Raw genomic sequence first — 72,089 nt, 5'->3', positions numbered from 1 at the left:
TAAATAAAGTGTGGTATTCTTGTACAATGAAATACGTTCAGCCTTAAAAATCAGTATTTCCCATTGTGGTGCAGCAGAAATTATTCTGACTAGTATGTATGCGAATGTGGGTTTGATCCCTAGCCCTACTCAGTGGGTTGGGGATCTGACATTGCTGTGAGCGATGGTGTAGGTCTCAGACATGGCTCTGATCCCACATTGCTATGGCTGTGGTGTAGTCTGGCAGCTGTAGCTATGATTTGACCCTATCCTGAGAAATTCATATGCTACGGCTGCAGCCCTAAAAAGGTAAAAAAAAAAATCTGCAATGTGCATCAACATGGATGATCTGGAGACATTAGACTAATTGAAATAAGCCAATCAGAGAACAAATATAGTATGAGTCCACTTATATGAAGTATCTACAACTACAATACTCAAACTCATAGAAGCAAAGATGAGAATGGTTGTTGCCAGAAGGTACTGAGGGGGAGAAGTTAAAAGATGTTAATTAATGTGTACAGCATTTTAATACTCAAAATGATTTAGCTCTAGAGAGCTGATGTTCAGCATTTGAATCCATAGATTAGAGACTGTATTAGATAATAATCTAGGAATAGAGTAGGTGATATAAAAGAATATTAATGAATTATTTTAAATGATTATTAACTTTGACATTATGTTTCTTATTTGAAATTCTTTGTATGTGAGAACACGTATGTTTTATATGAAAATATCATTGACATAATTTGCAAATCTACATTAAAAACAGTATAAACTGGGAAATAAAAGATGCATTCTTGTTTTAAAGGATAAAGCACAGATTATAAAGAATGCTTAATGACTTAAATACTGTTCCATACTGATTACTCTAAATTTATGTCTGTATACCACATCACTTCCTGAAGCATATGTCTTTATGCTCACTAGTTAATTTCAACCTTTGGTTTCCATATATATATAAATTTTGGCTTAATTCAATCTTGATATTTTATTGATGCAATTCAAATTTTGTAACTTTTTTCAGCATTTTACTTATATTAATCTGTAGATTAAATAGGATTTCTAATTTACATATACTAAATTACAATGGCTATACTTAGTTGACTTTTTTAATAAATCATTTAAAGTTAATTTTTGAAAAATATGGGGTTTAGAAGTACTGTCATTGACTATCTACATATAACTTTCTTTTCCTTTTTACAGTGGCATCTGAGACATATGAAAGTTCCTAGGCCATGGATTGAATCAGAACTGCAGTTGAGGCCTATGCCTCAGCCACAGCGATACTGGATTCAAGCCACATGTGTGACCTATGCCACACCCTGTGGCAACACTGGATCCTTCACCCACTGAGTCAATCCTGGGATCAAACCCACATCCTCACTGAGACAGCATTGGGACCTTAGCCCACTGGGCCACAATAGGAACTCCCACATAACTTTTGACACCCCAAAACCTAACTACTAGAAGCCTTAGCAGAAACAGTAAATTAATATATATGTTATATGTTATATGTATTATATACTGTATTCTTACAATAATAAAAATAATAAAATAATCTAGAGAAAATATTATTAATAAAATTATAGAGAAAGTACATTATTGTACAGTATTATATTTATAAAACTATAAATTTATGTTGTCTAAGACATTACAAGATGAATCTTCTCTCAGTACCTACATCAATATTGTCTTATATAATACAAAACACTATGTAGATTGTACACATAATACTAATTCTAGACTTCAAAAATGAAAAGATAATGTAAAAAGTAAGTTCATGTTTATTTACAAGAATAATGATTCAAAAATCGATAATGAGGAACAACAATATTATTGCTTCATAGTAGCTTAGTGTAATCAATATGATTGCTTCACAGTAGCTTATCCTATATATAATAAATTTTATGGCCTACTTATAAAAGTCATGTACATAATACAGTATTAGAAAATATTTGATAGATGGATAGCAAAGCATTAATACACCACAATAATTAAAAGTGTTACTTTGATGGAAGTACAGATTATTAGAGCAGAATAGGGTATGTAGAAAAATAACCACACCTATATTCATAATTAATTTATGACAAAGGTGCTTCTATAGAGTGGTGAGGAAAGGATACTTTTTTATTGAAAATTACTAGAAAGATTAGTTATCAATATAATGAAAAGTGGCAGCTACATTTTCACAGCATTTGTAAGCTTAAAAGAGGAAGATCAAATATCTAAATGTTTATGACACAAAATAAATCTTCGTAAAAATAATTTAAGTAAACATCTTCATGATCCGGCGGTTGATAAAGTATTCTGAAATGTGAGAAAATCAGACAAAAGATAAAGAAAATTTTTGATAAATTGGATTATAGTAAAATATGGCTTATATTTATCAAAGAGTTTCTTAAGTATTCAAAGAAATCAAAATGAAAGAAGCAAAAACCAAATTGGAAAAAAAAAAAAACTTCATGTATACATGAAATACCCCTACAGCAAAAATACCTGCCCCCAAACTCAATATAAATGGGTCATAAGCCTCAAACATTTTTCTCAAACACGCCTAGTAATTTTTGGCTAAATTTAACCTCTTCATTCATCAATGAAATCCATCATATTCATCATTAGTTACCACTTCAAACTCAGAAGATCCAAAATTAAAAATAAATAATAAATGTTGCTTCAATATAAAGAACTAAACTCACCTCTAATATGCATATACATTTTAGAATATTTCTTTGATACTATTTTGAAAAGTGACTATCACATACCCTATAGACATAGAAATTTCATCCCTAGGTGTAGATTCTCAAAATTCATATAAATATTCACCAAAATGACATATATATCAGTAGCATTATTTATATCATTTTGTACTGGAAAGTATCCACTAACATTAGGTTGGATAAATAAATCATTCTACATTTATTCAGTGGAATTTTTATGTCAAATAAAAATATTAAAACTAGTAGCTACTCAAAAAATATGAATGAATTTCCCAAATATAATTTTTGGAAAAATAAAGCAATGATTCAATTTACATGTATTTTTGAACTGTGTTGGTGAAAACTAAATTACAGTGTTCAAAGTCAGCAGAGGGACTACCTCCAAAGCAGAAAATAAGGGAGCTTTTGGTGATATTCAATACTCAGTTCTCAGAAAACAACCACCAGGAATTCTTCTAGTTGAAAAGTTGGGCTTATTTCTTGTTACAATGAGGAGGAACACACATTATAAGGGAAATATAAGGTATATTATATAAGAGGGTGTTAGAGAATTTATGCAACTTGGGGTTGTGTTAGGTGATCTTGGAAGGGTTTAAGGAGTAGTGTTTGCTCCAGATTGTTATCAGGAAGCAGAAGTAATTTTATGATTGTCTAATAATTTTATCTATAGTGGGGACACACTGCACCAAGGCAAACACAGTAACAGGTGACAAAGACACAGCCATTTATCCTATATAGGAAAAGGGCATGGTTAATATATTTTATGGGTTGGATAATATATAAACTTTGTATATGTATTTATATAGGATTGTGGAGTAATTTTGTTTTTGACCTGGTCTCTTGTGGTAACAGAGTTGCTGTTTTTGGAGGTATTGGTTTGCTCTTGCAATGCAAATTTTAAGTGTGTTACAATTAATTAATTGAAGAAGTGAAAGACTACAATGATTTCAGTGAAATTTAGGGTACTATTGGCTTATGTAACAGAAGGTTGTTCCTTAGTTCTAAGTATTTAAGTCAGGCAACTAAGTTCTTAGGCACAATGCAGATCACTCAGTAATTCCTCAATAAAATTTGCTTTTATTACTTTTTATTGATATGATAACTATGCATTAAAATTGCTATTATTTTTTTCTCATTTAAATATCTACAATTAGCAGAATTTGATATTTTTTTCCTTTTTAGCTTTCCTGTATCACTTTGTTGACTGTAGATATATACCTGTTTGAGTATAAAACTCATATAGACCTTTTTATAATTATTTGTAGAATCATAGGAAAATTGATTATTATAATTAATTACTTCCCAATCACTTCATATTCAGAGTGGTTGCATCAATTACTGAATCCTTATGTTCTTGTTATTAATACATCATTATAATAATTTTCAGATTTAAGAAAACATTTGACAGTTAAGACAATTTTTTTCAAACAACTTCTCTCAGTATTACCTATTAGATCAGAAATTAAGGTTATTTGCTAGAGAAGAGAGAAAGGAAAGAAGTTAGCTTACATTTATTTGATATATCTGCTGGTTCATATTCATTTTAGAAGTTAAACTCTGCTGGTAACTCTATGGGAGAAACATTATTATCCTTCTTCTGTAGATGATTATATTAAATCTAAGAAAGTTTAGGTAATTTACTCCAAATCATATAGCTAGAAGAATTCAAGAATGGAAGAGTTCAATTCTTTGGAGGAATGACTTTTGGGGAAAGATATTTCTTTAACACTCTGTCCTCTATGTGTCCTAGCTTTTCTTGACACATGGTTATTACTATCAGGATTAGAGCATTCCTGTGTATGAGATAAAAACTGTACCCATGGTATCTTATTTAACATTATTTTTAAGCAAATCTCACTTTTAAAATACTCATATCCTGACTTTAGCATTGTATGAGTCAAACAAGCATTTTCTTTAGAGATCAAATTAATTGAAAATAATTGCATGGAAAAGTATTGGGTCACCCATATTATCCGGAATTCCCATTGGCATCATCAGAGCCTAGAACTCAGGACTCCCTAAGGTTTTACCCAGATGACTTGCATTTTATATCAGAACAGAAGCATTTGCTAAGTTCTAAACTGATTCAAAGCCAAAGAGTATTATGCATCTCTCATAAAGTGGCTGCTCCTGAGGCAGGTGAGTTCTGGGACTCCAGACTGAACATATAAAACTTGAGGTTGTGTTCTCTAGTGTTCTTTTCTATTTTATTTCAATAATTCTAAGGTCTATATCATAATCCATAGCATTTGGAAAAGGGAAAATATTAAAGTAGCTGGATTCCATGTAATAACATCATAACTATTCCCTTTTACTCTGACACACACACACACACACACACACACACACACACACACACATACATATACACACATAAATATACTTTATAAAATTTGAAAAACATGTTTTTGCCTCTCTCAACATGATATCAAAGACCATTCTGGCTGTTATATTGTGTTGCATAGTGGCAATATAATACTTTTATGATAGATCTTCTCAAAATCAAAGACAAACATTCTATTGAATTAAGATCAAGAAGACAAAAGCTGCAATCAGTTCTTTAATTTTCAATGTGCATTATTAGCGAGCCACATAACTTTCTGGATTTTAAATTTTCTACTGGTTAAATATGAAATATATAGGCATTTTACATGACTATTTATTTGGAAATATAAGACTGAATGAATGAAATATCTGACGTCACCACAATGATTTTTTTTAATATTATTAGTTTGAAATAATTTCTTCTTCAATTGTAAATCCTCATAAGACTTTCAAAATCATAGAGTAACTCATAATATGAAAATTATGTTGAAACTGGTCTTTAGGATGACCATTAGTTGATGGTTTTGATTCTAATTGAGAGCACAAGTGAGCCCTAACTGAGCAACTGAAGCCAGTGTTGGAAGACAGTTCAGTAAAATATAAACTTCCTGAATCAAATAAGGAAACTGACTCAACAAAGGTGGTAGTAATCTGCTTAAATCTCACAAATATTTTCATTTTTTTTAAAGTTTTTTATTGTTATTTCCCCAATACAATTTTTTTTCTACTGTCAGCATGGTGACCCAGTTACACATACGTGTATACAGTCTTTTTTCTCCCATTATCATCCTGCGTCATAAGGGACTAGACATAGTTCTCAGTGCTACACAACAGGATCTCATTGCTAATCCATTCCAAAACCAATAGTTTGCATCTATTAACCCCAAGCTCCCAATCCATCCACTCCCTCCCCCAAATATTTTCTAAGTAAATTTTGACAAGACTTCGGAGTTTTGTCTCATGTTATTTAGGTATTCTGTAATTCATGTCTCCCATATTTGCCCTGAATCTGGGCTGAATTAATTGGCGGAATTTTATATCGCACTGCATGTATTTGGGCAAATCCATAAAGGCAGAGCCCCACCTATCCATACCATGTAATAGAAAAATGAACTTCAGGAGGTCCCGTCATGGCTCAGTGGTTAATGAATCTGACTAGGAACCATGAGGTTGTGGGTTCAATCCCTGGCTTAAGTCAGTGGGTTAAGGATCTAGCATTGCCGTGAGCTGTGGTGTAGGTCGCAGACATGGCTTGGATCCCACATTGCTGTGGCTCTGGCGTAGGCTGGTGGCTATAGCTCTGATTAGAGCCCTAGCCTGGGAACCTCCATATACCATGGGTGCAGCCCTAGAAAAGACAAAAAAAGAGAAAAATGAACTTCAAACAATTTACCTTATATGGTTAATATACTTGATAAGCATTGCTGCAGAAGATAGTTAAATGAACTTCAAACAATTTACCTTATATGGTTAATATACTTGATAAGCATTGCTGCAAAAGATAGTTCTGAAATTATACCCAACTAACCATGATCATAGATTCAAACATACGATATACATATCAGTAATAAACAGTTTTATGTCAATAATATTCAGATAATTTAGAATGAGCAAACTAGCCCATTAACATTAAATTAGTCATAACATATAAGTATCTCAAATACATGTAATATTCAATGAAAATTTTGGTTCAAAATGATCTAACAATTCAGAAATTGGTAATAATTTCAATAGATGAGGATTAATATTTATCATGCATATAAACAATGTCATAATGGTATACATAAATAAAAAATAAGAAAGTATTTAAACCTATAATGAAAATTCAAACAGCTCAGTAGAACTTATGGGCAAAAGTTTTTCTCAATGAATTTGAAGAAGTAATCTAAGAGACTAACAAATATTTTTATCTCAGTATCAAGAATCAATAACCTATAAATTAAAATTATCACTCTTTTATGATTAGCTATAATTGACTATAGTTAACAATATCTGACTGTACTACACATGAAGGAGCTGAAAAAAATTCATTTAAGTTTTGAAAAACTAGAGATTCATTTTCCCAAAGGCCAAAAGCTGCTGCTTTTACATTACTAATAGAAAAAAAAATTTACAATTTAATAAAATGGAATAAATAATTAACAAATTCCTAAGATAATAGATATAATATACATATTATTGAAATAAAAAATGACATTTTATACACATTATTATATCATTTACAGCTATTTTGATTAACAAAGCATGTATATATTTTAATGGCATAATGGACATGGGTGATATACCTTAAGCACTAAAAGCAATATATACATTTCTTAAACATATGGTACCAAGTCATATAATTTGCACCGCTTATCAAATAATTCACAGAGAAACTAAGAAAAGATGGGCTACACCCTAAACTATGAATAAAGCTCATACAAATCCTCCTGGTAATCAGTACTCTTTTCCTCTCTTTTAAAGTTTGCTTTGCATAGCAAAGACGATGTCACGCAATAAAGAGAGTAATTTGCATCTACACCCACATTTACTACCATAGATAACAGATGACAGCATTGGAAGCTAGAAGATTTAATGAAAAGAGAAGTAATCTAGAAATAACTGAAATTCTCCATATTGGATGCATAGTTGGTATTATATTTCAGTTTAATTTTCTGTAATAAATTAATTTGGGTAACCTCATATGACTGATTATATAACTAAATCATCAAGGAATTAAGTATGATAATTAATCTGCTAATTAAAAATCAATTTGTTAGTAAATTAATATTTGTACTACATTTAGAGTGTGATAACTGGTCACAAAATATGAAAGTAATACCTGTGAGTAATACTAATTTCTTTACGTTCCTTTAGGTTATATTCATGTAAAATTTATTAGCTTTTTGTAGTGCATATATTTAACTAAATTCAGGCTTATCTTGTGAGCACATATTGGATAAATGTTAAATGTTGTGAGGTCTTTAAACTGAGAAAATGTCCATGTAATTAGGAAGACAGGTCATGGTAACATGAAGCATGTGGTGATGGCTCATCCTGAGCAGTAAGTGTGGTAGCTAGAAAACAGGTGCACTGAGATTATGAACTGCTTGCAGATGTGGAAAAGAGAAATTTAGCCATTTTTGTTTACCTCTCCAGCAGCAAACTGAGTTTTAGTAGTTCTACATTTGATTTTGTGTGTGTGTGTGTGTGTGTGTGTGTGTGTGTATTTTATACCCATATCTATGGCAGTTACTGGGCTAAGGGCTGAAGAAGAGCTGCAACAGCCATGGCAGCACGGTATCTAGGATGCATCTGTGTGCTGTGCCACAGCTTGGGGCAATACCAGATCCTTAACTCATTGGGCAGGGCTAGAGTTTGAATCTGCATCCCAAGAAAGACAATGACAAGTTCTTAATGCACTGAGCCATAATGTGAACTCCTGCTTTTGTGTATATTTTTAATTTTAAAATATTAATTCATCAATACATTGAAAGAATACTTGTGTAAATAATTTACACAAATATAAGAGAAACATGAAATAGTCATGATATGTGATACATCACAATATTGACTAAGATGTATAAATCCAAATTTCCTTTAATTTTTAAATCTGAAGCCCCAAATTAGAGAAAATTTTGATTATATAATACTGCCTAATGCCATGAGTAAAATATATGTGATATACATGCAATATAGAGACAATTTAAAGTAATTTGTACTATTATTAATACATGCTATGTAACATATTTGGATCAAAAATAATGCATAATTACAAAGTCATGAGTGATAGGATGCTAGGGCAAAAATCATGTTGTGAATTGAAAGATTAAAGTCGTAATTATTCCTCCAAGTCCCATTTTTTCCAACAGCATTTGGACAAGTTTTCTTAAGGAAATGCCCAAGCTTCCTTTTCAGCAGATCTCATGTCCTAACCTTCTGCTTTCTTCCAGGAATAATAAGAGCCATGGAAAATGCAAATGACACCACAGGAATAAACTTCATTCTTCTAGGGCTCTTTAACCACACACAGACCCATCTATTCCTCTTTTCCATAGTGCTCATGACCTTTCTCACCTCCCTGATGGGCAACATCTTCATGATCTTGCTCATTCACACGGATCCCCGCCTGCACACACCCATGTACTTCCTGCTTAGCCAGCTCTCCCTCATGGACATAATGCTGGTGCTCACTATTGTCCCAAAATGGCAGTCAACTACCTGATGAACACCAGGTCCATCTCTCCTGCTGGCTGTGGCACCCAGATCTTCCTCTTTCTCACTCTGGGAGGGGGCGAGTGCTTCCTCTTAGCAGCCATGGCCTATGATCGCTATGTGGCTATCTGTCACCCTTTGCGATACCCAATCCTCATGAATCAGAAGCTCTGCTTGCACATGACAGCAGGCTCCTGGGTTTTGGGAGGAGTAGATGGGTTGATGCAGGCTGCTGCCACCCTGAGCTTCCCTTACTGTCATTCTCGGGAAATCAACCATTTCTTCTGTGAGGCACCATCAGTCGTGCGCCTAGCCTGTGCAGACACTACGATTTTTGAGTTTTTCATGTATGTCTGTTGCATTTTGATGCTCTTGATCCCACTGTCTCTCATTTTGGCCTCCTACGGTCTCATCCTGACTGCTGTGCTTCGCATGCAGTCCACTGCTGCCAGGAAAAAAGCTTTTTCCACCTGTTCCTCCCACCTGGCTGTGGTGGGGCTCTTCTTTGGCACCATCATGTTTATCTACATGTGGCCCAAATCCTACCATTCAGTGGCCCACGACAAGGTTGTCTCTACTTTTTATACCATTTTCACACCTGTGTTGAACCCCCTTATATACAGTGTGAGAAATAAAGAGGTCAAGGGGGCTTTGAGAAAGTTTCTGGAGAAACATTTTTGGTGGTCTCCATAGTGAGCGTTAAATGCCAAAATGGCATCACTCAAATTAGATTTAAGCTATGATATGTTTTCTGTATTGTGTGTGTTTTGTATATTTTCCTCACATTTTCCCAGCTTGCACTGAATTTTAAAAGAATTTATTTGTATTTTGTATATTAGTTAAATATTGCATTTGTCATGCTTTCCTATCTTGTCATAATATTTTTTTTTCTGAACATCGGATTTCAGTAATATGAGTGTTTGAGGCACTGTATTACCCCATATGCTAGATTCAACCATTTAACTTGTATTTTTAAAATTTTTTGTTATTTATAATTAAAATCATGAATTATGATAGAGATGAATTATTTAAAAAGTGCATAATTATTTTGAAGAAAACAGTGTAGACCTTCACATAATTTTGGTGAAATAAATTTCAAATTAATAATCAACCTGAGTATAAAAATATAAGGAAGTTGCAGGAAATATTTGTCAGAACATTTTCAGGGGAATTATTTTCTGTGGTTATGTAATTAAAAAACTTTTAGGTAAAAGATAATCAAATCAGACTATATACATTTACATAGTGTCAAACTATGCATTATCATGAAGAAGCAAATATATTTATCTGAAAAACAAAAAGCACTATTAAAAAGAATTGATGAAATTCATAGAAGATATATGTATATTATTAATAGCAGTGTTTGGAGCAAAAACAAAGAAATCCAAGTATTTGCTCACATGTTAAAATGAATAAATATCTATTTTTTTAAACTGTTCTACAGATAATAAAAATTTTCTTTGATCACAAGGAAAACCTTAGGGTTAAAGGTTTCATCACTTTTGGTTAACTGAGGAAAGTGAATCTAAATGTCTTCAAGAAGTCTTACACTTGTGGTCTCTGCAGATTTTTTTAGGGTAATTTATTTTTCAAAAAAGAAAACAAAAAAAGAAAGAAAGGACAAAAGACAGAAAGAGCAAGACCTATACTGTACACATTTTTATTTAAGGGATTGTCACTTTACATACAGAGTCAAATTAAAATAGTCTCTTGCCAAAAATTCTTAAAATTTGAATTTCAGTAAGTTCTTTTTATATCGAAGTATAGTTTATTTGCAATTTTATATTTGCTTCAGGGGTACAGCATAGTGACAATATTTTTACAGATTATACTCTCTTAAAAGTTATTACAAGATAATGGATGTAATTTTTTATGCTATACAACATGTCTTATTTCTTACTTATTTTATAAATAGTAGTTTGTATCCCTTAATTTCACACAAATAACTTGCTCCTCTCACCTTCTTTCTTCCCACTGGTAACTGTTAATTTATTTTCTAATCTCTGAGTGTGTTTCTGTTTTCCTGCAATACACTCTTTTGTATTATTTTTGGAGTCCAGTTATAACTGATATCATAAAGCATTTTTCTTCTTCTGTCTGACTTATTTTACTGAGCATACTATTCTCTAGGATTATCCATATTGCTGTAAATGCCAAAGTTTCATTTTCTTTTATGCCTGAGTTATGTTACATTGCATATACATATCAATTTTTAAATCCATTTGTAAAAAGCAAGACTCTAGACTGGGGGAAATTATTAGTTTAAGTAAGTGTATCTAAAATTAAGAGTCAAGATGGCAAAGGAGTAGGATTGGATCTCATCTTCTCCCACAAATATACATATATAAATCTACATTAGAATAATTCTCACAGAAGATCTACTGAATGTTGGCAAAAGACCTATACTTCCAAAAAAGGGCAATAAACCCTCCAGATTACTGAGTAGAAAAATAAAAATAAAAAAGACAGAGAGATAGAGAAGAGAAAAAAGAGGAATCAGAATTAGCACTCCTGAAAGGGAACTATGAACCAAGGAAAGAATCTCCACAATGAGAGACCATCTAACTTGTGGGGAGATTGTACACAATGGAGAGGGAGCCTCAAAGCCTAGGAGAAAATTTCAGCAGCCAATCTGAAGAGGGAAAAGCAGAGAGAGAGCCTCACAGGTGACTGCTACCACAGTCTGGCACAGCACAGCTCAAGATTCTTGGGCAGGAGCTATATATTCCTAGGCTTGGGGCAAAGAGAGTCAGAAAAATATAAGCAAAATGAATAAGCAGAGGACTCCTTCCCAGTTAAAATAATAGGAGAATTGGGAACTCCTGTCATGGCTCAGGAGTAATGAATCTGACTAGTATCCATGAGGATGCAGTTTCAATCCCTGTCAATCAGGGGTTAAGGATCTGACATTGCCATGAGCTGTGGTATAGGTCACAGATGGGGCTCAAAACAGGCACTACTGTTGCTGTGCTGTAGGATGGCATCTGCAGTTCTAATTTGACCCCTAGCCTAGGAAATTCCATATGCCATGGGAACAGTCCTTAACAAAAAAAAAAAAAAAAAAAAAGGAGAGAGAGAGAATTCCCTTGATGGAGTAAACAATAAAATAGGCCTCTGAAATCTAACAGATACCAAGTTCAAAAAGGAGGTAATAAAAATACTGAAGGAATTAGGATGGCTATAAACAGCAAGGCAGATTACTTTAAAAAGAAACCAGAAACAACAAGGGGAGCCAAGAAAAATTAGACAACTTATTTGCAGAGTTTAAAGCTGAGCTAAAGGGAATGAACAGCAGAATAGGTAAGGCAGAAGAAAAAAAAATCGGTGACTTGGAAGATAAAATAATGGAAATCACCCAATCAGAACAGCAGACAGAAAGCCAAATGAAAAAAACAAAACTGGAGTTCCCATCGTGGCGCAGTGGTTAACGAATCCGACTAGGAACCATGAGGTTGCGGGTTCGATCCCTGCCCTTGCTCAGTGGGTTAACGATCCTGCGTTGCCGTGAGCTGTGGTGTAGGTTGCAGACGCGGCTCAGATCCTGAGTTGCTGTGGCTCTGGCATAGGCTGGCAGCTACAGCTCCGATTAGACCCCTAGCCTGGGAACCTCCATATGCCACGGGAGCGGCCCAAGAAATGGCAAGAAGACCAAAAAAAAAAAAAGAAAAAAAAAAGAAAAAAACAAAACTGAACAAAACTGAAAGCAATATAAGAGATCTATGTGATAACATAAAGCATGCCAATCTAAGTTTAATAGGGATCCAAGAAAGAGAAGAAATTAAAAAGATACTGAAGAAAATTAAGGCTGAAAAAATGTCCACATCTAAAAAGAAAACAGATAACCAGGTATTGGAAACACAGAGGGCCCCAAACAAGTCAAACACAAACATAACTATACCAAGACCCATTATAATACAAATGGCAAAAATTAAAGATAAAGGAAAGAATTATAAAAGCAGAAAAAGAAAAACAAGGAGTTCATTATAAGGGAAGCCTCATAAGGCTATCAGCTGATTTCTCTATAGAAACAGTACAGGCCAGAGGGAAGAAGGGAGTAGCAAGATATATTCAAAGTTTTAAAAGGGAAAAAAATGTAGTCTATAGTACTCTACCCAGCAACGAGATTATAATTTAAAATAGAAGGAGAAATAAAGAATTTATAAAACAAGCAAAAAACGAACAAACAAACAAAAAAACAAAACAAAAACCAAAAACATAAAAGGAAAGATGTAAGAAAATATAGGATTATAGGATGTAGTTTGGTTGGGGAAATCACAATTGGAAAGTCATCACTTAAGGCAGTATACACATCAAAAGAAAAAACCTTTCGTGAAGGTGATGATAAAAACAAAGAACAACAATAGTATAAAAATGAAGATGTGACAGATCAAAATCATAAAATGTGAGGGAGGAGATTAAGAAAATCTAGGCTCTTTTTTAGTGCTTGAGCCTATATGAATATCAGTCAAAAGCAAGCATATATAGGAATGATTAACATACTTGAAAAAAAGGGCATCCACAAATCAAAAAGAAATAATTGATTCACAAAAACCAAAAGAAGAGGACACAGGCATACAATTAAAAAAAAAATCATCAAACCACAAAAAGAAAAAGAAAGGAAAAAGGAAAAACATACAGCCAACTGGAAAACAAGGTTTAAAATGGCAATAAACACATACCTATTAATAAATTAAATATCAATGGACTGATTGTTCCACTCAAAAGACACAGAGTTGCAGTCTGGATAAAAAACTAAGAGTCTACATTGCACTGCCTACATGAGACTCACTTTAGGGCAAAAGACATATAAATTGAAAGTGAGGGTACGTAAAAAGATACTTCATGCCAATGAAAATGACAGGAAAGCAGGAGTCATAATACTCCTATCAGAAAAAATCTTTTAAAATAGGCCATAATGAAGGACCAAGAAGGACACTATAAAATGCTAAAAAGAATAAATCCAAGAGGAGAATATCACACTTGTCAATATATATGCCCCTAATATAGGAGCATCCAAATACATAGACACAGATACCAAAAGATATAAAAGAAGAAATTGATGGGAATGAATAATAGCAGGAGATTTTAACACCCTACTCACATCAATGGACACATACTCTAGATAGAAAATCAATAGGACCACAGAGATCCTAAATGATACAATAGAACAGTTAGACTTGATATTTTCAAGACATTACATCAACCAACCAACCAAACAAACAAAAAACAGAATATACATTCTTTTCAAGTGCACATGGAAAATTCTCTTGCATTGACTACATACTGGGACACAAAACTAACCTCAAAAGCTTTAAGAGTATAGAAATTATTTCAAGATCTTCTCTGATCACAATGCACATGCATGAAACTGAAAACAACCACAGGTAAAAAATGAGAAAAAACAAAACAAAAAACCTACTACATGGAGACAAAACACATACTACAAAAAAAAAGTCAATGAGGAAATAAAAAATGACATAAAAAATACCTTGAGACAAAGGACAATAAAAATGCAACCACGCAAAAATCTATGGGATGCTGCAAAAGCAGTTCTAAGAGGGAATTTCATAGTGATACTGGCCTTCTTCAAAAAAAAAACAAGAAAAATCTCAAATCGAGAAAGTAAGATATTACCTAAAAGAATTAACAATAACAAGAAAAAACAAAACCTAAAGTCAGCATATGGAAGGAAACCATAAACATCAGAGAGGAAATCAATAACAGAGATTAAAAAAAAAAAACCAGAAAAAATCAATAAAACTGGTCTTTTGAAAGGGTAAACAAAATCTACAGGCCTACGGTGAGACTCACCAAGAAGAAAGAGAATCCAAATAAATAAAATCAGAAATGCGAAGGAGAAATCAATTTCAACAGATGCTGCAGAAATATTAAAAACAGAATACTATGAATAATTGTATGCCAAACAATTTCACAACCTAGAAGTAATGGATGACTTTCTAGAAACACACAGCCCACAAAAACTGAATCAAGAAGAAACAGATCATTTGAACAGATCAATCACTAGAAATGAAATTTGGATAAATAATAATAATAATTTAAAAAATCCCTACAAACAAAAGCCCAGGACCAGATGGCTTCATAGGTGACATACAAAAAAGTGCATAATGAATCCTTCTTAAATTCTTCCAAAAGATTGAAGAGAAAAGAAACACTCTCAAAGACATTCTATGATATATAATACCAAAACCAGACAAAAATACTACCAAAAAAGAAAATTAGAGGTCAATATATTTGATCAATATACATACAAAATTTCTCAACAAAATATTAGCAAACTGACTCCAATGATACATTAAAATGATTACACACCACTACCAAATGGGATTCATTTCAAGTTCACAAGGATGTTTCAACATATGCAAATAAATCAATGTATTACACCACATTAAGAAAATAAAATTCCAAAACTATATGATCATCTTGATATATACACAAAAAACATTTGACAAAATTTAACACCCATTCATGAGAAAAACTCTAACCAAAGTGGTATAGATGGAATATATTACATCATAACAAGGACCTACTACATATCACAGGGGAATCTACTCAATATTTGGTAACAACTTATAAAGGAAGATAATTTGAAATATACATACATATATATACACATATATTAGATAAAAAATATCACTGTACTGTAAACTGAATCTAACACAACACTGTAAATCAACTATACTTTTATTAAAAAAAATACTAATAATTAAAAAAAACCCTTGGGGATTCTTCAAACAATTAAACTTGAACTACCACATGATTCAGAAATCCTACTTTTGTCTAAGTCTCTAAAAAAATGAAAACAAGCTCTAAAAGAGGTATTTATACCCCTATCCTTATTGAAGCATTATTCCTAATTGTTACAACCTGAGTGGTGTCGGTCAATTGATCAGTAGATAAGGAAGATATGCCCTATATAATTTCATCCGTGATAAGAAATAAATCTTGTAATTTGCGACCAGACAGATGAAACTTTAGGATACTATCCAGAATGAATTATAAGAGAAAAAAAAGTACAAATACTATATATCACTTATATATGGATTCCAAGAAAAAACAAATGCATGGAAATGGAAAGTAGAGTGGTAGTTACCAGGTAATGGGAGGGAAAACATGGGGGGATATTAGCCAAGTGATAAAAATTTTCACTTAGAAGATGAATAATTTGTAGGTATCTAATATGTAGTATGGTGATTATAGTTAATAACAATGTATTATAGATTTGAAAATGTAAAACATGTAGAAGAAAATAAATAATAAATAAAGGAGACTCAACAGTATTGGAAATATGAAAGCAATTGAATCTATAAAATCAAAACTTGTTTTTTAAAAACAAGTTTTTAAAAAAAAGTTATAACTTTTATAACTTTTAAAGTTATAACTTTTAAAGTTATAAAACTTTATCCTGCTAACCAAGAAATAAAAATAGAAAATTCACAAAGTAACAATTTGAAAAATTAAAAGGGATCACTACTTCACCCATGAAAATTAAAAAGATAATTAGGCATACAGTGAAGCAATTAGATATTAACTTGATAACTTAGATGAAATGGGCAAAAATCCTTGAAAATCTACCTAAAACTGACACAAGAAAAATAGATTATCTCTAAAGACATAAATAAATGTAATATCAATATCATGAGGTAAAAGAAGCTAGTCTGAGAAGGGTATAACTTGTATCATTCTAATTTCATGACTTTCTGGAAAAGGTCACTCTATAGCAACCTTAGAAAGATGAAGAATTCCCATGGGGGGAAGGTGGAAGGAAGGATAGGTTAATTACATGAATAGAGTCATTTTTAAGGAGATGAATCTCCTCTTCTTACAATATTGACCACATGCCATTATGTGCTTTTAAAAAATTCACAGATTTTTAATGATCAAAGAGTGAACCTCAATGTATGTAAAAATTTTAAAAGATATCAACACATCCAAGAAGGATGTGAAGATCATGACAAGATAATCTAACTGAATGGCAAATTTATAAAATAACTTCACTGAGGGGAATGTAGGGTAAGGTTCTGACCTAAGACATGAGTGAAATCTCTAAAACCAAAAAAAAAAAGGCACATATATATTGTATTCTACTGATAAAGTTCATACAGTGCTACAGACTAATAATTCTAATACTGCTACATGTGAGTATTAAATGGAAAAATAAAGTGAATAGATAGTGGGTGGTGGTAGCCAGTTTTCACAATATTAGAGTAGAAGTAGAGTGGAATAGTAGAGTGGAAGTTTATGAATAAGCAAGGGGAACAGATACTAGATTTATCCATCTGTTAAAAAGACAGAGCTCGATATCTATTCATTACAACTCCATGTTAGCATAATATATATATACATGCTGTTATGTATACAAACCTAACTTTTTATTCATTTGGTAGCACACAGATTTATGCCCTGTCTGTGTCCCTTGAGAAGCTTTAGAAACCATGACATCTACTGTAGCAATAATCATACCTAGTATCTTGACTTTTGTTTCTAATATCATTCTCCAGTAAAATGAAATTTTAAAGCCATTTTAAAGCATTGTGGAGAGATGGCTAATTATAGATTGTGGTTGGAACTATGCAGATGGACCTATAGCATCTTGTAATTTCACAAATTAAGGATGTGTTTTTAAAAAAACCTCTTGGTTTACAGCATGTCAAAGGACACAGGAGTCCACTAAAGAGCTTTCAATGACCAAGGCTAGAGCTTTTGAGTAGAAAAATATATATTTACATATGTAGAATAATATTGTAACAATTCTAAGAATAAAATAAATATCCGGAGTTCCCATTGTAGCTTAGCAGGTTAAGAACCCAACATAGTGTCCATGAAGATGCAGGCTCAATCCCTAGCCTCAGTGGATTGACTATCCCAAGTTGCCACAAGCTGTGGAGTAGGTTGTATATGTGGCTTGGATCCTGTGTTTCTGTGGCTGTGACACAGCTGTATCTCCAATTTGATCCCTTGACCGGGAAATTCCATATTCTACAGATGTGGCCATAAAAAGAAAAAAATTAAAATCCATGCATTCATATTGAATACACATATGTTTAGTAAGCATACAAATATGAGTGAGGAAGGAACATAAGTTCCAGGCTGAAGAATTTCAAATAATATCTATATATAATTCACAATCAATGAAAAGGAGTATAACCAAACCCTACTTAAAACTGGCCTGTGATTTCATTGCAAAGAATAAAATGCTTAAAAAAAGTGGGGGGGGAGAGAATAATTTTGTATTAAACTAAGGGAATACTGTTTCATCCTATTATCTAGGTCAACATCAACAGTGATAAATCATATTGATTACCTTGATGTTTGAAATGAGAATGGCATTTTCCATATGGTCTCCCATATAAAAATCCAAAGCACAGTTTAATGATGAAAAAAAATCAAACATATTCTAATAAGAGGACATACTACAAAATATCTTATGAATACTTTTCAACAATGTCAAGATCATTAAAAACAAAAAGTCTTAAAAATAACCATAACCAAGTACAGCCTAAGGAGATACTATAATCAAAATGATGATGTGAAATGGATGTTCTCTGGAGTAGAAGACAACTATTAAAAGACTAAGTAAACATGAATAAAAGATAAACCTTAGTTAACAATGATATATCAACATAACTTTAGCAACTGTAACAAACTTACCAACTAATATAAGAAAATTGTAGAGGAAAGTGGTGCAAAATATATTAAAAGACTGTACTCTTTTCTCAAATTTTATATCAACTTAACATGGTTCTAGGAAATAAAACTTTTCTGAACATAATATTTATATTGTTGTTAAATTTAAAATTTTACATTTTACTAAAATAATTTAATGTAAAATATTTAATATCTTGAAGTGACACAAAGATTAACATTCTAATATAATCAATTCACTGTCTGGTTTTGATCTATATTTCTATACATACTGACCAATAATAATGACCAATTAGATAACAATGCTTGGTCCACCATGGCTGACTGTTGAATAAGAGATGAAAAAACAGACAGCAGAGAATATATTGGTAACAGTGTATTATGCATAGCCAGTTGACCATGACACTCACAAGAGCCCAGAGTGTTAGGGAATGCACTCTGGAGAAGGGCAAAAGCATCATAGAGAAGTTCATCAGTGGCTGCCAATTTTGGCCAAGTTCATTGATCATAGAAACTGCTGTGTAATCAGAGATGCATTTATAAGTGAGAATAAAAGGATACAGAGATAACAGACATCATGCCACAAACACTTCAGAGGAAATGTGAATAATTTGCAGAAAGTCCATGAACCCTGGCTCTCTTAAATTTATATATATGTGTAGCCATCAAAAATATTGCATAATTTATAGAACCAAGAAAAATAAATACTTAGAAAATGAAGTTCCCATGTGGCTCAGCTGGTTAAGGATCTGGTGTTGTCACTGTATCAATGGGTCACTGTTATGGGACAGGTTTAATCCCTGGCCTTGGAACTTCCACATGCCACAAGTATAGCCAAAAACAAAAATACAGCAAGCAAATATACAAAAAAGACATAGGAAGTGAAAAACTAACTCTAGACACGATTAGAAAAAACATATGATCAATCAATCTGTCACTTCTTTTGAGTTAATTCAGTCTCAGAATTCATCCAATGAAAAAGACACTAGGTCACCTGAAGAAAGGGCTCAATATTCAACAATAAATTCATATGCTCACTGTATATCAATCCTTCTCAAAGAAAATGTGGCCATAAACCAGAGCGGATTTATTAGCTTTTTAGCTTGGGGTTACTTAACAAAAATATCATAGGGTAGATTAAAAAAACAAACAAACAAACAGATATTTATCTTCTCAGGGTTCTGGATGTTTTCAAGCCTAAGATCAATGTGCTAGGTAACTTGGTTCTCAGTAAGGCCTCTTCCTAGTTTATAGAAGTCTGCCTTATCTCCATGTCCTCCTCATGTGGCCTTTCCTTAATGCTCATGAAGAGAGAGAAAGGGTGAGCTCTGGTTTCCTTCTTCTTAGATCAAAGACCTACATTTATTTAGCTTTATTCAGACCTGTAAAAGCCTTGTTTCCAAATACCTTCATATTTGGGTTTAGGATATCCAACATAGTAATGAAATCCAAGCCATAGCACAGAGAATGGGCACTCTAGGGTAAGCAAAACCCTTACATCTTTTGACAGCTGTTGTTTACAGTCTGATTGGCCCTAAAGAGTGCTGTTATAATGGAATGCAGTTCCTTTCTAAACAGACTCAAACTACATAGGGAATTGGTGCTTTCTATTAAGTTTAATCTCTTTAAGATAGAGTTCCAGCTTCCCAGTTTAGGACTGATGTATTTATCAGAGGCAAATAAGCAGTCTCTCCAAATCAAAAGCTGGGCCTGCCAGACGATGATTTGAGCTCCTCATTCCAGCATGCTCCTTGTGGGCAGGTTGCAAATGACTGTGAAATTTTATACTGGGTGGAAACTATATTTTTATTGAGCTCATCAACTTGTTAGGTATATTCTGTGAGCCCCATCACATGATTCATCTGGTCTATGCTACAGGAAGCCAACCTCTAGGAATGACAATCAGCGGACCCTTTTCACTTAGACTTCTTATTCAGTGTGGCTTATGGAATATTCCAGAAATTATTCTGTATTCACATTTCCCCCCTCCTCTTTCAGTACTGAAGTATTCCTTCTCCAGGTCCTAGGAGTGTTAGCATCAGACACTATCAGCTAATACCTCTCATGCCATTGTTCTTAGTTGAGAAAAACTACCTAGCCCAAGGCTATGTTCCCTTCCTGGGGTAGGTCACATTCAAACAATGCTCCTGTGGGTGCACACAGGGAACCACATGTACTCTACTGCAGGAGACTTGATAAGGGCATGCCTGAATTCCTCTGGATTAGCTGAGAACTTGTGACTCTATCATGGTTCAACAGGATGCTGTGCCCAATTCTGTTCCCTTTATCTCAAAGTGAGTTGATCCTAAAGGCCCTCTATGATAAACTTCCTCCATGCCTATCTCTGTCTCAGAGTCTATGTCCCACAACTTACCAAGTTTGTCCCCCTAACCCTGGGAGTTGAGAGAACAACAGCAGAGTGATATTCATTTCCTGCCTGCTTATGTGTGACTTCTTGACTGTGCATTCTAGTCAAGTTTGAGTACATGTTAGATGCCCTTTTCAAAATAGCCTGTTTTTGTGAAGTTTGAAAAGTCTTCCATTTCCACATATCTCCTAGAGAAGAGGTGGGGAAGACATTCTGTTCTTACTAAATGAGAATCTGGTATAAATTTTCTTTGGTTTCCCTAGTTTATGTCCACCTATTTATAAATTGTCCTATATTATTCTCAATTATGACACCGAGGTTCAATGTAATTTCAGTTTCATGGTGGAATTCTGAGAGGTATGTCCATTTTTGCCTTTTATATAGAACGTGTGTTGATTATCACTGGCATGTCCCCTGGCAATCCACAGAACATTTGATCTACATTGCTCAAAGTCTGTTTATCCCACCTGACAGCGGCAACCCTGTGTTACCAGACCATCATTTTGGCAAATCTGAGACTAAGTCAAAGCAATATTCAGAAAAGGATATATGAAAATGTATTGAAAGTGATTGTTAAGCTGTTGCTGAAAGTCTTATTTGAAACCTGATATTCCACCTCTCTGTGATGCACTGCTTATACTTAGCTAGGTGTCTAAGGTTTTGCACAGGAAATAATAGCTTGCTTTTAAATGTAGATATCACTCAGGTGGTCAATTATGTTCTAAATCAGAATATTATTTGACACTCTGATAAGAATCAACATCCTAGGATGTGCTCCCTTTCTAAAATAAAAACCAACAAGACAATCAAAATAATAATTATTATAGCTTACTTGGATTAAGCAATTACAATATTTCATGTTTTTATAGAAGCACATTTTCCCACTAACTATGCCGTGATAAAGGTATGTATATAGTTTTACAGTTGATCCTATGTTTACTCTTAGACAAGGTCAGAAGAGTACTAAAATGGAGCCAAAGAAACATGCTTTTTCTGGACTGTGAAAATGTAAAGTAAAATAATAATAAAATCATGAAAAATATCCCAGATACAATAAAATTTAAAAGTTGTTGGTATAAGAAAATATGATCTGGTATAACAGTCCTTGCTATTATCATCATGCATTTTATCATATAAACACAAATATTTACATATAAAATTTTAAAATATAGATGCAAACTAATTGAAACTTACAACATATAGTAATTATCTCAAAAAGTTCAAAAAGGAAAAATAATAGCTGAATTCTACCTGGGTTTAACAAAATCTTGTCTTTCAACACTCTTTAATCATTATCAAAGTTTAAGCAACTAAAACCAGAATCAGATTAGACCCCTCCTTAGTGTATTTTTAAATCATCATCTCTTTCCAAAGATTTATATACATGGGTTTTTTTGATAAATAATTCTCTCTTATTTTAATGAATCATTGCATTCTGAAATGCTGTATTTTGAAGTGCTAAGAATCTGAAAATCCTTGAAAATTAAACATCTCTGACATCCAAAGATTCATGCTAATGCAGGTCTGACGTCTTAGTAGCATAGTAATTTTAGAACAAGATGGCAAAAGGCCACACCCCATAATACGTCACTTCAGACATTGATGTGACAAGCTTGAGGCTGCAAGACCAGAACAGCCTTCTTCCACTCAAAGAGGCACATTAGGAAGATGTCCTACAGAGTGGATGCACATGCAAGTTACTGGGATCCATCATCTTATGTAAGTTGTACTAATTTTTAATATTTATTAGTTTTGCTTATGGTGTTTGATCTCTGTCCATATTTATACCATTTTCTCTGTATTTTCCTCCAAGTATAATCCATTTGACTATCTACTCTGAAATATGAAGGATTCAAATAAAAGCTGGCTGACCAAGTCATCAGGTTAAAACACTTGTAATAACTTGTCAATTCTGTCAAGTAAGTGATTTGTCTCTTCTTATTTTATTTTTTATAGAATAGATTGATTAATCATCTTAGTATTTTGGGGGAAATTTATAGTTTTCATTTTGAGGGCAAAAAGGATCAGAAAAATACAGGAAGAAAAATTATAGATAGTTATAAATAGTCTATGACTACTCTATAAAGAAACAGAGGGGTTATATTTACACCTTCTGGTAGCATTGCATAAGAAATGAGTTTATAATTTAAAGTAAAAATATCACAATTTTTGCATCATCCTATGTGACCAACTATGGAGACAGAAGAAAAGATAGAAGATCTCTAGTGTTCTGAAACCATAGCAAAGAAAGAAGAAAATATTCATTTTTACCGTTTTCCTACTCCTATTCTAATAAGTTAGAAGTGAGCTTTTACACTTCCACCTAATGTTATTTTCATTACTTTACTTGCAAGATGTGTTAATTCCTCTTTTAAAACTTTCACATTTCGTATACATAATTAATTTTGTTAGAAATTTTCCCTCAGAAACCCCTTTGCATAGGTTTCCAAACATTCTAAATAGTGACAAATTGTCTCACTGAAGTAATGTGAAAAGATAGATAGGAATTGTAATCAAACCAATAATAAAATGCTATCATATTTTCGGAAAATAAAATTTCCCACTCATTTTATTTAATTTACATATTTAGCTAATATTTCCATTAAATAATCTAAACATTATTGGAATGCTGACTAGTCATTTATATTCATGATAAATGGCTTGTTATTTATTTATTTATTATCACCTAAAAATAAAGTACATATTTATATCATTTATGTCAGTTGAAAAGTTAAGAGCTAATGATTTTATATATAAAATACTTAAACACAAGTAAAAATTTCATGTTAAGAATATTTGGTAAGCTGAAAATGTATGTAAGTTATAATTATGATCTAAAAACATAAACCTCACTTACATGGTATAAGCAAAAATTCAGCTCAAATATTAATATTTGGGGGCTATGTATATTTTATATTTTTTAACAACATTTAAAATAATCACTACATGTTAATAACAACAACAAAAAACCCATAATATTGATAAATGTACAAATGGGGTAGAAGCAACACAAAAGCCCATAAATGGAATTAATAAGTAAAATGTAGTCCATGCATACAAGAGTACATTGGTCATCCTTAAAATGGAAAGAAACGCTGACATATGTTACAATATGGATAACTTAGATGATATTATAAGTGAAATAAACTAATGAAAAAGCAAAAAAAAATGCTATATGTTTTCACTTATCTAATGTCCCTAGAGTATTCAATTTTATGGAGACAAAAAGTAGAACAGTGATTGCCAGGGACTGAGAAAAAGGGGTAGTGAGGAATTATTGTTTAATAGGTTATTGTTTCAGTCAGAGAAGATGAAGTCTAGGGATTAATATTGGTGATGGATGCACAACAAAATGAAAATATTTAATGGTAATGCATTGACAGCACATTTAAATTAAGAAATTATACAACACCAGATAGTTACTAAGTTACTTATTGATTTCTGAACAAGTTTAAAGTTCTATCAAACTTCAGTAATAAAAAGAGAGTAATGGAATATAAGGCCTAAAGTCAAAGAATAAGAAGGTTTGAGATCCTTCAGAAGAGTGATGCTGGAGTTCCCGTCGTGGCGCAGTGGTTAACGAATCCGACTAGGAACCATGAGGTTGCGGGTTCGGTCCCTGCCCTTGCTCAGTGGGTTAACGATCCTGCGTTGCCGTGAGCTGTGGTGTAGGTTGCAGATGCGGCTCGGATCCCGCGTTGCTGTGGCTCTGGCGTAGGCCGGTGGCTATGGCTCCGATTGGACCCTTAGCCTGGGAACCTCCATATGCCATGGGAGTGGCCCAAGAAATAGCAAAAAGACCAAAAAAAAAAAAAAAAAAGAATGATGCTGAGGACTCTGATTAGGAATTACATATAGTTACTAGCGGTTCAGAATGCATATTATAGGTATGAGGATGTGCAGAACACCACAATTTGGCAAATCTGAAATATATCTGACAAGAAGGAAGTGTATTTCGATGACATCTAACTTTAAAACATTCAGCTAAAACTTGCAAGTAGAATGTTGTCAGTACAATGATGAAGCCCAAGCAGTGGAATTAAGGATAGAGTGAGCCTTTTTCAAAGACTTTTTCCTTCTTAATTGGCAGTCTAGTGGGAGAAGTATGTAATAAGTGGTGGTAAAGGGAGTGACCATGGAAGAGGTGGACTCCTTCTGCCATGTAACTTCATTGAATCATACCATACCTTTGAGACAGAATGAATAACCTTATCTTTGCATCTATGGTTGTGTTTATTCAACAGCTAGAGAAGAGTTGACTCCAGGATATCAGAGGTGAAAATGTCTCTAAGGACTTAGAACCACCTGAAACTAAAGAAAATATTTTTTAACTCTATGGTTGGGTGAAGAAGCAAAGAGTTTTATTTTTTTCTTCTTTATTCAGCAAAGGTTGTATTTTTGTTACTTTGCAGGAAAACCTTCCCTCTACACAAAATGCCTTTTATGGTTAATGAAAGTTTGCATCATAATGTTATATTGGGGGAGGATATTCTAAGAAGGTCATTTTTATTTTCAATGTATAGCTTGGCAGGTTTAAATGAAAGTCATTAGCAATTTCAAAGTAAGTTATGTTTATACCAGCAGCCTCAATACTTCTGCTCCTAGGCTTAAGAAAATAAGTCCTCTTGAAATTCCCTTATAGTGCAGCAGGTTAAGGATCCAGCATTGTCACTGATGGCTTGGGTTGCTGCTATGGTGCTATTTTGGTCAATGGCCTGGGAATTTCCACATGTCTCATGTGATGGGGGAAAAGAATGTTAAGTCCTCTTGTTGTTTGGAAAGTAAAAATCCCTCCCTGGATTAATGCATGTCAACAAATTTGTCCAATTTTAAGAGGTTTTAATAAATTTTGGTATGTTACATATGTGTAATCCTCATCAATTTCTCCATTTGCAGTGTCACTCTTGTTTGAAGTTATGGAAAACTGGAATCTCACTTCAGATTTCATTCTCCTAGGACTGTTTAACCACACAGGACCACATCTATTTCTCTTTGTGATGGTTCTGACAACTGCCTTCACCTCCTTAGTGGGCAATGCCCTCATGCTTCTCCTGATTCTCCTGGACCCCCAGCTTCACAGGCCCATGTACTTCCTACTGAGCCAACTCTCCCTCATGGACATGATGCTGGTTTCCACAGTTGTGCCCAAAATGGCTGCTGACTACTTGACTGGCAGAAATTCCATCTCCCCTGCTGGCTGTGGGTTGCAGATCTTTTTCTTCCTCACTTTGGGAGGGGGTGAGTGCTTCCTCTTAGCAGCCATGTCCTATGACCGCTATGTCGCTATTTGCCACCCACTAAGATACCCAGTCCTCATGAGCTGGCAAATATGCCTGAGAATGATTTTGGGTTCTTGGTTCCTGGGTGCAGCTGATGGACTCATGCAGGCTGCTGCTACCCTGACCTTTTCATACTGCAGTTCACATGAGATCGATCATTTCTTTTGTGAGGCTCCCTCTCTGGTGCATTTGGCTTGTGCTGACACGTCTCTCTTTGAGTCTGTCATGTACATATGCTGTGTGTTAATGCTCCTGGTCCCCATCTCCCTCATCCTGATTTCCTATAGTCTCATTCTTACTACAGTTCTCCAGATGCGCTCTAATGAAGCCCGCAAGAAGGCTTTTGCTACCTGCTCCTCTCATCTATCTGTGGTAGGACTCTTTTTTGGAGCTGGCATTTTTACCTACATGAAACCAAAATCCTACAGATCAGCAAACCATGATAAAATTGTGTCAGCATTCTATACGATCTTCACCCCAGTGCTGAACCCCCTCATCTACAGTCTGAGGAACAGTGAGGTCAAGGGAGCTCTGAAAAAATGTATTGATCAGTGTGTTGCTTTAAATCATGATTAAGATTACATTGGTTTTCCTGAAAGTTCAAAGCTATACAGAGTTACAAAGTATTTATGCAAGATTTCCTTGAAGGAAGTTATGTACACATTATATCTCTATCTCTTATTTCTATTTTATGTTGGAATACATATGGATCTCCATACTTTGGGATTATTTATTAAGCAGCCAACAATAAATCAAACTGTGGATCGGTAAAAATTTGTTATGCACAAATTCTTGTTAAAAATGTTTCTGTACCATACCTCACAATAAATAGTTGTTCAAAGAATGAACAAAGTAGTGAAATAATGTTGAAGTTTGTTGATGTTCAAGTTTGAGTTAAAATTTATAAACCCTAGAATACTCAAATGTGAAGGCTGCCTTTCAACCAATTGCAGTGTACATGAACTTGTAACTTACACACACTAACAAGAGACAAAACTTTTGCCAGACTAGAAATGCCCTTCATACATGTTTCCAGTAAAATACCTCAACCTAGATGCAACCACTCTTCTGATCTACATCTCTCTTCAATAGTTTAACTTATTCCAGGGTTTCAAATCATTGAAAATATACAGTAGGTGATTTTTTATATATCTTCTTTCAACATAATATATATTTTTAAAAATTTTACATTTTTCAGTAGTTTGTTTTTCTCACTGCTAAGTAGAACTTCCTTGTCAGTATGCATCACCATTTATTTATGCACTGATTTGTTGATAGACATCTGGGGATATTTTCAATCTGTAACTGTTATAACTAAAGCTGATATTTTTGTGTCTGTGATCATGTTTTTACTTCTTTTAACAGATACATGAATATCTTTTTAGTAATCTGTGGTAACTGATTTTCAATTCCCACCGGCAGAATGTATGAGTAGCAGTTGCTCCAAATTGGCCACAAACAAACCTTTTTTTTTTTCTTTTCATTTTACCTGTTCTATTTACTGTAGTAACTCATTTGGATTTAATTTGCATTTTCCTGGTACATACTGATGATACAAATTTTGCATTAGTTTAATGCCTATTTATGTAGTCTTCCTTTGTAAATTATTCATGCAGACTTTAATAAAAGCAAAAAGAAAAAGTTAAGATGCTTTTAAAGCAAACACAATTTGACTCTTTACTGTTAGACATGATGCTTATTGATAGACATATGATGTTCACAGAAATATTTGGAATTTTTAAATAAAATTGTATCATGTTATTTGTTAATATTTTATGTTTTCTAACATCTACATTTCCATTCATTTCTTAAAGATTAACTATTTTCATTGATCTGGGTATGTACATAGTGAATCTCTTCAACCTCCTCCATTGGGCTTGAAATTGTAAGCCTGTTTGTTTTAATTATGAATTGTAACTAAATATTTCAATTACACTGGTGAAATGTTGTCATTGTTCATCTGAATTTTTATTCTAGTATGTACTCATCACCTAAAGAAGGAAGATAAAAAAATAGATAAGAAGGAGGGATGCAAGATGGTGGAAGAATAGGGGGACACGCTTGCCCTCTCCCACAAACACAACAAAAAACACATCTACAGGTTAAATGACTCACACAGAAGAGCAATCAATTGCTGGAGGAAGATCCTAAACTCCAATAACAGCAAGAATCTCATGACATAACTGGGTAAAACAGAGAAAAGAGGAGAGTGACAGAAGGTGAATCTGAACTGGACGGGTGATCCTGAAAGGGAACTGTGGAGGAGAAAGGGATCCCACACCCTGGAAAGTCACCTACTCAATGGAAAGAGCAACCAAATTGGAGGAATCTCCAGATGCAGAGAAGAGTGCATCAGTAAGTCAGAGTTCTGAAAAGGAGAGTGAGAACTGAACAGATCATCTGAACTACTGGCACAGTCACCAAGAGACTGAGATGCTTGGGTGGGAGCTGGGCACCGAGACCTCAGCTCCAGAGGTTAGTCCCCTGAAAGGGGCTGGAGTGGGCAGTGTGGAGACTGCTTGGGAGGTCTAGGAACTGGTCTGTCAGGTTTGACGGGGCAAAGACTGCCTGGGAGACTAGAAAGCAGAATGTCGTGGGGGGAGGGAACAATATGCTAAGGGCTGGGAAGTGGAAAGCCACATCAGAGGGAACCTGGGAGAAGAGCTGGATCTGCAGGAGAGACAAGGCGCCAGTATTGGGGAGGGGAGAGAAGAAGGGGTGGGCCCCCATAGAATACTCCCCATGCCACAGCAAGCTCACTGGCCCACCAGCTATTTGAAAGCTGTGCTTCCCAGTGCATTCCCCCTCTGCCTACCCCTCATGCACACGCCAGATTGGGGCTGCCTGACATCCCAGAGGGCTGGCCTCAACAATGGCCAGAAGCCTACCACTGCAGGGGCTTTCCCTGCTCTGGCCTGCTTGCCCTCTGGAGGGGCTACACCCCCGCGGAGCAGCACCAAACACCACCACCCCCCGGGAAAAGGCCTACAACCTAGAAAAGCTAGAATAAGTTTGGCCAGGCTGTGAAAAACCTGCCTGTATTCTCAAGCAGTCCTTCCAAGTCTGGCTACCCTGGGGAAGAGCCTCATGGGTTCTCAGTGGCCCAGCTAGCTACTCCAGCCCTCAGGGGGGTGCTGCACTCCCATGGAACAGCTGCCAAGCACCGCCAGTCCCCTGCAAGAGCCCCCACAGCCCAGAAAAGTTAGAACAAGCTTGGCCCAGCCGAGTGAAATCTGCTTCCACTGAGGTGCGGACTCCCAGTCCTGTCTGCCCTCAGGAAGTCATCCTTTGCTTCAGAGACACCCTGTCAGCCCTGCCCACCCTCCAGAAAAGCCACACTGCCTCAAAGAAGACTGACCAAAAACACAGCCCTCAGGAAACATTCCACAGCAGTGCCAAGGCAAACATTGCCTGGCCACTGAGAGTACATCTCCACCAGGAAAAAGAAAACAACAAGCAAGATGAAGAAGCTGAGAAACCACTCCCAGTAAAACTAACAGAAGACTCACCTAAAGCAGTCAACAATGAAACAGAACTCTGCAGCCTGACAGACCTGGAGTTCAAAAGAAAAAATAGTGAAAATACAGAAGGAATTAAGAGAAGATATGAACAGTAATACAGACACCCTCAGAAAGGAACTAGAAAATATAAGGAGGAGCCAAGAAAAACTAGAACATTCATTTACAGAGATACAAACTGAACTTAGGGCAGTAAAAACCAGAATGAATAATGCAGAAGAACGAATTAGTGATATGGAAGATAGAATAATGGAAATCACCTAATCAGGTCAGCAGACAGAAAACCAAATAAAAAAACAGGAAAGCAATATGAGAGATCTATGGGATAATATAAAGCAGGCCAATCTATGCATAATAGGAATTCCAGAAGGAGTGGAAAAAGATAGGGGGATGGAAAATATATTTGAAGAAATTGTCACTGGAAACTTCCCAAATCGAAAGGATACTGAGTTCATGATACAGGAAGCACAGAGGGCCCCAAACAAGTTGAACCCAAATAGACCCATACAAAGACACATTATAATAAAAATGGCAAAAGTTAGTGATAAAGAGAGGATCCTAAAGGCAGCAAGAGAAAAGCAGAATGTTAGCTACAAGGGAACCTCCATAAGATTATCAGCTGATTTCTCTATAGAAACTCTACAGGCCAGGAGGGAATGGCAAGATATATTTGAGTGCTAAAAGGAAAAAAAAAAGCAACCTAGAATACTCTATCCAGCAAGAATATCATTTAAAATAGAAGGGGAAATAAAAATTTTTCCAACAAAAAAAAGCTAAAAGAATACATCAATACAGAACCCAGGCTAAAAGATATATTAAAAGGGCTTCTCTAAACCCCCCAATAAAAAGAAGGAAAGAAAGGGAGGAAAAAGAAAAAAAAAAGTAAGAACTATGCTGGAGGAAACCACAATCAGAGCGAAGTCACTCAAATAAGCCAGCATACAGATTTAATCATGAACATGTTTCAAACAAAATAAAAAGGAAAAAAAAAGAGTCCTCAAAATCATAAAATGTGGGCAAGGGAAATAAGGAAATAAATAGACCCTTTTTTGTTTGTTTGTTTGTTTCTCTTCTTAATTTTAGTATAGTAATGCAGTGCTTGAACCTAAAGGACCATCAGGCTAAAACACACAATTATAGGAAGGGGTTACATACTTAAAAAACAAGGCAACCACAAGCCAAAACCAAACACTGAATTCGCAAAAATGGGAAAAAAAAAAAAAAAAACAACACTCAAACAGATAATAACTGGAGACCATCCAACCAAAAACAAAGAAAGGAAGAATGGAGAACCATAGCATCAACTGGAACACGAGGTTTAAAATGGCAATAAATAATAATCTATCAATTATCATCTTAAATGTCAATGGACTGAATGCCCCAATCAAAAGACACAGAGTGGCTGAGTGGATAAAAAGGCAAAAACCTTCAATATGCTGCCTACAAGAAATTCACCTTAGGACAAAGGATACATATAGATTGAAAGTGAAAGGGTGGGGAAAAATATTTCATGCCAATAGACATGACAGGAAAGCAGGAGTCGCAATACTCATATCAGACAAAATAGACTTTAAAACAAAAGACATAATGAAAGACAAAGAAGGACACTACTTAATGATTAAGGGATCCATCCAAGGAGAGGATGTTACTATCGTCAACATATATGCCCCAAATACAGGAGCACCCAGATACATACAACAAATATTAACAGACATAAACAAACATACAACAAATATTAACAGACATAAAGGGAGAAATTGATGGGAATACAATCATAGTAGGAGACTTTAATACCCCACTCACACCAACAGACAGATCCTCTAGGCAGAAAACCAATAAAGCAACAGAGATCCTAAAGGAAACAAGAGAAAAGTTAGACTTCATTGACATCTTCAGGACACTACATCCAAAAAAAAAAAAATCAGAATACACATTCTTCTCAAGTGCGTGTGGAACAATCTCAAGAATCGACCACATATTGGGACACAATGCTAACCTCAACAAATTTAGGAGCATAAAAATTATTTTAAGTATCTTCTCTGACCACAATGCCATGAAACTAGAAATCAACCATGGGAAAAGAAATGAGAAAAAACCTACTACATGGAGACTAAACAACATGCTACTACAAAACCAATGGGTCAATGAGGAAATCAAGTAAGAAATTAAAAAATACCTTGAGACAAACAATAATGAAGACACAACCTCTCAAAATCTATGGGATGCTACAAAAGCAGTGCGCAGAGGGAAATTTATAGCAATACAGGCCTTTCTCAAAAAAGAGGAAATCAGACCTAAAGTCAGCAGAAAGAAGGAAATTATAAAGATCAAAGGAGAAATCAATAAAATAGAGATTCAAAAAACAATAGAGAAAATTAATAAAACTAAGAGCTGGTTCTTTGAAAAGATAAACAAAATTGACAAACCCCTGGCTAGATTCACTAAGAAGAGGAGAGAAAGAACTCAAATAACCAAAAGTATAAATGCAAAAGGATAAATCCCAATGGATACTGCAGAAATACAAAAAAACATAAGAGAATACTATGAACAACTCTATGCCAACAAATTTGACAATCTTGAAGAAATGGACAGTTTTCTCAAATCTTATAGCCCCCCAAAACTGTATCAAGAAGAAACAGACCAACTCAACAGACCAATCACTAGAAAGGAAATTGAAGAAGTCATAAAAACACTCCCTACAAATAAGTCCAGGACAAGATGGCTTCACAGACGAATTCTATCAAACATATAAAGAGGATCTGGTGCCCATCCTCCTTAAACTCTTTCAAAAGGTTGAAGAAGAAGGAATACTCCCAAAGACATTCTATGATGTCAACATCTCCCTCATTCCAAAACCAGACAAAGATAACACCAAAAAAGAAAACTATCGGCCAATATGTTTGATGAATATAGATGCAAAAATTCTCAACAAAATCTCAGCCAACCGAATCCAACAACATACCAAAAAAATTATACACCATGACGAGGTAGGGTTCATCCCAGGTTCACAAGGATGGTTCAACATACACAAATCAATCAACGTCATACACCACATTAACAAAAGAAAAGCCAAAAATCATATGATCATCTCAATAGACACAGAAAAAGCATCTGACAAAGTCCAACATCCATTCATGATCAAGACCCTTGCCAAAGTGGGCATAGAGGGAACATTCCTGAACATAATAAAAGCCACTTATGACAAACCCACAGCAAATATAATCCTCAATGGGGAAAAACTGAAAGCCTTCTTACTCAAATCAGGAAGAAGACAAGGATGCCCACTCTCAGCACTGCTATTCAACATAGTTTTGGAAGTCCTATCCATAGCAATTAGGCAAACAAAAGAAATAAAAGGCATCCAAATAGGAAGAGAAGAGATAACACTGTCACTGTATGCAGATGACATGATTCTATACCTAGAAAACCCTAAGGACTCAACCCCAAAACTACTTGAACTGATTAATAAATTCAGCAAAGTAGCAGGATAGAAGATTAACATTTAGAAGTCAGTTGCATTTCTGTATACCAGCAATGAAATATTAGAAAAGGAATACAAAAATACGATACCTTTTAAAATTGTACCTCCCAAAATCAAATACCTCAGAATACACCTGACCAAGGAGGTAAAGGACCTCTATGCCAAGAACTATAAAACTTTAATCAAAGAAGATGTAAGGAAATGAAAAGATATTCCATGTTCATGGACTGGAAAAATCAACATTGTAGAAATGGCCATACTACCCAAAGCAATCTACAGATTCAATGCAATCCCTATCAAATTACCCATGACATTTTTTACAGAAGTAGAAAAAAGTATCCAAAAATTTCTATGGAACAGAAAAAGACCCAGAATCACCAAAAAATCCTGAGAAACAAAAACCAAGCAATCCTGAGAAACAAAAACCAATCCTGAAGTCTGGGGGCATAACTTTCCCAGACTTCAAGAAATATTTCAAAGCCACAGTCATCAAAACAGTGTGGTACTGGTATCAAAACAGACAGACAGACCAATGGAACAGAATAGAGAATCCGGAAATAAACCCTGACACCTATGGTCAATTAATCTTTGACAAGGGAGGCAAGAACATAAAATGGGAAAAAGAAAGTCTATTCAGCAAGCATTGCTGGGAAACCTGGAGATCTTCATGCAAAGCAATGAAACTAGAACACACCCTCACACCATGCACACAAATAAACTCAAAATGGCTGAAAGACTTAAATATAAGACAAGACACCATCAAACTCCTAGAAGAGAACATAGGCAAAACACTCTCTGACATCAACATCATGAATATTTTCTCAGGTCAGTCTTCCAAAGCAATAGAAATTAGAGCAAAAATAAACCCATGGGACCTCATCAAACTGAAAATCATTTGCACAGCAAAGGAAACCCAGAAGGAAATAAAAAGACAACTTACAGAATGGGAGAAAATAGTGGCAAATGATGCAACCGACAAGGACTTAATTTCTAGAATATTTAAGCAACTTATACAACTCTACAGCAAAAAAGCCAGTCAATCAATGGAGAAATGGGGAAAAGACCTGAATAGACTGTTCTCCTAGGAAGATATACAGATGGCCAGCAAACACATGAAAAAATGCTCAACATTGCTGATTATAAGAGAAATGCAAATCACAACTACCATGAGATACCACCTCACACCAGTCAGAATGGCCATCATTAATAAGTCCACAAATAACAAGTGCTGGAGGGGCTGTGGAGAAAAGGGGATCCTCCTGCACTGCTGGTGGGAATGTAAACTGGTACAGCCACTATGGAGAACAGTTTGGAGATAACTCAGAAATCTATATGTAGAACTTCCATATGACCCTGCAATCCCACTCTTGGGCATATATCTGAACAAAAATTTCCTTAAAAGAGACACATGCACCTGCATGTTCATTGCAGCACTATTCACAATAGCCAGGACATGCTAACAACCCAAATGTCCATCAACAGATGATTGGATTAGGAAGAGGTGGTATAGATACACAATGGAATACTACTCAGCCATAAAAAAGAATGACACAATGTCATTTGCAGCAACATGGATGGAACTAGAGAATCTCATCCTGAGTGAAATGAGCCAGAAAGACAAAGATGAATACCATATGATATCACTTATAACTGGAATCTAATATCCAGCACAAATGAACATCTCCTCAGAAAAGAAAATCATGGACTTGGAGAAAAGACTTGTGGCTGCCTGATGGGAGAGGGAGGGAGTGGGAGGGATCGGGAGCTTGGGGTTATCAGACACAACTTAGAATAGATTTTCAAGGAGATCCTGCTAAGTAGCACTGAGAACTATGTCTAGATACTCATATGGCAACAGGACAAAAGGTGGGGAAAAAAAATGTATAAATTTGAGTAACTTGATCCCCATGATGTAAAGCGGGAAAAAAAATATGTAACAAAATCTATGGTTTAGCCCTTCATGATATTGTGCACAAAAAATATTTAATAATTAATAGTCCACCTAAGAGAGAAATGGAAAATTAATTTGAGCCAATCTGAGGATTGATTATAACCTCTCAGAGAGCTCTGAGAACTGATCCTATCAGGTAAAGTCGGACGTTAGTATATATGTGATTTTTTTTCTTGAAAACTGGCTGATTTTATTTTATTTTTATTTTATTTTCCCACTGTACAGCAAGGGGGTCAAGTTATCCTTACATGTATACATTACATTTTTTTTCCCCACCCTTTGTTCTGTTGCAACATGAGTATCTAGACAAAGTTCTCAATGCTACTCAGCAGGATCTCCTTGAAAATCTATTCTAAGTTGTGTCTGATAACCCCAAGCTCCCGATCCCTCCCACTCCCTCCCTCTCCCATCAGGCAGCCACAAGTCTTTTCTCCAAGTCCATGATTTTCTTTTCTGAGGAGATGTTCATTTGTGCTGGATATTAGATTCCAGTTATAAGTGATATCATATGGTATTTGTCTTTGTCTTTCTGGCTCATTTCACTCAGGATGAGATTCTCTAGTTCCATCCATGTTGCTGCAAATGGCATGATGTCATCCTTTTTTATGGCTGAGTAGTATTCCATTGTGTATATATACCACATCTTCCAAACATCATGTTAGAATTTGTTGCTTTTGCAAGAGACAGACCTCTTAGATAACGGTTTTAGTTCTTTTCTCAGTACGGGAAGATGAAAGAAACTGAATTCACAAAATTTTCTCCTGGAAACCAATAAACAAACAAACAAAAAACAACAACAAAAAAAAACCCCTAGCTCTTTGAAGGCCAGCTCTGAGTTTTCCCAGGGAACGAAGTTCCACATCATCATCTTCACCCAGAAATCCTTCGAGGGTATATGGTAGGTCAGCAATAGCAGTGGTTACAGACTTGATTCTTACAAAAATGGATATTGAGAAACATTCTTTTGTTTAGAATTCCCTCCCTTTTGGTGTTACTTTGGTAAAGTTTTGGGAAGCATTTTATGACCAGTTTGTCTCACAGTGCTAGGAATGCTCCTTCCCAGGTCAGGGAAGGATTTCCTTGATAAGTCATTCAATGTACTATTATTGGGCTATGACCTCTTAACTAGCCAAAACCTTCTGGACTGCCTATGTTACCAGTTTGTTATGACCCAGGGAATAAATGATTCACCCTTGCTGTGTCTTACCTTATCTGAAATTTTCTAGTACAATCATTGATCTTATACAACTTTATCTTTGGTCAGGTGTTTTAAGTTCGTAGTCATCATTATTATTGTCAGAGGCTCAGTTACACATCTAGTAATGCAATAGCCAATAATCTTGCAAAATAGGTAGAATTCAAGTAATATAGCTAGTAATAACAATAAGGTCATAAGTATTAAACTAAGAAATCTCCATTAGATGCTGCTTAGTATCTCCCCAGGTCATCTCTTCCAATCTGTTTTGAATCATCCACCATCCTTAAGGGTAGTAATATTTTGGAATCCTATATAAAGTTTACCAAAAATATCTACATTTACAGGGTAAATAGTGTCTCATCCTGAATCCTTACAAGATTGGGAAAGGAATGTTATCTTCTAAGGAGTTACATAGCTGACATCAGAAGAAGAAGAAGGAAAAAAAGAGCTCTTTATATTTGAGCAGGTATTTCTTTGAGGAGATCTGATTTACATGTAATACAGATGCAATAATACACACAGGAGGGATGGGTGGAGATCCAAAACGGCAGAGAAAAATTTTATGCTCAAAATTTTTCTTGCATTGTCATAAAATAGGAATTTTATTTTACCAGTATATTCCTTATTTTATCCTAAGTAAGTATATACCTACAATTACTTTCAGCCAAGAAATTTGGCAAATTTAAAGAGACCATTGGTTTTGCAAAGAAAATAGTTACAAATATGTATTTACTTATATGTACATATTTACAAATATTTACAAATAACTCTCCAGAGACAAAGTGATAAAGTAAATGTAAAGCAATAATTTAAAATAACTCATCCAGAAATTATATTTAGAAATTTAATTTATTTTGCCTTTCTTACTTGATCTTAATCCCATTTTATGCAACTTTTGTTGCTGCTATTGTTTTTGTTCTTTAATATTGTTGTCCAGACTGTTTTCCATATCTCACATGAAGAAAGAAAAGTATGACCTAAAGAAGACAAAGTCAAGGAGTATGGGATAGGACATTTTGCAGTTTCCTGGGGTATTTTGGAAGTGACATCAAGAGATTTAGAACAAAAGCCAGATACTGAATTTATCTTAAACCTGAATACAATGTTTTAAAATCTCTAATGAAATTCAATCATTTTATTGTATTTTAAACCTTGTTTGTTCCCCTAAACACAGTTATACTTTGATCAAAGAGTGACTTCATTAAATATTTTGCTTCCAGAGTTCCCTTAAGATACATTAAGTAGATTAAGTATAAATCTTCACCAAAATGGAGTAGGCACAATTTAACATCATAGAATAACATTAATAACATCAATAAAAGTAGCATAAATATAACATATCTTTCATTCTTGGATTATTTTGTCATTGCATTTTGCTTACCATTTCACTTTCATATTCTTTTTCTTAATTATTATAATCTTTTGAGGAAGGTTCAATTTAGTTTTATTTTTGAAAAATGGAAATATGTTTATTGGGGAAAAAGTATGGTCCACATTCAAAGAGATCTAAACTCAGTTGTTTGTTTTTAAAAATCTTACACTTGAGTGGGATGAACAGGGAGTTTGGCATTGGTAGATGCAAACTATTACATTTAGAATTGATAAGTGATTAGGTCCTGCTACAGCACAAGGAACTGTATCCTATCTCTTGGGGATAGGACATTATGGAAGATAATATGAGGAAAAGAATGAATATATATGTATGACTGGGCCACTATGCTGTTACAACAGAAGTTGTATTGGCAAATCAACACTTTAATGAAAAAAACAAAACAAAACAAAAAGCTTATGCTCAAGAAAGGATTGCTTTTTAAAAAATAAGACTGGAAAAACACAACCTGTCCCCCACAATACACACATTCTTTACCTTTCATAAGGAACAAGATATTGTCATATTATGTCAGGGTAAAATAGTTAAAGATTGTAGGGAAAAACTAATTTAGAATGTGAGTTCTGAGACAGCATCTTAGGACTTGAAACTTTGGATAATCTGCATAACCTTGAGGATGTTGCTTAACATCTGTGGATCCCATGCAGTTCTCTGATAATTAAATAAAATTGTAATGTGCTAATAAATACAAGATGATTAAAATTGTGTCTGACATTAACAGCTGTGGTGTGGGTTGGATTCCTGCCCTGGGAACTTCCACATTGGCCAAAATAAATAAATAAAATAAAATAAAATAAACACTCAGTAAGATGTGAGTGTGAAAATAATTGTGCACAAACAAGTATTAGCTGGATGTTTTTAGCTATATTCACTTATATAGTCTATTTGGTGATCATTTTATAGACTCATGCATCTATCAAAAAGAAAAATAAGCAGAATCACTTAGATGAAGCAAGTCCACTGTTTTAAGTTGTGTTCTTCTATTAGGCAATCTGTGGAGTAATTAGGTTCAATCTATTGATGCCCAAACACCCAGGAGCAAGTGAGGTACCCAAGCAGCCTGTTCTGAAGCATCTACCTAATGTAAGAGACAGGTCATACATAGAAAACTTAACAGACATTATACTCTCAAACGTTGAAGAGTGTGAATAAAATGTGTTTAGGAAGGAGAGAATGATGGGAAAGAGGTCAGAAAACATGGTTTCCCCCTTTCATGGAATATTCAGTCTTGCTTTGTACAGGCAACACTTGTATAGACTATCCCCTTATCCCTGTCACACCTGGACTCTTCTGCTGCATCCAGAAGAAAGTGTGATCTGTCTCAGTGCCCACACTTTTCTCCACATAATTTATTTCTTCATGTTTCTTTTACTTCCTTCTTTGGCTCTCCCATGGGGACACACTTTCCCGTGTCACCTTATCAAAGGGTGGCTCTTTCTATCCTAGAAGTCGCACATGCCTGGACTTCAAGAGGTAGGTGTCCTCTCTGTTTCTCTTTACTTCTCTCAAACCATTTGTCCCCCATATCTCTGCAAACCTTTGGCTACATTGAAGAAAATGCCTGGAGTGAGGCATCACCCCATGTCTCTCAATTACTCTGAAAGAAGTGATGTTAAGCAGACACCTGAATGGTGTAAGAAAAGGCTGGTTGCCACTGAAGAGAATATTTATTGTAGGCTCTGAGGCACCAGTCAGGCTAATGTGTTAGATGTGAAAAGACTCAGCAAGAATTTCCTGTCTCAGATAGTGTGAAACTGGTAAAGTGGAATGGAGTGAGATATGGGCCCTGGGGAGTCTTCAGGGACCAGGTTAAGAAGAGTGTATAGGGGAGTTCCCTTAGTGGCTCAGCAGTGAACAAACACAACCATCCATGAGCATGTGGGTTCCATCCCTGGCCTCCCTCAGTGTGCTAAGGATCTGGTGTTGATGTGAGCTGTGGTATACAGGTCACAGATGCAGCCCGGATCCCATGTTGCTGTGCCTGTGGTGTAGGATGGCAACTGTAGCTCCAATTCAACCCCTAGCCTGGGAACTTCCGTATGCCGCAGGTGTGGCCCTAAAAAGCAGAAAAAAAAAAAAAAGGAAGTCAGTTACGTTGAATTTGTAGAGAGTAAAATTAAGCAGAAACAGTAACATTCCAGAGCAAACATTGTTTCCTGACAGAGATGTCTAGTCCTGAGCAGGAAGACAAGCAAGGAAGAGAGGTCTGAGGAGAACAAGGAAGACTCCATGTAAAGAAAATTTAACATCAAATCTTAGCAAGTGGAAGACTTCAAAGTCCTTAGAAATATTGACAGAGTGTTTATGTGGAAGAAAGAATATGGATGTGGGCAAAAATGCATGAAAGCCAGAAAAACAAGGTTATGTATATATGTATATATACATATACTTGTACACATGTATACGAATAAGAATACACATGTACATATATATAGATATGCATGTATATACATGTCTGTGTGTGTGTATATATATACACACACATGGGTAAAGAAGGAACATATTTATATGTTTGTGCATGTACCTTCTTTATCCATTCATCAGTTGATGTATATTAGATTGCTGTCATGTTTCCCTACTGTAAATAGTGCTGCAGTAAACACTGGGGTGCATGTATATTTTGAATGGTGATTTTCTCCAGATAGATGCCCAGAAGTGGGATTGCTGGATAATACAATTGTTCTCTTTTTAGTTTTTGAGGAACAAACATAGTGCTCTCCAGAGTATTTGTGCCAGTTTATATTCCCACAACAGTGTAAGAGTGTTCCCTTTTCTCCATACCCTCCCCAGATGTATGTGCGGGGAGTACATTTAAGCACAAAGAGTGAAGCTGCAGAACAAATGTGATGTCCTGACAAGCTGTCTAGTTCTGAGCAAGAAAGAGAAGAAAGGGATACATGTCTAAAGAGGGCAAGGAAGTTTGCTCACAAGGAAGATTTAACATAAAATTGTAGATAGTGGAAGACTTCCAAGCCCTGAGAAATTGTGGAGAAAATTTATCTGGAAGAAGACTATGGTATGGTGGGCAAAGATGTAAGAAAGAAAGAAAAGCAATACCATATAAAAATAAATACTTTGGTTTCACAGGAAATAGGAAACCAAAGTATATAATAGGATAAGATTTTATTTTATTTTATTTATATGCTTATTTAATGTAATGTACATGGAATGTAAACAGTGGATTATTTGTGTTCCTAAAACTATATTCTAGGAAAAATAACCTAACCTAGGACAAAAAAAGGGCATTTATGTGGGAAGAATTTGGAGGCACAGGAGCAACTGAATTATCACTACAATATATAATACTTTCTATCTCATAAAATAATTTTAATCTTTTTGCGTAAAATATACTGGAATAATACTAGATCTGATAAATATGATTGCTTTGTCCCCTTCTCCAACTTTTTAGAAAAACTTGGTAAGTTATTTCATACTAATACCCCTGCATTGTCATGATCAATAGTATATTGCATGGCACCTCACAGATTTCTACTCCCAAACCCCCGAGCTTTGTTCCCTGTACATCTCTTCTAGGAATAATGCAGAACCAAGCATCATAAAATTCTAACTAGCAGAATGAAGGAACAAAAAGTTGTGTCATTCCAGTCCTAACATCTTTCTGTTGTCCAAATTTACTTAATTGACCACACTCCACTGGCTTCAAGGAGAGTTGAGATTAAGTGGGTTGTGCTGACCTCATACAGATCTATTTAATTAATAGAGAGGAGTATGATCAATAACTTAGAGCCACCTTGGCAATGTACGGTACGCCCCGAGAGGTTTGTACATATACAAGGTAGAAGATGGTGATGAAGATTAGCACCTGGAAAAGGGCAGATGTGAGAAGTCAGGATGATGTTCTGATTTCCAGATATACATGGTGATATCATTTATTGTTTCAGGGTACTTACTTGGCAGCTCAGTGTTACACATGATGAATTTGACATCACTGTGAGACACTAATCACAAGATTCTCTTAATTGAAGAGACATCAAGAAGAGCCAGAAGTAAGATCACCCATCAGTAATTCCCTTGGACATGATGCAGAACCTTGGAGTCCAAAGGGCAAGAGGTGTGTAATGAAAACCTCATTGGTTATTACAAAATGAAATTATGAGCAGATCAGCTGACTGATTTCAGAGTAAGAAGCAGTAAGGAACTTTACTCTTACATACATGATTCTAAGTTTGTGTAAGGTTGGAGAAACCAATCCAAATATTGTTATTCAACATGCTGTGTTTGTTTCTCTTCCAGAGAGATTTCTGGATCAATTTTAGCTCGTAGTGAGTACAACTGAACTTCTGATTCACCTCATTGAAATTTGTTGCTATTTACTTGGCTATATTCTCTCATATCCCAGTATATCTCTGTCTCTCTCCTTCACTTTGTCTCTTTCATATATAAGAGCTTAAATGCATATTTTCAATATGAAGTAATAATAATACCTTCATTATAGAAATATATAATAGTTATAGAAATAAAAATTATAATAATAGAAAAAATAGGAGTGCCTTTTGTGGTTCAGCAGAAATGAATCTGACCAGTATCCATGAGAACTCAGGTTCTATCCCTGACTGCACTCAGTGTATTAAGGACCCAGAGTTGCTATGAGCAGTGGTGTAGGTTGCAGATGCGGCTACAGCTCCAATTAGACCCCTAGCTTGGGAAACACCATATGCCATAGGTGTGGTCCTAAAAAGACAAAAAATGATAATAATGATCATAGTTTGAGTATTTACTCTGTTCCATGTGTGTGGATAGATTCCATATCTATATGTGTGTGCATGTGTATTATTTAATGTGCTTTATTGTTTCTCATTTAATTTTCTAAAGAATCCTATGAGAGAGATGCCATTATCATCCCAATTTAATAGAAATTCATTTCAGGTATACCTTAATGTCTGATTGATGTTTTATATTATGATGAGGCATAAAATGAAATATTTTAATGGTGTGTATTTGAATTGTACTACTTTCTGATCTTTTCAAAGCATTGAAAAATTTTAGCTTATATTGCTACTTTGTTAACCTAATTATTTGAGTCAATAGTATATACATTCTAAGGCTTGGTGATAGCACTCATGTATTTTTGTACCCATATTCAATATCAACTCCTTAAAAATGAGTAATGATTTTTTTTTTTTTTTGTCTTTTTGCTATTTCTTGGGCCGCTCCCATGGCATATGGAGGTTCCCAGGCTAGGGGTCGCATCGGAGCTGTAGTCTCCAGCCTACGCCAGAGCCACAGCAATGCGAGATCCGAGCCGCGTCTGCGACCTACACCACGTCTGCGACCTACACCACAGCTCACGGCAATGCAGGATCGTTAACCCACTGAGCAAGGGCAGGGACTGAACCCGCAACCTCATGGTTCCTAGTCGGATTCGTTAACCACTGCACCACGACGGGAACTCCTAATGATTTTATTCTATCAAATTTTAGGGCAATTCATTGTGTCACTTCTGCCTCTTCAATGAAATTCCATTTAGTTTATTGAATTATTAGTAACAAACAGTTACTTTTGAGGCATTTGTACACCAACCAAGTCTGATATTTGAAGTTTTATGATAGAGCTCATAATCATTTTATCAAGAAGTTCATTGATATTATAAGGTTATTGAAAAGTTCAAAAAATTAAAAAATGACATTCATATAGTATAAAATAGAATGGAGAACCTCAGAGTTAATATTGCCCATGAGTTACAAATAAAACATTTCTCAAAATAAATGTGTTTTAGGAATTCCCATTGTGGCTCAGCAGGTTATGAACCTGACAAGTATCCATGAAGATGTGGGTTCAATCCCTGGCCTTGCTCAGTGAGTTAAGGACACAACATTGCCGTGAGCTGTGGAGTAGGTCACAGACACGGCTTGGATGCTGTGTTGCTGTGCCTGTGGCATCGGCCAGAAGCTGCAGTTCCTATTTCACCCCTAGCCTGGGAATTACCATATGTTGCAGGTATGGTCCTAAAAAGCAAAGTAAATCAAAAGTAAACAACAGGAGTTCCCATCATGGCTCAGCAGTTAATGAATCCAGCTAGCATTCTTGACGAAATGGGTTCAATCCCTGGCCTCACTCAGTGGGTTAATGATCCAGTGTTGCTATGAGCTGTGGTGTATTTTGCAGACATGGCTCAGATCTCATGTTGCTATGGCTGTGGAGTAGGCTGGCAGCTACAGGTCCTATTGGAACCCTAGCCTGGGAAACTCCATATGCCACAGGTGCAGCCCTAAAAAGACAAACATAAATAAATAAATAAATAAATATTTTTTAGAAAAAGAATAATTTGGTGTTTTTGTCTTTTCTTTGCCTTACTGTCAGAACTTTAATGTCAAGACACAAATTAGAAGCATATAAATATTTGTTTAACCTATAAATGTGTTGTCTTACACAAATTAGAAGCATATAAATATTTGTTTAACCTATAAATGTGTTAGTGACTATTGCTTCCAGTTAAATCTAAATTTAAGATAATATTCTGTTTGATTCATTTATATAATGCCAGACCTGGTAGTAAAATGAGAAGTATTTTGAATTTAGTTACAGCAAAATTAATGCATATGTAGTGCATTTTGAGAATCTTGATAAATGAACAATAATAGGATGATTAGAGCGTAGTTTCACTGAGTAAAGAATACAAAGGCTTTCAATTTCCTGTGAGAAAATAGTGAGATATGTTTGTTTGTAAATAAAAATAACACCTAAAATTATAGGATCCTCTACGATTAGATTCCAAGATACTTTTAGAAGGTACAGAGATGTAAAATATATGTTACATCTGTTTTCTGACACTTAGAATTATTAAAGAAGGAAATGTTGGTGATAGATGGAGAGAAAAGTACTTTATGTTGAGTAAGAGTTGCACAAATACGGATGAGGCTATGTGGTACGTGATGTGTGCTTCTCCACTTTTTAACTTAGGGGAGCTCAAAATTCAATCATTCCTCTTTGGAGTCAAGAATATATTTCATTCCTGGAGTTCCCGTCGTGGCTCAGCGGTTAACGAATCCAACTAGGAACCATGAGATTTTGGGTTCGATCCCTGGCCTCGCTCAGTGGGTTAAGGATCTGGTGTTTCTGTGAGGTGTGGTGTAAGTCACAGACGTGGCTCGGATCCCAAGTTGTTGTGGCTCTGGCGTGGGCCAGGGGCTACAGCTCCGATTAGACACCTAGCCTGGGAACTTGCATATGCCGCAGGCACAGCCCTAAAAAGACTATATATATATATATGTATATGTATATATTTCGTTCTTGGATGTCACTGAAGGCATTTTTTCCATAATTCCAGTGTCATGGGAAGATGTTCCAGATGACTGCTTGATTGATTAGGCAAAGAGTTATAAAAGACAGAAGTCAAAACTTTAAGTGCCTCATAGACATGGGGAAAATGTGTTAGAAGTAAGATGATGAAGAAGTTAGGGAGTGTATTACAGACTGATGGACTTCTTCCAATACCTGAAGACAAAATAATAGATAATCTTGTGGAGACAACAAAATTCTAAAAATGTAAGTAGAATTGATGCATCATTGGAAACATTTGATATCAAAGGTCATACAAACATAAAGCAATAATTTCTTTAATAAACATTTGAGAACCTATGATGGCCCAGGGATTCAGTGTGAATAAACATTATCCATATATATTAATACTAAAATGGAAGTATTAAATTTTGAATTAAGATGACTATAGAAAAGTACATCTTTAATGTAAAAAGCAAAATCAGGACAAAATTATTCCAGACATAAAAATTCAACAACTTTGTATACAATTACATTGAATTTGAGTTGTCAATAATCATTTATTTTAGGAGTTCCCGTCGTGGCGCAGTGGTTAACGAATCCGACTAGGAACCTTGAGGTTGCGGGTTCTATCCCTGCCCTTGCTCAGTGGGTTAACGATCCGGCATTGCCGTGAGCTGTGGTGTAGGTCGCAGACACGGCTCGGATCCCTCATTGCTGTGGCTCTGGTGTAGGCCAGGGGCTACAGCTCCGATGCGATCCCTAGCCTGGGAACCTCCATATGCCGCGCGGGAGTGGCCCAAGAAATAGCAAAAAAACAAACAAAAAAAAAAAATCATTTATTTTAAAGAACTATTTATTACCAGTATATGAGAGGCACCACTGCTGGAAGTCTGAATCTATATATACCTCAAATTTTACTGAATTGTAGTCAAAACAGACAAGGACCAATTTCACATGCAAACATCCTGCAAGCCACATTCATGGGCTGATTTTTTGATATTTGGAAAACCACAGCAAAAGAGTTCTAACATTCCAGGAAATTAAATATAGAATTCAAGTATTCTTTTATTTTATAATGATATACAATTGTTGATTCAACAGAAAAAAGTCCATGTTATAAAATATACCTTTGCCAAAAGATGGCTTAAAGTTCTTTAGTTTTAATTACAAAATATATGCCACTAACTCTCATTTTAGTATGTAGCTGAATGTAAAGGAGTTTGATATTTACATTATTTTTCATTCTGTTTGTCTCATAATTGACTATTTATTTATTTATATTATTTATATATTTATAGGTAAAAGAAAGAATTCATGATGGGACATGTGAATCACACTTTCAGCAATGACTTCATTCTTTTGGGACTCTTCTCTTCTTCCCAAACATGTCTGATTTTCTTCTCTTTTATAGTCATAATTTTTAGTACAGCTGTAACAGAAAATGCCATCATGATTCTCCTTATCCACAGGGAATCACGACTCCATACTCCAATGTATTTTCTGCTCAGCCATCTCTCTTTCATGGATATCTTGCATATCTCCAACATTGTTCCCAAAATGATCACTGACTTTCTTTCAGGCAACAGGGCTATTTCATTTGCAGGTTGTGGCTTCCAAATATTTCTCTCCCTCACCCTCTCAGGTGGTGAGTGCCTTCTCCTGGCAGCAATGTCCTATGATCGCTATGTAGCCATCTGTCACCCACTGCGCTATCCCATTCTTATGGATGACTATGTCAGCATCCTCATGGCTGGAGGGTCCTGGCTTATTGCGACAGTCAATTCCATTGTTCACACAGTTTACACACTGCACTTACCCTTCTGTGGCTCAAGAGCCATTGACCACTTTTTCTGTGACGTGTCAGCCATGTTGGTGTTGTCCTGTGTGGACACAACACATTATGAAAGAGGAGTTTATGTAAGCAGCATCATTTTCCTGCTTGTCCCTTTCTCCCTCATCTTTGCCTCTTATGTCCAAATTCTCCTTACTGTCCTCCAAATGAAATCATCGGAAGCATGGAAAAAGTCATTTTCTACCTGTTTCTTCCACATGATTGTGGTCATAATGTACTATGGGCCATTTATTTTCACATATATGAGGCCTAAAATGTACCACACTCCAGGCCAAGATAAGTTCCTGGCAATATTCTACACCATCCTCACACCCTCTTTCAACCCAATTATCTACAGCTTTAGAAATAAAGATGTTCTAGAAGCACTGAAAAATATGATCAAAAGTAATTTTCTCCACAAAAATAATAGAAAAAGTGCTTGAAAAACACGTTCTTTATTTTTGTATTTGTATAGAGAGGATGTTATTCATATCTCTGGAAAGCAAATAAACAATTATATCTTTTCAAATGAGGAAAGAAATAGATGTTTTCCAAATTCTGATAATAATAAATAAAATCATCACAGATATTTGTTTTATATGTATATTTAAAAATATATCATTCATTCTCTTGTACAACCAATTATATCACCAAAGTCACTAACAGAAAATCAAAGAGAACTCAAGGCTTCCAATTTTCTCCAGCTAAAATATTGTTAGAATTTCTAAAAATTACCTTTTTTCTTTTCTTTACTTTTAGGGCTGCACCTGGGGCATGTGGAAATTCCCAGATTAAAAGTTGAATCGGAGCTACAGCTACCGGCCTGTGCCACAGTCATAGCAACAAGGGGTCTGAGCCACATCTGCAACTACATCAAAGTTCACTGGCAATGCCAGATCCTTAACCCACTGAGCAGGGCCAGGGAACAAATATGCATCCTCATGGATACTAGTAAGGTTCATAAGCCCCTGAGCCACAATAGGAAATCCTCCCCCCAAAAATTTATCATATTATATAGAATACATAAATAGATAAATAGATAGGGAGAGAGAGAGAGAGCCACATAATTTCTGTATTTTTGTGAAAAGGTAAGATTATATTTCAGTTACAATGGTATCAAAAAATTATAAAAATTCATAGGCAAAATAGGTGAAGTTGGTCAAAGGCACAAATTTCTTGTTATGGGATGTATAAATACTAGGGATTTAATGAACAGCTTGGTGATTATAGTCAAAAATGATATAGTGGATATTTGAAAGCTGCTAAAAGAGTCGATTTCTTAAGTTCTCGTGACAAGAAAAAAATTATAACTCTTGATGATGGATTTCAACTAAATTTATTGTGGTAATGTTTTTGTAATATATGCATATATCAAAACATGTTCTACACCTAAATGTAATCAATGTTATATGTTAAATATATCTCAGTGCAACAGGAAGATAATTAATTATTATTGTCTTTTTGTCTTTTCGAGGGCCGCACTCATGGTATATGGAGGATCCCAGGCTAAGGGTCTAATCGGAGCTGTGGCCGCTGGCCTATGCCAGAGCCACAGCAACATGGGATCCAAGCTGTGTCTGCGACCTACACCACAGCTCACAGCAATGCTGGATACTTAACCCACTGAGCAAGGCCAAGGATCTAACCTGCAGGCTCATTGTTCCCAGTCGGATTCATTAACCATTGAGCCATGACAGGAACTCCTTAAATGTATTATTACTATTAAATGAATAAATTTTATTTAGGGCATATCATTTGTATTATATTATTAAATATTATTCATGATATTATATCCATTTAATGTTATTTAGTTAATATTATTATAAGAATAATATTTGTTAAATTTTTAATAAATTACATTTAATTTCTATTAACAGCCCATAAATATAGAAATTACTTAAATTTGAAATTCACAAGCCATGTTTTCTCACACAGTGAAAGCAGTAATACTATATATAAGAATGCACACACATTAAACTCAGTTTAATCATAGTCAACGTTGCTGGAACTTTCTTTGTTGTGATGTCAAGGCAGAGGGCTACATCTCTGCATGGAAGAAATGATGTAGAAAGAGTCCAGTATCAGTCTTGTGGGCAAAACCAATTTCTGTTCCTGCCCTCTCCTTAGCTCAACTGAGGAGAAATTTGGGGAAATAAAATGTTAGAATTACATAAAAATCACAAACCAGTATATCTATATACATCACTCTACCCACTCCTGAAAATATCCAAAATAAGAAAGAATTCATAAAATTCATTTGAAAGAAATAAATACCTAATCAATATGACCAAGGAGGTTAAAGATTTATATGCAGAGAATTATAAAACATTACTCAAGGAAATTAAAGACGATTCAAATAAATGGAAAGATATTATATGCTCCTGAATTGGAAGAATCAATATTATTCAAATGGCCATACTACCCAAAGAAATCTCTAGATACAATGTAGTCCCTATGAAATTACCCAGGATATTTTTCACAGAACTAGTACAAATAATACAAAAATTTATATGGAACCATAAAAGAACCAGAATTGCCAAAGTGATCCTGAGGGGGAAAAAAAAAATCAGGAGGCATAACTTCAGAAAATATTATAAAGCTATGGTAATTAAGATGTGTGGTATAGGTGCAAAAACAGACACACAGACCAGTGGAACAGAACAGAGGACCCAGAAATAAACCCAAACACCTACAGTCAATTAATCTTCAACAAAGGAGGCAAGACTATAAAAGACAGTCTCTCCAGCAAGGGCCACTGAGAAAGCTGGATAGCTGCATGTAAATCAATGAACTAGAACACACCCTCACACCATGCACAAAAAATAAATTCAAAATGGCTTAAAGACTTAAACATTAGAAAGGACACCATTAAACTCCCAGAAGAGAACTTCTACAAAACAGTCTTTGACATCAACAATATAAATGCTTTCTTAGGGCAGTCTCACAAGGCAACAGAAATAAAAACAAAAATAAACCAATGGGTCTAATCAACATTACAAGTATTGATTCACAAAGGAAACCATAAAAAAACAAAAACAAAAACCCATAACCTACAGAATGGGAAAAAATAGTTTCAAATGATGCAACTGACAAAAGCTTAACGTCTGCAATATATAAACAACTTATACAACTGAACAACAACAACAAAGAAACCCAACAACCCAACTGAAAAATAGGAAAAAGACCTGAATATGCCTTTCTCCAACAGGCACATGAAAAGTGTTCATCATCACTAATTATTAGAGAAATGCAAATCAAAACTACAGTGAGGTACCACTTCTCACCATTCAGAATGGTCATCATTAACAAGTCAATAAATAGCAATTGCTGGAGAGGTTGTGGAGAAAAGGGAGCCCTCCTACAGTGTCATTGAGAATGTAAATTGGTACAATTACTATGGAAATCAGTATGGAGGTACCTCAGAAAACTAAATACAGAACTACCATATGATCCAGCAAGCCCACTCCTGAGCATCTACCCAGACAAAATTTTCATTGAAAAAAAAAAAAAAAAATGTTGCACCTCTATGTTCATTGCAGCACTATTCACAATAGCCAAGACATGGAAATAACCTAAATGTCCATTGACCAAAGATTGGATTAAGATGTGGTGCATATACACAATGGAATACTACTCAGCTATAAAAAGAACAAAATAATTCCATTTGCAGCAACATGAATGAAACTAGAAACTTTCATACTAAGTCAAGTAAGTCAGAAAGGGAAAGAAAGACAAGTACCATATGATATCACTTATATCTGGAATCTAACTTATGGCACAAATGAACCTATCTGCAGAAAATAGACAAACTCATGGGTATGGAAAACAGACTTGTGGTTGCCAAGGGAGAGGGGGAGATAGTGGGATGGACTGGGAGTTTTGGGTTAGTAGACACAAACTATTGCATTTGGAGTGCCTAAGCAATGAGACCGTACCGTACAGCACATCTAGTCACTTTTGAAGGAACATGATGAAATATAATGTAAGAAAAATATATATATATAAGTGGGTCACTTTGCTGTATAGCAGAAATTGGCAGAACCTTGTAAATTAGGTATAATTTAAAAAATTAAAAGAAAAATGCCTAACAGAATTCAGAATATTTATCATAAATAAGCTTATTGAACTAAAAGAGGACACAAATAACTAAGCAAAATCAGGGAAACAATATCAGAACAAAAGGAGAACTTTAACAAATTTTGAAACCATAGAAGAGTACCAAGCAGAAATTCTAATTCTATAACTGAAGAATACCTTAAAATTATAAAAGGAAAACATCAAGAGAGACTAAACAGTGGGACTTGATCAAGCAAAGGAAAGAAACTATGAAATCAAAGGCCAGTTATTTCAAATTATCCAGTTAGAATAACAACTATTTAAAAAAATAATTTAAAAAAGAATAAAAAAGAGTTCTCATTGTGGCTCAGTGGTTAACAAACCTGACTAATATCCATGAGGACACGTGTTTAATCCCTGGCCTTGCTCATTGGGTTAAGGATCCAGCATTGATGTGAGCTGTGGTATAGGTGGCTGAGGTAGCTCAGATCACACATTGCTGTGGCTGTGGCAGAGGCAGCAGCTACAGACTCATGAAGTCCAAACAACTTAAAGTAAATTAAACATAAACTATGGCCTTTGGAATGGATGAGCAATGAGATCTGGCTATATAGCACTGGGAACTATAGCTTAGTCACTTATGATGGAGCATGATAATGTGAGAAAAAAGAATATATACATGTATGTGTGGCCGGGTCACCTTGCTGTACAGCAGAATATTGACAGACCACTGTAAACCAGCTATAATGGGAAAAATAAAAATCATTATTAAAAAAAAAAAATCCCTTCAGTTAGTGTGAAAAAAAAAGGCTTCACTGAGACACACTGTAATTAAAAAATCATATATTTTTAAAATACCGTTTTAAAATGTAAACTGGATCAATGTTATACCTTCCAAGTAAAATTTGTAATTAAGTCACTTCCTAAAACTTATGAGAAATGTAAGAACTCTCAAGTTATAATCTGTATTATAATTGCATTGTCAAATATTCCCTAAATATTATTGCACTGAAGTAATATCATTTTCACTATTTAGCTTAATACATGATTTTTTTTTAGTTTAATGTGTATTTCTGAAAGAATGAAAACAATTTGAAATTATGTGATAAAATAAAGATAAATTCTCATGAGTTCCTGTCATGGCTCAGTGGTTAACGAATCTGACTAGCATCCATAAGGATGCAAGTTCAATCCCTGGTCTCACTCAGTGGGTTAAGGATCCAGCATTTCATCAGCTGTGGTATAGGTGGCAGACACGGCTCGGATCCTGCATTACTGTGGCTTAGGCCAGCAGCTAGAACTCCAATTAGACACCTAGCCTGGGAACTTCTATAGGCCGCATAGGCCGCGGGTACAGCCCTAAAAAGAAAAAAAATAAATAAATAAATTCTCATAAATGTGGTCTTTTAAGAATTCCTGCTCATACATTTTCATTAAATTAACCAAATTCCGTTTGATTTATTAATTTTTTGGCTAAAATAATCAAAACTGGGAAATAAATATTTGCAGAAATATCTTTACTGTGCATTTACTGAACATATGATCCAAAATTTTAGAGACATATAATATTGGAAGAATCTGAATAACAAATTTGTTTCTTTCCCCACTGAATTGACCCTAAATACACCAGAGAAAACTTCTAGAGTAATTATCAGAACTCTTTCCTCAACTTTGGCTTAAGGCCATCCTGGGCTATTAGTGACTTAACTTGCATTACCTAAGTCTCTGTTGACATATGGACATTCCTAAGTGGATAAAGAAAAAAAAAGGATTAAATTGAACCTCCAGGTAAAGAAGGACTAGAATTAAATTACTGCTACTCCTGAGTTTCCATGAAAGTATTTAAAATATCAGCTGTAGATATAAAAACATTACTATGCATATTTGTTTAGAATTTTTTTCAAAGAAGTTTACTCAGAAAGTGATTTTGCTTCTACAAAGAAGTGGGAACCGATTTCAGCTAATCAAGCCAGTGAGTGTGTAAAAGTACGGATATAATAAAAGGTACTAGTCTTAATTTTATTTTTTTTCCTATTCACCACAGAAGAGGAGGTACTCTTTAATAACTATTTAAGAGAGGTTAATCAGAATTAAATATTTTTGTTTATACTAAGCATTGAATACATCCAGGCATATCATTAGCCAGAAACTGCTAAAAGAAAACTGTATTTGACTGAAGTTGGTTTAAAATATACAAATATATTATGCTAATATATATTTAAGTATATTTAATAGTGTGTATATATATATATATATATATATATATATAAAACCTTAAAATAAAAAATAGATGGGCTACTAAAATGGTTATTCACATTTTTTTAAAGACATGAAGCTCTTTTTAAAACAATATTTATTATACAATTCTGATAATTGATATGATTGTGAATTATTGACTGTGAAATGATAGCAAATAAAACCAAGAAAAGCAATGGCTAATGTTGTCTCTTACTGTTCTGGATTATGGTGAATAATACATGGGCTTATCCTCACCTATATCAAATGCTGAAATTCAAATGAAAATGATTATGATATTCTATTATAAAGTATGCAATACAATTTATATGAATTAAAATGGTATTTTGAATATGAGAAGACATATTTGGTCATAGTTGAAATAAGATATGTGTAGAAAAAAAGAAGGAAGTTGAAGGACAAACAATATTCATTAAAGAAGTGAGGATCCATTGTATCCAGAGCCTGTGATGTATCCTCTGGACGTGGGAAATGTTGCAGCCAAGAAGAGAATGCTCTATAAGAGCACAGGTAACATGAATTATGTTCTCTAGGAGTAGCAATGTTTTCATGCAAGTACACTGGGCAATCATATAGAAGCCAATTTTATTGTATAACCTTTCTGGAAGTGTTGTTTACTGCCTTGATTGAAATCATTCAAGATTGAAGGTAATCAGTTTAGGAATTGGGGGATGTAATATGTATAAATGTTGATTAAGCTGAGAAACAGATTTTAAATGGAGTTTGAGTCTAGTGAGTGGCTGCAGTTTTTAGAATACTATTCAGAAAAAATTGTAAATTATGAAATGGAGCACAGAAAGTAGTTTTGGAGCTGAATCATAATGTACTTTCTGAAAGGGAAGTGAGATGAGGGTCTTGAAAGAGATAGGGCTTACTCATTTGACAGTGTGCTTTGGATGTATGCAAATGATTACTTGAAGAATAAACCTAACACTTAGGGATCCCGATCCTCAATAAAGGCTGTGGAGGAGAGCCTTTCTTGAAATTTCCAGCTTTATATATTTACACAAATGAAGGAGTGCACCTATTGTAATCTGAATACTGCTTCCTATTAGTTTTTTACCCGTAATTAATTTGCAAATTTTAATCAAAACCTAAAAATTCCTTGTCTAAATTTTATATGAAACTAAAAAATAGAATATACAGTGAAGATTAAAAAATGGCTAAGGTTACCTGTCTATGGATATATTTAGGACCATTTATACTATAACGTCTATGTGTGTGTGTGTGTGTGTGTGTGCACACGTGTGTGTGTAATTTGAAGGATAACTACTAGAAATAACCCAGGTTACTATATATTTTAGTTATAGTTATCCATTTTTTTTACTTCTAAACATAATATGTATATAATTGAAATGTCTTATGCTTAAAAAATTTTGTGTTTTATTTAATTGCTTTTTTTTCTTATATGCATCGATAAATTTCCTATGGAAAAGCAGTCATATTTGAATAAACAACCTTGCAGAGGTTTTGTGAGAATCAAATGAGTCTAACATACAGAAACAATTGAAAACTATATAATCGTGCAATTGTAGTGGATGACAAGTGAGGTGAATATTAATGATGGTTATGACAATGATAATGATAAAGATGCTAACATTCACAACTACTTTTAAATAATATCTATGCCCAGTCATGCACTGATTTTATGATTTTTCTCATAGATAGCTTATAATATCCCATGTTTCTTTGTATCTGTTCAACTTAAAAAATACATACGCAGATACTTGGAGTCTTTAATCTAAGCTTACATATCTTGTAAGGAGATAAGCTAGAATTACATGTAGTTTTAAACCCAAACTCTCTCTGGTGTATGTGTATAATAAAACAGGGTAAACACATTCTTATTGTAAATCAAAATTTGAAGAATAGTACTTCCCATGTAAAAGAACAAAATTTGAAGAACATATTATTATAATCAGTTTCTGTCTTTGAAAATATCTGATAATTATCTATTTACCAAATGAGGCTAATTCACCTTTGTAAAATTTCACAGAATAGTATGAATTAGAAGCACACAAACATATATACACAAATATTCACAAACATATATATACATACAAATATTTATGTATTCTAGATCTGTTTATACTGTAAAAAATGTATCATTCTCAACTGTATACCTTCAAAAATTGGAAATATACATGATTAAAATGTTAAATACTGTCAGTAAAATCTCTGTCAGTAAATTAATATAAGTACTTATGTACCATCTGTCACTTCTTTAGTAAAACCTGTTGCAGAATCATTTGAAGGAATGTAGAATCTCATGTAGGTCTCCACTGAACAATTCTATATAGAACTATGTTTGTCTAGACTGCAGAGGACACTCTTCTGGGTATGTGATTCTGATCGTATGAAAGTCATCTAACAATGCTATAAATTCTGGATAGTTGATGGTGATGCAAAATAATTGTTATTATAGACATTTAGATTGATGTATGAAATCAATCAATTAAATTTCTATAGCTAATGCACTCAAAGTCCTCTTTGTAAAGTTGACCTGGTAACCTGATTTACCATTTTCCTAGCCTTATACATGATAAATAAGAAAGTTTGGTTTGGGGAAAGCTAACATTTTAATTGAATTCAGAAGACAGGAGGTGATTCAAATTTCTGTAAAAACTGGTAGAGAATGCCTTTGCACTTTAGGAATTTGTAAAACTCTAATCTAAGATATCTTAACACTTTCAACAAAGATAATTTAAGGAAGCTTATTAGATAAAGCCATATTCTCACTGCATCTCTGCAAGTAGTCATATCAGCTTTTTTTTTTTTTTTTTTTTTGGTCTTTTTTTATGGCTGCACCTGTGGCATATGGAGGTTCCCAGGCTAGGGGTCCAATTGGAGCTGTTGCAGCCAGCCTAAGGCAGAGCCACAGCAACACCAGATCTGAGCTGCGACCTATACCACAACTCACAGCAATGCTGGATCCTTTACCCACTGAGCGAGGCCAGGGATCAAACCCACAACCTCATGGTTCCTAGTTGGATTAGTTTCCAGTACGCCATGATGGGAACTCTTCAGCTTTGTTTTTTAATCAAGAATATTTCATTGATGAGCTTTGATAAAAGCAAGGAGAGTGAAAGTTATAAAAATCTGTTTCAGTGGAAAATTCTTCATTTTTCAAGATTCTAGAGGATACTCTTTCATGTTTTCCAACTCTATCATTAGGTCACTATACAGGTTTGAATAACTCAGTATATATCTTTGTGATTTTTTTTACTCTTTCAATAATAAAAAACTACTTTTTCAAATTATATGTTTTATAAAATATATGAATATGAAAAGAAGCTTTTTTTCAGTATTTCTCTTTCAACTCTAAATACAAATAAAGGGTTAAAAAGTTCTGCAATGAAACTGATGCATATTGACCTTTTTTTTTGCTTGCTTTTTAGGGCTGCAGGTGTGGCATTTGGAAGTTCCCAGGCTAGGGGTTGAATCAGTGCTATAGCTGCCAGCCTACACCACAGCCCCAGCAGCACCAGATCTAAGCCAAGTCTGTGACCTACACCTCAGCTCAAGGCAACACCTGTTAGTCCACTGAGTGAGGCCAGGGATCAAACCCACATGCTCATGGATCCTAATCAGGTTTGTTTCTGCTGTGCCACAATGGTCATATATAATTCATTTTGAAACTTGGGCCACATTTGGATAGTTTTATCTATCACACAAAATATGTATATCTATAATCTGAATTACACAGAAGATAATATGGTTGTTGCTTTGTAAGTGAAATCTCCTAGGAAAAGAAAATTTTGTTTTGGGAGCAAAACATGAATTGGATTTCATTTAAAATATTGAGAAACCAATTTTAAAGATAATGTGGTTGTTGTGAGGTTAAGTAAAAATACTTTAAAGCTAGTATATGTTAGAGAGTAAAAGAATATGTAAAAATGAGTAAACTATAAACATTGAAATAACTGTTTTAAGACATATTTCACATACGTTCTTGGCCTTCTACTACCTATATAGAATTTCTAGTTTAATGACTTCAATCTCTTGGTGTTTTTTTTCTTTTTTCCATTTCAGTTATTTTTTTTGTGTTGGTAAATATAAAATGACCTACCTTATTTCAGATTTATTTCCTCAAAATATTTAATATTTAAGGAATAAGAGAGGGAAAATACGGGATGCATTAGGATAGATAGGTAGATACATACATACATACATACGTAAATACATACATACATACATATGTAAATACATACATACATACATACATACATTGAATCTGGAAATACAGTTCTCGAACAATATATTTTATGGTAAAGTCACTTCAAATATCTGAAGTCGATTTCATCATCTATAAAACGTTAGTGGTGGTGCCAAGGTCAAGAGATTATAGTAAAGATTAAATACAATTTAATTCTGTAACACATCCTGATACATTCCAGGTGCCAGATTATAAAGTTGGTCAATAAAGTATTAAACCTTTATTTTATCTTCCATGTAGGACATGGCCCAGATTTTTTTTTCTGCTAGCAATTCCCTTTTTTGTTTAATGTAATTAATGCTGAAGCCTAGATTGCAAAATTTTGAGGAAATTTTAAAAATCAAAGAGATTTAAAATGTTTATAAATAAAAATAGATTATTTATTGTTCCTTCAGTGGATAAAAACAAAATAAGTGGCCAAAAAAGCTATTTGGATTTATTTTAACCTAAGAAAAAATGTCCTGTTAACTTTAGACCTTGAAGTATTCAGGGCCAATATTCCACAATGAAGTTGCTTCTCTGACAAATGCAGAGATCTTTTAAGTAATATCAAATGACAGAATACTAGAACAGTGCAGCATGAGTAACCAAGAAATGTTCATTAGCAGTCATTAAACATGGAATCAAATATAAGATATAATGTATCATTCATTGCTTCCCTTATTTGCTTATTTTTTTTTCTCCTTTAGAATGTCATAATATTAACTACCAATTGCTAACTTCATTGTAGGCTTCCCTATATAAAATGTATGTGATAGGAATGATCACAATTTCATTTTTAATTTCAAATACTATATTTTAACTTAACAATGGAATTACTTATATAAATTTTATATTATGGAATTGGTCTAATATCCTATATCATGATGAACACAAATGGCATTTATGGAAAAAAAATCATTCTCCCACATTTTCCTTTGCAAAGTTGTTAGAGGCCACACATTATTCAAACTTTGACTCTTCAGCATGTTTGGATGCCCACCATAGTTTTTGTACAATATACTTGGAGATTCAAATATGAAATAATTGCAGTTATATTTAAATGTTTTTACACTTTTTATTGTGATACATATGCATACAATAAAATGTACAATTTTGCCAATTTTTAAGCATACTGGTCAATAAATGACATTAAGTACATTGACATTATTATGCAACCATTACCCAGATTACACCAGAACATTTTTATCTTACTCAACTGAAACTGTGTACCCATCACTTTCCATTCCTTCCACCTCCCAGTCCCTAGTAACCACCATTCCACTTTCATCTCTATGAATCTTATTACCCAGGGTAAGCCATACATGTAAAATCATGTGTCATGACTGGCTTATTTTACTTGGCATTAATATCTATAGACATGTTGTAGCACATAAAAGAAATTCCTCTCTTTTTAAGACTGAAACATGTATATTCCATATTTTGTTTATTCATTATCTGTCAATGGACATTTGTGTTGATTTCACCTTTTTTTGCTATTGTGAATAAAGCTTCTAGGAGCATGGGTTTACAAATATCTGTAGTAGATTCCACTTTCATTTACTTTGTAAATATAAATAGAAGTGGAATTATCAGATCATATGGTGATTCTATGTTTAATTTTTAGAAATTGTAGTAGCATTTTCCACAGTGGTTATACCATTTTGCATTCTCAGCAGCACTGCAAATGTTCTAGTTTTTCACATCCTTGCCAAAACTTGTTATTTTCTTTATTACTTGAGTTCTGGCCATTACCTAAAGGTGAAATGTAGTATCTTACAGTAGTTTTCATTATAATTTTAACTTTAATTCTCCTAATAATTTTTATGTTGAGTAAATTTTCCTGATTATTGATCATTTGCTTATCTTCTTTGAAGAAATGTTTATTGAAATGAGTCCAACATTTTAAAATTGGATTTTTGTAGTTCTTTATATATTCCCTATATCAATCCATTATCTGACATATATTTTGCAAATATTTTCTATTTTGTTGATGCTCATTCATTCTGCTGATAAAGTTTTTTGATGCCAGAGTTTTTCATTTTGACAAATTTCAGTATATATCTATTTTTTTGTTGTTGCACTTGCTTTTGGTGTTACATTAAAGAATGCACAGCAAAATCCAATGCCATGAAACTTTTCCCCTATGTTTTCTCCTAAGAATTTACAGTTTTAGTTTTATATTTAGCCCTTTCATCCGTTTAACTTAATTTCTATGTATGCTGTAAGATAATCATCCAATTTCATTATAATGCATGAGGATCTCAAATTTTCTGAGCAATATTGTGGAAAAGACTTCAACTGAAGGTTTGAGACTATTGTCAAAAATCATTTAATCATATGTGTGAAAGATTGTTTTTTTTTTTATATCTCCATTTTTTTTTTTTTTTTGGCTTATGTTTTCTTCCTGCCAATACTGAAGTCTTTTATTATTGTAGCTTTGTGGTAATTTTTGATTAGGAAAGAGTGAATTCAATTCATTTATAAAATTGTTTGTGTATCTTGAGATTTTGTATAAATTTGAGAATGTATTTTTCTATTTCTTCAAAGTCCTCCTAGGATTATGATAGAAATTTCACTCTCCATCTGTCTTTCGCTAATAGTAGTATTGACATCTTAACAATATCCAGTTTTCCAACCCAGGGGTACTGAATGTTTTTCTACTTATTTGTCTCTTCAACTTCTTTCAGAAATGTTTTGCAATTATCAGTGAATACATTTTCCCCTTGTTAAGTTTATTCATAAAGATTTTATTCTATTTCATGATATTATAAATTTAATTGTTTCCTCAAAATATTCTTGTACAATGCAATTGTAAAGAAATACAACTGATTTTATATCCTACAATGTTGCTGAATTTATTTATTAGTCCTAAGAGAATTTTATTTTCTACATATTAAATACTCTGAACCAAGTTAATTTTACTATTTTCTTTACAGTGTGAATGTTTTATTTGTTTGTTTTACTTACCCAGTTGTTCTTTTTGTACTTGTAGTGCTATATTAATTATAAGTGACAAAAATGGACACCCTTGCCTTGTTCTTGGTCTTAAAAGAAAAGCTTTCAGTCTTTCACAATTGAGTATGTTAGTTATGAGTTAATTTTTAAATGCTTTATTATACTTATAGATTTACAATGTTCTGTCAATTTCTGCAGTACAGCAAAGTGACCCAAATACACACACACACACACACGCACGTATGTATACATTCTTTTTCTCATATTATCATCTATCATGTTCTGTACCAGTGATTGGATATCTTTTCCTGTGCTATACAGCAATGCTAAGCAGCATTGCTTATCCATCCTAAATGTAATAGTTTGCATCTACTAACCTCAAACTCCCCAGTCCATCCCACTCCCTTCCCTCACCCTTGGCAACCACAAGTTCACTATGAGTTAAATTTTTAAATATGACATCAGTTTTATACCACTTTAATATTTTTTTCAAGTAAACAAGGACATGATCTCAGTAGGGCTCAGGATGAACCAATGGTTTCATAACCACTCTTCCTGATCAACAAAGCAAATATTCTTTTCTTTTGCATTTAATTTTTGTTTTCTTTTTCATATTATTTTCCCATATAGATTATCACAGACTGTTGGGTAGAGTTCCCTCTACCATACAGTAGTTCCCCATTGGTCAATCATTCCATATATCACACTGTGCATATGTCAATCAAAAACCTCTAACCTGTCCCCTTGGGAACCACAAGTTTGTTTTTAAAGTCTATGAGTTTCTATCTGGTCTGCAAATAAGTTCATTTGCAGCCTGTTTTTAGACTTCCAAATATAAGTGATATCATATGATGCTTGTCTTTCTCTGTGTGACCTACTTCACTTACTATGAAAATCTGTAAGTCCATCCATGTTGCTTAAAATGGCATTATTTCATTCTCTTTTATGGCTGAATATTATTCCATTATATATATATATATGTGCTACAACTTCCTCATCCATTCCTCTGTCAATAGATATTTTAGTTCACTGCCACGTCTTGGCAATAGTAAAGAGTGATGCAATGAACACTGGGGTGCATATATCTTTTCAGATTATGGTTTTATCCACATAGTTGCCTAGGAGTGGGATTACTGGATCATATGGTAGTTCTATTTTTAGTTTTTTTGAGGAACCCATAAGGTTTTCCATAGTGGTTGTCCCAATTTATATTCCCACCAACAGTATAACTGGGTTCCCTTTTCTCTGCACCCTCTTCAGCATTTATTATTTGTAGATTTTTTGATGATGGCCATTCTAACTGGCATAAGGTTATAGATACCTCATTATAGTTTTGATTTGCATTTCTCTAATAATTAGCAATGTCAAACATCTTTTCATTTGTTTTTTTGCCATCTGTATGTCTTTGGAGAAATATCTATTTAGATCTTCTGCCCATTTTTTTTTTTTTGACTGGATTGTTAAGTTTTTTTTTTTTTTTTTTTTGGATATTGAGCTTCATGAGTCTTTTGTATATTTTGGAGACTAATCCCTTGACAGTTGCTTCATTTGCAAATATTTTCTTCCATACTGTGGGTTGTCTTTTTGTTTTGTTTATGGTTTCCTTTGCAATCCAATAGCTTTTAAGTTTAATTAGGTTCCCCCCCCCCTTTTTTTTTTCCTTTTGCAGTGGCATGTGCAGCATATGGAATTTCCCAGGCTAGGGGTTGAATCAGAGCTGCAGCCTCTGGCCTACACCACAGCAATGCCACATTTGAGTCATGTCTGCAACCTACACCATAGCTCATGGCAATGTCAGATCCATGACCCACTGAGTAAGGCCAGGGATCAAATCCATGTCTTCATGGAAACTAGACAGGTTCATTACTGCTGAGCCACTACTGGAACTACCTATTACTGTTTTTATTTTCCTTACTCTTTTTTTTTTTTTTTTTTTTTTTTTTTTTGTCTTTTGTTGTTTTTGTTGCTATTTCTTGGGCCGCTCCCGCGGCATATGGAGGTTCCCAGGCTAGGGGTCTAATCGGAGCTGTGGCCGCCAGCCTACGCCAGAGCCACAGCAACGCAGGATCCGAGCTGCGTCTGCAACCTACACCACAGCTCAGGGCAACGCCGGATCGTTAACCCACTGAGCAAGGGCAGGGACCGAACCCTCAACCTCATGGTTCCTAGTCGGATTCGTTAACCACTGCGCCACTACGGGAACTCCTATTTTCCTTACTCTTGGAGATGGATCTGAAAAGATATATCTGTGGTTTATGTCAGAGTGTCCTGCCTAGGTTTTCCTCTAAGAGTTTTAAAGTATATGTCTTATATTCAGGTCTTTAATCCATTTTGGGTTTAGAGAAGAGTTAACACCTACACTTCTGAACGTATTCCAAAAAATTTCAGAAGAAGGAACACTCCCAAACTCATTCTTTGAGGCCCTAATACCAAAACCAGAAAAAGCACCAAAAAAGTAAATTATATACCAAATATTTTATATTACTTAACATATTTCCCTTTATTTACAAATATATTTTCTCCAATATGTTTATATTCTAATACTCATTAACAAATATCAAATATAATCTCCTGACTCTTCTCTCTGGCTAGGGTAAACAGAGACCTTTCCCCTCTGTATATAACCACTTCCATCTATTTTTGTCTTTTTCTATCATTTCAAAATAGTTTCATCCCACTTTGTGTCTGGGTTGGCCAGGTTGATGACATTTTTTCATCTTCTAATAAATATTGCTAAAATACAAAAATGTCAATTATTTTTAAAATGATATTTTAGTCAATATTTCTATCTCTATAACTTCTCATCATTGATATTTTCTTTTCTCAAGACATTTCTTAGGACTATATATTTATAGGTAATATTGAAAATTTTCAGAAAATATTCTTAAGAAGACATTTAGAATTTTTAAGGAAATACTTTTCAATAGAATATTTCCCATTTATTTTTCTGTGCTCTGTTTTTGCTATTTCAATACAATGACTTAATTATATACATTCTGAAAATGTTTTTCTTTGATCATACTAACTGTATTATGATTTTTCTATGTGCATTTCTAAGAATGCCTATAAGCATATATTGGTTGCTTATATTACTTCTCTAATTCTCCTATCCTTTCAAAATGGCACTCAAATGAAGATGTTGCTTTTTTTTTTAATTAATCCTGTAGGGTTTGTTTACACTTTGGTTTGAAACATTCACATTCTTTTTATTGATTTTTAATTTTCATAAGACTTTGTTCTGTGACTCATATATCTAAAGATATTTATATTGTGGATTGATGATGTCTCAAGCATCTTTGAAAAGAAGAATCCTATTTTTAAATTTGTTCTTTTCTACATTTCCAATTATCTTAATTGCATGTATATTTGTATATGAGTGTGTGAATTTGTGTGTTTGAGAGTGTGTATATGCACATGTGTTCAGCTTCCTCTTTCACATATAGTAAATCTTTAAAAATCTGGTAACATTGGCTGTAAAATTATACTTACAAATAAAACTCTATGTACTGTGTAGAACTTTTTTTCTTATAAGGTCTCTGAGAATTCCTTCCTCCATATCTATGAGAAGACTCTTGAAATATTGTCATTGTTACATTTAAGTGACTAACCATTCTTCTATCCAAATTTCTTCTTTCACAGGACTTAAAATATTTCCTCTCTCGTTGAGCTTTATGCTTATCTGCTCTCATTTAGTTTATAAAATATTTCTTAATCATCTTGATAGTTTTTTTCAAGAGGGAAATATTATAAATATACACACTTTACACACTAATCTAGAATTGAAAATAATTTTAAGTACAATGGGAAAAAAAGATAAAAAATTAAATTATTAAAAGAAAATACCATAGGCAAATTTATCATATAATGTTTAGAGAAGCAGAGAGGCATAAGACATCCACTATTGGGAGAACATGAGGAAATTAATTGAGAAGACAAGAGGTGCATTTACAGATGTGCAGGCAAAGTGTCTGCTTTTTCTACAGCATTCAGAATCTCATTGCGTCAGTTATTCATTGACTGTGTAAAAGGCACTTGTCTCAAGAAAGAAAAAATATCTTCTCAATTTGAGCTGATAAGCTGTGGAGTTTTACAGATAAGCTTTAGGGCTTGAATATGAAGATAAATCATTCCTTAATGAAAATAAACATGTATTCATAATAGAATTTATATAATTTATGCATTTACATTGATTTCCTATGAGTATATTTTGAATGATATCTGATTTTTTCAGTTACTTGGGTTATACAAACGATGTTATATTAATTAAAAATTATTTTAAAGATTTCTTGAAAAACAACTTGGAAACATATTTGCAACTTAAAATTTCTATCTCTGGCTTAAAAAAAGTTTATTTTTTTCAAAAATAGATAAGAACATCTCTTTTTTTAAGCTGTAATTTTTTAAAAAGTTGTAATTTTTTTAAATAATGCACAAACTAAGATAATACCTTAAAAATAGCATTTTATTTGTACTAACTCTTGTGTTTCTCTTTAGGAAAAATCTTATCAATGCCTTATGGAAAACTATACTCAAACATCAACTGATTTCATCTTATTGGGGTTGTTCCCCCCTTCAAAAATTGGCATGTTTCTTTTTATTCTCATTGTTCTCATTTTCCTAATGGCTCTATTTGGCAACTTGTCAATGATCCTTCTCATCTATCTGGACACCCAACTCCACACACCCATGTATTTCCTACTCAGTCAGCTCTCCTTTATTGACCTGAATTATATCTCTACCATTGTCCCTAAAATGGCCTCCAATTTTCTTTTTGGAAACAAATCTATCTCCTTTATTGGGTGTGGGGTTCAGAGCTTCTTCTTCTTGACTTTAGCAGTTGCAGAAGCCTTGCTCTTGACATCTATGGCTTATGATCGCTATGTGGCCATTTGCTTTCCTCTTCACTATCCCATCAGAATCAGCAGAAGAGTGTGTGTGTTGATGATAATGGGATCTTGGATAATGGGCTCTATCAACTCCTGTGCCCACACCACTTATGCCCTCCACATCCCTTATTGCAAATCCAGAGCCATCAATCATTTCTTCTGTGATGTCCCAGCCATGTTGACTCTGGCCTGTATGGACACCTGGGTCTATGAGTACACAGTGTTTGTGAGCACCACCCTATTCCTTGTGTTGCCTTTTATTATCATTGCATGTTCCTATGGCCGTGTTCTCCTTGCTGTCTTTCACATGAACTCAGCAGAAGGGAGGAAGAAGGCCTATTCGACCTGCAGCACCCATCTCACTGTCGTGACTTTCTACTATGCACCCTTTGTTTACACTTATCTACGCCCAAGATCTCATCGATCTCCAACAGAGGACAAGGCTCTGGCTGTGTTCTACACCATCCTGACCCCGATGCTCAACCCTGTTATCTATAGCTTGAGAAACAAGGAGGTGATGGAGGCCTTGAGAAGAGTTACTCAGAGAATCTACTTTGTGAAAATGTGAACAATTTTTTTATGAGTTCCAAGACTTGAATATAAGTACATACATCAGTGTACAGTAATTTTAAATATTTTATGCTTAAATGAAAGGAGCAAAAATAATATAGAACAAAAGAAAATAATTGATGTGTGGGAAATATTGGCTTATAACATATATGTATTTTTAAGCCTAATTATTTTTTCTGCATGATGTATTTTTCCCATAGTTTTACTTTCTCTTATTATTTTATTGAAGTACAGATGACTTACAATGTTGTGTTAAATTCTTGTATAAAGCAAAGTGATTCAGTTATAGATGGATATAGATGTAGATTCTTTCTCATATTATTTTCCATATGGTTTATTACAGGATATTGAATGTAGTTTCCTGTGATATATAATGGGACCTGGTTGTTTATTTTATATATAGTAGTTTGTATCTGCTAATCTTAAAATCCTAATTTAAGCTCTCCCTCACCCTCTTTCCCCTTTGGTAACCATAAATTTGTTTTCTATGTCTGTGCATCTTTTATTTTGTAAATAATTTCAATTTGTACCATACTTTTGATTCCATGTATAAGTGAGGGTATATAACATTTGTCTTTCTCTTTCTGATTTACTTCACTTTTGTATGATAATCTCTAGGTCTATGTTGCTGTAAAAGATTTATTTCATTCATTCTTGTGGCTGAGTAGTATTCCATTATCACATCTTTATATCACTTATCTGTTAATGGACAATTAAGTTGCTTCCATGTCTTGGGTATTATAAGTAGTGCTTCTGTGAACATTAGGGCTCATGTATCTTTTCAAAGTAGAATTCTCTCTGTATATATCCCCAGAAGTGGGGTTGCTAGATCATATGGCAAGTTTATTTTTAGTTTTTTAAGGAACCTCCATGCTGTTTTCCATAGTGGCTGCACCAATTTACATTACCACCAACAATACAGGAGGGTTCCCTTTTTTCCACACCATCTTCAGCATTTTTTTTTTTTTTTTGTAAACTTTTCTTTTAATTGTGGCCATTCAGACCAGTGTTAGGTGGTATCTTATTGTAATTTTATTTGATTTCTCTATTATTTAGAGATGCTGAGCATATTTTCATGTGCCTATTGACCATCTCAATGTCTTCTTTGGAGAAATATCTATTTAGGTCTTCTGTCCATTTTTTGATTGGGCTGCTTTGTAGGATTGTTTGTTCATTTTTGGTTGTTGAGTTGTATGAATTATTTGCATATTTTGAAAGTTAAGCCCTTGTCAGTCACATAGTCGAAAATATTTTTTCCCAGTCTGTGGGTTGTTTTTTCCTTTTGTTTATGATTTTCTTTGTTGTGAAAAAGCTTATAAGTTTGAATATGCCCCATTTGTTTACTTTTCCTTTTATTTCTATTGCTTAGGAGACAGAACCATGAAAACATTGCTATGGTTTATGTCATATAACATTTTCTTCAAGGAGTTTTATGATGTTATGTCTTAATTTTATGGTGTGACGTTGTATTTGTAAGTGCATTAATTTTTTAACATGTTGTCAAAGAAAATACAGACATGAAAATGGAAACTGAAGTTATCATTTATCACAGTAGTTCTATTATTTTCCAATATGTCTAAAACAGAAAGATAAATGTTTCTAGATGCCTAGGTAAATTGAAAGGCAGATGGCTTCTTAATCATCTCATAGTAGAACTATAATTACAAGTAACAGTTATACTTTCTTTTAATTTAAGGAAACATATTTTCGAAATTTAGTTAGGACATCATCAGTTTCTGAATTCATTCTATCACCCTGAATAGAAAATCACATGTTTATTTTTTTATTTTTATTTTTTTTTGTGGGTGGTGAATCCTAGGGAAGTGATTTAATATCACATATACCTGAGAATCAATGACAATGACTTGGAGATGCTAACAGAGATCAATGAAACCGAATTCAATTACAGGACCACTGGACTAAGGGTTAGTCTCATTAGTGTGAATGTGAAATATCAAGGATATTTTTGAAATCATCTCCTAAACCATCATATTTTATTCTCCAATCAAAATATCCCTTGGTTTAATTGAATTGAGCTGAGGAAAGTCAACTTTTATAAAGTAATTTTAGCCATGGATATTGTGGCTTAATTACTCTCCTAAATGTTTCCTAAAATTACATCCAATAAAAAGCTGTCAGCTCAAGTGAACTTGTCAGGTGAAGTATTATCACTGTCCATCAATGATCAGTGCAGAAATGCTATTTACCTCTCAGATGTGGAAGGGAAGAGACTGCCATATTCTACATAATTTTCAGAGCACAGCAAAAAATAAAAATATGAGGCTTCTTGTTCAAATATGACTTTATTCTTGCTCAAGTATAGTTTTCTCACTAAAATTGTTTAATTAGATGTGAAATACAATATAAATTGCAAAGAACATTTTGCATCAGAATATTATACATAATAAAAGTAATGCTTATACTGTGATATCATTATTGGTCATACTAGTTTTTGGCTCACTTTTCTCCAAATTTATCTTTATCAAAATGTATACTGATAGAAAATTTACTCTCTTTTAATATAATTGAAAATATTTTCAGCCAGAGGTGAAAAATGCTAAGTTGCAATAAATTTTTCATGATTTTTAATTTTAAAAAGAATATTTCTGCTTATGTTACTGGAGCTATTAGCATTTATAAGTTGTGAAAATATTGGGGTGGAATTCCGATGAATTATGTCGAAATATAACTTTTAGGGCCTGTGGAATTAATGATTCACAATAAGAGTTTTTTTTTTCTAAAAGTGTTCTCATGAATAAAGTTCAATTCACACAAGTCGATTTTATATAAATCTGAATTTAATTTTAAATATAAATTCAATCAATTATTCCCATCAGATTTCTCATAATTTTTGGACTGTGTATAAAAAAATCAGAAGTTGGAGTTCCTGCCGTGGCACAGCAGAAACAAGTCCAACTAGGAACCATGAGGTTGCAGGTTCAATCCTTGGCCTTGCTCAGTGGGTTAAGGATCCGGCCTTGCCGTGAGCTGTGCTGTAGGTTGCAGACGAGGCTTGGATCCCGTGTTGGAATCATCAATGTTAAGCATAGTGCTTCTGTTGTACCTGAGTTTATTAGAGGTCAAATAAGACCTTATTATATCAGTTGCAAAATTATTAAATCTGTTCAAAACTGTGTAAACCTTATTAAATAAATTTGCAAGACCTTATTAAATCTGTTGTCAGAAAGGAAAGTAACTAAGTTGAAAAAAAACATTTAAGGGAAATAAATGTAATGAAATAAGAGGTTTTAGATAAACTCTAAGGGGATATTTATGTTTGTGGAATGTCTAGCTAGAATAGTCTCTCCAGATTTTGGTAACTTGAAATTAAAATGAAGAGAACTCATTGACTATCTAGATCATTTCAAATAGGATAAAATATAGGAACATTTATTGCGGGGTAGGTCTAAGTTTACATACATTTGTTTTCTTAGAAGAAAAAAAATAGGCACATGTTTTTTCAATCAGTAAGTGTAGGCATGACGCATAGTTCTTAATTACTTGCTTCTTAGTTTTTGTCAGAGATTAATGGTTTTAAGTGATATAAGATTATAATAAGTTATAATTCTAGTTATTTTAACTAAGTTTCTTTACCAATTAAATTGCAGTCAGGTATTTAACCATGGATTTTAAGTCTTTTTTGCATTTACAAACTATTATTATTGTACTCTTATGCTTTTACCAAAAATGCTTTATCTTCAAAGTTAATTGGAAGCCTATGGAAGTGGTGTGTAAAAACCACTTACACCACCATCTCATCCAAGCTGAGGGCATGGAATATTTCCATAGTTAAAAATTTGCATATACTAAGGGGTCCTTGTCCCCATATTGTGTTCATAATTTATCCATTCCACAGATTCATATAGCTGCTTTCTTCTTGCATTCTTCCTGTTCCCAGGACAATAATTACAACTCCAGGATTACGTCTGGATATATGGCACTCTCCAGAATAAGGGTCCAAGAAAAGTACATCCCAGGGAAAATTTACCCCATATATAAATGCTTATCCCTATATTGATAATATGTGGCATGAAGGAGCTTAACTATTAGGACATTTGATCCCATTGGTACAATACATAATAGTACTCAATATCTTTCCAGGAGGGTCATCAGAATGATATTGGTAGAAATAAGACTGGCTGGGAGATTGGTAGCTCCATGGGGAGGTATTGTCTACTCTAAGAAATGGAACCAATAAACCCTAAGAAACAACCTTAAGAAATGTGACCAATACTCTAGGGTGCCTAGCTCTGGCCACTGGAAATGACCTGAACAGACTTTTAATTTCTTTGGAATCACTGGCCAATGTGGTTATGACAATCATTTGGCACAAGACTAGTTATTAGCTTGACCAGATAGCATGTGTGTGGTCATAAACAAAACCTGCTATACCAATGTCAATAATTTGGGCCAGGTAGTGATGGATATCAGCAAGAGTTATGACCAGGCATCTTGGTGACACCACTACAACCAGAGGTCAGATGCAATATTAGGATCTGGTCCAGTATTAAGAGGAGCCTAAAGAGTTCTGTGGTACAGATGCTTAAGGATCTGGCTTTGGCCACTGCTGTGGCATGGGTTTTATCCCTGGCTTGGGAATTTGTGCATGTTGTGGGTGTGACGAAAAAATAATAGCAATAATAATGAGAGGAGTTCCTGTCATGGCTCAATGGTTAACGAATCCAACTAGGAACCATGAGGTTGCAGGTTTGATCCCTGGCCTCACTCAGTGGGTTAAGGATCCGGCATTGCCATGGGCTGTGATGTAGGTCACAGAAGTGGCTCAGATCCCGAGTTGCTGTGGCTCTGGCATAGGCCACCTGCCACAGCTCCAATTAGACCTCTAGCCTGGGAATGTCCATATGCCCCAGGAGCAGCCCTAGAAAATGCAAAAACATAATAATAATAATTGTAATAATAATAATAATAATAATAATGAGAGCAGCTTCTTTAGTCTTACTTGGTTCTTGCCCTTTCTGGGCCCAATAATAGTCATACTCTTACTCCTCTTTTTTGGACATTGACTCCTTAACCTCTTAGAAAATTTTTGTCCTTCAGGTTACAACACTTCCACATCAAGATAACATAGTCCTTCAGAAAAATAATATGAAAAAAACTAGTTAGAACCAACTAGGAACAAGATAGTGGAACATTCAGTTTTCACTAGGCCTTGAGCCTTCTTGGTTGTAATATGTTATTATTATTGTACAGAGTTGAGATCATCTTAACACATTAGCTTGCTAACTGACACTCACAGGTGCCGAGAAGGTTCTGAAGCTTACCTTAAAATGTCAAAAAGTGGATGGCGGCCCAATTTCTGGAAATACCCACCCATTCCCCAAAATATTTGGAATAATCCTCCCACATGTTAGTGAAATTACCCAGACCATAAAAACTAACCACCTCCACCCCAGAGCTGCTCTCACATTCTGAGAGGGTTTGCATTCTGCCTATCAAATGTTTATCTCTCTAAATAAACCTTTCACTTTACTTTGGTTTGCACTTGAATTTTTCCGTATGCAAAACCAAGAACCCTAACTTGCCAGCTCATCTCAACTCACCCAAAACCTGGGATATGACTATTTCCTTTCTCCCCTTCCTTGTGTCATACAACTTTAAATATTATTTTCAGCTAAAGATAAAATATGTCAGAGTTCCCACTGTGGCTCAGCAGATTATGAACCTAACTAGTATCCATGCAGATGCAGGTTCCATCAATGATATGGCTCAGTGGGTTAAGGATCCAGTTGTTCCTGTGAGCTTTGGTGTAGGTCACAGGTGTGGCTCAGATTCCAGATGGCTGTGGCTGTGGTGTAAGCCAAAGCTGCAGTTCTGATTTGATCCCTAGGCTGGAAATTTCCATATGCCCTGGGTGTGGCCTTAAAAAGCAAAATAAAAATAAAAATTTTAAAAAAAATTAAATATTGGGAAAATCAGATGGCCACTTATGGGAGATTACCAGGAAAGGCACAGTAAATGGGGATACACTTGCTATGCAGGTTTAAGTTACTGTTATCTGTAAGAGTCTC

General features: G+C 34.4%; 3 protein-coding genes and 1 pseudogene across 3 annotated transcripts; all 4 read left to right on the top strand.

The window, feature by feature from the left end:
• On the top strand, positions 8,971 to 9,911 carry LOC100520892 (annotated as a pseudogene).
• LOC110259752 (olfactory receptor 2T12-like) lies at positions 26,130 to 27,104 on the top strand. Its single transcript, XM_021085494.1, has one exon. It carries the CDS (start codon positions 26,166 to 26,168, stop codon positions 27,102 to 27,104), a length of 939 nt encoding a protein of 312 aa, XP_020941153.1. The 5' UTR covers positions 26,130 to 26,165.
• On the top strand, positions 46,623 to 47,582 carry LOC100520547 (olfactory receptor 2AJ1-like). The gene has a single exon (XM_003123580.3). It carries the CDS (start codon positions 46,623 to 46,625, stop codon positions 47,580 to 47,582), a length of 960 nt encoding a protein of 319 aa, XP_003123628.3.
• Positions 65,120 to 66,058, top strand: LOC100627234 (olfactory receptor 2L3). The gene has a single exon (XM_003123583.3). It carries the CDS (start codon positions 65,120 to 65,122, stop codon positions 66,056 to 66,058), a length of 939 nt encoding a protein of 312 aa, XP_003123631.3.

The sequence above is a fragment of the Sus scrofa genome, chromosome 2 (genome assembly GCF_000003025.6).
Source record: "Sus scrofa isolate TJ Tabasco breed Duroc chromosome 2, Sscrofa11.1, whole genome shotgun sequence".
NCBI classification, from domain to species: domain Eukaryota; kingdom Metazoa; phylum Chordata; class Mammalia; order Artiodactyla; family Suidae; genus Sus; species Sus scrofa.
The sequence above is the reverse complement of the archived record's forward strand: the minus strand, read 5'-3'. Positions and strand labels throughout refer to the sequence as shown.

Coding starts and splice junctions, on each gene's coding strand:
- LOC110259752 (XM_021085494.1), top strand. CDS start 26,166: ATGGAAAACTGGAATCTCACTTCAGATTTCATTCTCCTAGGACTGTTT.
- LOC100520547 (XM_003123580.3), top strand. CDS start 46,623: ATGATGGGACATGTGAATCACACTTTCAGCAATGACTTCATTCTTTTG.
- LOC100627234 (XM_003123583.3), top strand. CDS start 65,120: ATGGAAAACTATACTCAAACATCAACTGATTTCATCTTATTGGGGTTG.